This window comes from Mytilus trossulus, chromosome 4, assembly GCF_036588685.1.
Source record: "Mytilus trossulus isolate FHL-02 chromosome 4, PNRI_Mtr1.1.1.hap1, whole genome shotgun sequence".
In the NCBI taxonomy this organism is placed as follows: Eukaryota; Metazoa; Mollusca; class Bivalvia; order Mytilida; family Mytilidae; genus Mytilus; species Mytilus trossulus.
Genome location: NC_086376.1, coordinates 54,724,779 through 54,790,819, shown reverse-complemented (window position 1 = coordinate 54,790,819; position 66,041 = coordinate 54,724,779). Strand labels below are relative to the sequence as shown.

Sequence of the window (66,041 nt, the reverse complement as noted above, 5' to 3'; positions counted from 1 at the left end):
GGGACCTTTAAAAGACAATCCAGTCTGCTAACTACATTTTATTCTGGTTCACAGTCTAGTCATATATTTACAATAGTTACAATAAAGATTACATAAGTTTTCCATCATAGTTATACATCAAATATTTCGCGATATCAATCAAACAATAATACAAAAACCGACAATAGTATACGCGCCATAAATGAACAGTCGTGTAATCTGTTATCTCCCCTTATTTCGTTTACTTATAATATTCAATCAAATATCAAATTAAGAATTGTATTTTCAAAAGTTATCTATACGAATAAGTTAATTCCTTTTTTATATGTTAAGAATATTTTATACAAATCATTTACCTAAATTTTATGTCAAACTTTGTCTCCTATTTATTTAAACTGTACCACGATTTTACTTGTGAATGTGATTAAAATTACTTTACTGGAAAACATCTTTTAATTCTTTAAACTCGTTTCTGCTTAAGTTTAAAAGATAAACTATTAAACAAATTTAACATTTTTACTAACCTTTAAAAGACAATCCAGTCTGCTAACTACATTTTATTCTGGTTCACAGTCTAGTGAACCAAATAGTTTTGCACGACTTTATATAGCAGACTGGACTTAATTTGACACGTAATATTTTGTTACTCATTACAATAGCTTTCTCTGATCTCTTTTAATAAACAATGGATTTTGTCGGTTAAAGGCAGAATTACTTAATCTTAATTGTTCAAGTCTATTAGTATATACAATTATCTTTATGCCTTCGAAGCTGACACATTTATCAATTAGCTGGGGGACATTTTTGAGACAACGTTATCAAATATGCTTAAAAGATTAAACACTTTACATTTATATTTTTAGGAAATTGTTCTATAAACAAGTTAAACTTTCTTTAATTTATTTTATTTACGTTTATTTTTCTGTCATTTAATTTTACAATTAAATGACAAATATTCTCTTTAACTTCTGTGCAATTCTTCAATTATTCACCAACGCTTTACTTGTAATTTATTTATAAATCTATCTTTAAGTATCACGCATTTTTGCATCATTATATTACCCCTTTGTTTCAAAATTTTTGTCCCTAAAAATTAATAATGATTACTTAGTAGAACAATATGTGGTTTGATATGAGATAACAATAATATCAATAATAATTCAAAGTTTTTTTTGTTATTTTGTCATCTTGATGTGCTGGCTGTCTGCTCCGTTTTGAATAAATCCTCTGATTTGATCGTTCTATATACACTATTTTACACAGTTTTTTTTTGTTATTTCTGTCAATTTTCATAGAGTCATGTAGATTTGAGGTTATATTACTGTCACTATGTATTTTTATTTCCCTTCAAATGCTTCTAGTTTTCTCTAAGCTGATTAATTTTCGGGGCTGTAGTCCCGGACCAGTCACAATGCAGGATACTCAGGAATATGAAACGACAATAGAAATAGTTAGCTTATGCATACACAATAAAAAAAATATTAAGTAATAAAACAATTTATGTACATCACAGAACTTTAAAAAATTCTAACAACTTTTTTTTCATTAACAATGTTTTGTATACAGTTTTATTCGTATATCAAGATATCTATATACTTTGGTTGTATTAAGAGGTAACAAGGTCGCGCAATTAAAACAACACACAAGTTTCCAGACATTTTACAAGTTTTGGCCTATTTGACTCAAATAATAGTTGCGAGTGCAGCTACGTCTAAAGGCTTGAGCAAACTCAGATATATATAATTATAGTAAGTTTAACAGTACACTGTAAATTCATTAATGTTTTAGGACAAATAACTGTCACACTCATACCATAATTTTGTTTTACAAGTTTGTATTTTCTTTGCTATACAATGACGTTATTTGATACGTATTCGAGTGCACACAAAATTATTTGTCATAATCGGTTTCGTAAATCAGCTCTTACCCTGTCTTGCAGGTGGCAACTCGACTATTTGTAATTTTTAGCTATTTTTCTTCTTTTTATTTTCAGTACTCTAATACCAATTATATCTCCTTATTTCTCTTAAGCTAATTATTTTCTTTTCTCATTTCTTTTATATTTATATTATCTGTACTTTGGAGTGCAAGTTTACCACAAAACAGCTTATTGTTCTAAAGTATACGACCAACCTAGGTTTTATAAATATGCATTTTTGAAGTTGAAGTCAAACTAGTCAAGATGAATCACGGTAGCTGGTCATGAAACAGCTGAGCACTAATTCTAAATACTACTAAGATAGCAGTAAAAATTCTTATGGTTCATACTTGGCCTAATTCAATATCAGTGGCCTAAATTATTAGTACTAATAGTTTGTGATGTTACTTGGTCACTTAAGAAAGCTAAATTGCATTATCGGTAGTTTGAATCCGACAGATATTAAGACTTATAAATAAAGTCATTTAAACACTACATATGTTTCATAACATTCAATATTTCTTTATGGATTTGTCTGTTTTACAAGTAAACTAGCTGGCTTTTTTCTCTTCGTGCCTGATTTTGTAAACTTTGTGTAAAATTCAACCAATAGACCTTCGCCTATGTTTTCTTCAGGTTCCCAAGTAGTCTTTTTATAACCTACCCATTTGACCTTATAATAGTTTTTGCCTTGCCTACGCTTTTTGGCAAGTAATTTTTCTGCTATGAAGTCATTATCTTCGTTATTAGACTCATCATTTTGTTGCAACAATGCATCATTTTGTTGCATATGTGCATCATTTTGTTGCATTTGTTCATCATCATTTTGTGAACTATCTATATTGTCATTTTGGACATCATCTATATCATCTACTCTATCTCTATTATTTTGAGCAAGATTTCTTTGAATATCAGGAATAGTTCTATGATCTCTTTTAATAAACAATGGATTTTGTCGGTTAAAGGCAGAATTACTTAATCTTAATTGTTCAAGTCTATTAGTATATACAATTATCTTTATGCCTTCGAAGCTGACACATTTATCAATTAGCTGGGGGACATTTTTGAGACAACGTTATCAAATATGCTTAAAAGATTAAACACTTTAACGTCACGCACGCTGTTCCTACAACCTCTATGTTTTAAAACAAAATCTTCGAAATTTCCTCCGCAAAACAAAATAAACTGTTAACAAACACTAACCACTATAAAAACTAATTCAGTATATGTTATACTTTATGTTTTTATGTCTCTTGGTCATATGCTTAGTAATATCTAGTATACTTGAGGATTAAAACAGCAAAGCTATGTGAAAAAAAACGGATGTCCAACGTTACATTTTTGAACATCTGTCTTATCTCTAATGTATAATGATCATAATTCTTATTCTTTGATCTTCCCGAAACTTGACAGAAGCAACGGAGTGGGTCAGATCTTGGTTAAATTAAAGCCGTTCTTTTGTCGAATTTCGTTTGACTCGGTGGCTGCATATTAAGCTGGAACCAGAAAAATGTCCAATGACGTTTTTCGTTGACTTAACGGCTGAAAGGTAGTTTTAGATGTAGACATAGCTAAAAATTTCTAAAAGTTGTGAGATAATTATACCATCTACCGAAAGAACAAACATTTGCCTCTTTGTTCGTGAGTTCAAAAATTGTAGATTCTATAAACCCATCACTACACAGTCGTTTTTCAAGCGGTAGCCATTTTGTCCAAGTTGATATCTTATTTGTCCAAGCAATTAATGTGGGTTTTTTTACCTGATATTTCAATAAGTAATTTGTAATTTACCAAAACAAAAGTTAGATACACGAAAAGAACATAAAGTCTAGATTATTTTTTTATTAACTGCATATTTGGGTCTTACAGGAATAAAATGCTACGAAACATAACAAAACGGTAGCCATTTTGTCCCAACGTCGAAAAACGTCGAAAAATCCAAACAAACGGGGTTTTTTCGACGTTACATGTTCAAAATTTGTTCCATTGTATATTGAGAAGGGATAGGACCTCGGGAATTTGGGTTTTTTAATCACGGGATTTCGGGAGCAGGACCCTTCCTACCCTCCCTCTATATTCCTGATACTTAAAACGAATCGCGTGGTGAAATTTAAAAAAAAAAAAGAAGCTGGTTGTCGAAAAAAATACCTTACGGTGCATGTTGTGCATGAAACGGAGGAAACTGAAAGAAATATCGGAAACATCGACAAAAACAGTTTCATAATAAATTCATTGAATTCATGCAACCCCGTATTATACGGACGATTCAGAAGAAGATTAGCACATTTTAAAAGCAAGCAACTTCAAATGACTTTTAATTGGAAAATAATTTTCAAGATAGGGTTATAATAATTTTATTCAATGGTTGTATTTCGACAAGATACGTGTCAAGCAAAATTTTAATACAATTCAATTCAAATTAATCAAGGGTTAATATGGTTTTATTTACTTGCAGAGTGTGGGATATATTTGTATTAGGGTTGAATCAAGATATGAAAAATTTCCAATGACAGATGATATGCACCATGCAATTTTGGCAGCCTGTGATTAAAGTTTTGATATAATTTATCTATTGAAAACCGTATACTTTTGTCCCCTTTTTTCCTTCCTTCAAGTTCATTACTTACGACAATATAACATGGTAAATAAACATTACAAAAATTAATAGAGACATATTTGGAATCAACCAACTACATAAAAAAAAGCAAATGAAACTTGCAAATTGAATAAATGTACGTCAAAAGTTTCAGAAAACTCTCTTTGACGTCGATGTGTTGTAACGTCGTGTTGTAGGAACATCGTGCACAACGTATTTACATTTATATTTTTAGGAAATTGTTCTATAAACAAGTTAAACTTTCTTTAATTTATTTTATTTACGTTTATTTTTCTGTCATTTAATTTTACAATTAAATGACAAATATTCTCTTTAACTTCTGTGCAATTCTTCAATTATTCACCAACGCTTTACTTGTAATTTATTTATAAATCTATCTTTAAGTATCACGCATTTTTGCATCATTATATAGGTAGGGATTTCACAAATATTCAATATATGAATGGGGGGTGTTTTTAAAATCCTAGCTGCACACCTGTACCCAAAATCCCATGTTGAGACCCCCCCCCCCCCCCCCCCCCCCCGTGTGATTATAGACTAGAGAAGAGACTAAATGCGTACAAACCTGATGTCAAATGAAGATATACGGAATTTAAATAACGTTGATCCTTTAAATGTATGAAAAACAAAAACATATGACAATTGTTCACATAAAATAGATAGTAAAATTTTCCAAATGAACGTCCATTAAAATTATTAAAGTCTCTGATGAATATTTCCCGCGCAAATGTCATGGAATAGACCAAAACGAATTTTAGGTGTGTGTTGCATTTCTTCTTCTTCTTATGGTATCCAGTTATCCATCATTAGTTGATGATTACTAACTGCTGCGCATGCGTAGGATAATAATAAATAAATATTTACAAAATAAAGTGCCAAAAAATAAACAAATACTAACATGACATGTGGTTAAAACTATTTACATAACTACTAGGTTTACTGTTCTATATTGTAGAGAACAGTAGGTGTTAATTGTTCTCTAAAAATATTTAAAGTGGGAGAAAGTACTACCTTTGGAGGTAGTACATTCCATTGTGTAATAGTATACGGAAAAAATGAATATTTGTAACAATCTTTAACTGTAAGTAAATGTCTGTAAGTTTGTGTATGAAGTTGTCGGGTTCTATTGTCTGTTGGTATGAGTAATGTTGATGGTACAGCGACAATATGGTGTACAATTTTATAAAACATTATAAGTCTTGTTTTAAGTCTTCTTTGTTGTAGGGTAGGCCAATTTAAAGTATGGAGCATGTCTGTAACGCTACTGGTGTTGTGATAACGATTACAGGCATATCTAGCAGCCCGACGTTGAACCATCTCAAGTTTATTGCATTGTTCAGCAGTATGAGGGTTCCAAACCGAACAAGCATATTCTAGTTTAGGACGTACGAGTGCTAGATATGCCTGAGACTTAATGTTTGTAATGGATGTTTTCAGATTTCTTTTTAGAAAGCCTAGGCTTTTATTAGCATTACCAATGATGTTGTTTGTATGCTGTGTCCATTTTAAATCTGATTGCAGTGTTACTCCAAGATATTTTGCGGAGGAGACAGATTCTAAAGTGTGGCCGTGAAGGATGTAGTCGTGTTTGATGGTATTTTTCTTGTTTGAGGCAGTGAGAACTGTACATTTGTCTGGATGGAAAGCCATCAGCCAGTCTTCTTCCCACTTTGCAGCAGCATCAAGATCTTCCTGAAGGCTATCACAATCTTTTTTAGATTTGATGCTTTTGTATATGATGCTGTCGTCTGCGAACAGTCTGAGTTTACTGGATTTCAAATATTCTGGTAGGTCGTTCATATATACCAGGAATAGAACTGGACCCAGAACTGTTCCCTGTGGGACACCAGAAGTAACTGGAGCAATGTCTGATGACTCTCCATCCAGGACAACTGTTTGTGTGCGGTTTGATAAGAAGGCAGAGATCCAGTTAAGTGTTTCATTTTGTATACCGTAGAAATGTAGTTTGTATAAGAGTCTTTGATGTGGGACTTTGTCAAAGGCTTTGGCAAAGTCCATAATTACAAGGTCTGTTTGGATGTTATTGTCTGAATTTGAAGCTAGTTCTTGTATGAAGGATAGAAGTTGAGTTTCACATGATCTAGAGTGTCTGAAGCCATGCTGAAGGTCGTATAATAAGTTATTTTTTTCTAGGTGGTTAATTAGGTGTTTAGTAATGACATGTTCCATAAGTTTGCAACTGATACAAGTGAGAGAGATTGGTCTGTAGTTGACTGCGTTATATTTTTCCCCTTTTTTGTATGCTGGTGCGACATTTGCATGTTTCCAGTCAGATGGTATACAGCCAGTTGTAAGTGATTTCTGGAAAATGATGGTGAGGATTGGTGCCGTTATGTTTTGAAGCTGTTTAAGTACTCTGCCGCTGATGTTATCTGGGCCGGTGGCTTTGTGCGGATTGATGTTATGCAGGAGTTTTTGTATGCCAGGTGTGGTAATTGTGAGTGATGGAATGACTGGGTGGGGACTTGGCCCTTTATCAGGCATATTATTTGCCGTTTCGGTGGTAAAGACGGATTGAAACTGCTCATTTAAAATGTTAGCTTTTTGTTTTGTATCAGTTGTTAATTGGCCCTCTTTTTTTAGGGGTGCAACTCCACTATTGTCAGTTCTGATTGATTTAATATAAGAAAAGAGTTTCTTTGGTTTTGATTGGTTGCTGTAACTAAGGTCCGGGTCATTTGTTGGAAGGTCAAGGATCATTTTTTCTATGTATGTACAATAGGCACGTCTTTGTTCTTGTTGTACTTGTTGTTTTAGTTTTTTATATTTTACTATATGCTTTTTGTCCTTTTTCATTTTAGAGTACAATTTATTCTTTTTATTTATCATTTTTCTGAGTTTGTTGTGCACCCAGGGAAGTCGATGTTTATATGTTAACATTTTATGTGGGATGTTTGTATCTATTGATTTTGTGATATTGTTTTTAAATAAATCCCACATTTCATTAATAGTACTAGTGTTGTTATTGTTCATAATAGTAAGCTCTTCTAGAGTTTTTTTTAGATCTGCTTCTATATTTTCCCAGTTTGCTTTGTCATATTTTAGTATTTTTCTGGGATGTTGTCTAATTTTTCGTAGCCAAGTGTCTGTTTCTATATAGACGATGTCGTGGTCACTTAGACCTAGTGGTGGAAGTGTGTTTACTTTGTTGACAGTTGTTGGATTGTTAACTAGGATTAAGTCTAGTATTCTTTCTTTTCTAGTTGGTGTATTAACTATTTGTTGAAGGTTAAAATTTTCTAGTAGTTCTAAAAGTTTATTGTGATGTTCAGCATCCGGTTTACCGGGTATGACCTGAGGTATAGACCAGTCAATATGACCTAAGTTAAAATCACCACCAATCATGATATTAGTATTTGATGATTGGTTAATTCTACTAAGTGATAGTTCTAGTTGTTGTAAGGATTTTCCTTTATCTGATGGTGGTCTGTAATATGCACCTATTAATAGGTTTTTACTACCAGTCATGTTTATTTGAGACCAAACTATTTCACAATCAGTTTTAAGTTCACTTACTTCTGTGCTTATAAGTTCTTTATTAATGGCTATAAGTACACCTCCATGACTTTGGTTATTTTTATTTGGTGGTCTGTCTGATCTATAGACATTAAATAGTTCTGATGGAAAGAATTCATATGATGATATATTTTTGTCTAGCCATGTTTCAGTGCCTATAATTATATCAGGTTTAGATGAATCAATTAACTGATTGAGATCTTCTTTTTTATTTCGTATAGATTGAAAGTTTATGTTAAGTATCCTGATAGGTTTATGATTTATTGTAGTGGCTTTTTGTAATGTTTTGACTTTTGGTTTTGATTTAGTCTTAGCCAAAGGCGATGAAGATGCCTGAGGAGCACCTAAGCTGTTATTGAGTGATGTATCACTCATACTCCAGTTACTACTTGAATTTAATGATATGCTTGATTGGTTGTTGAATAAGCTAGTGGAAAAATTTGGCATTCCACAATTTGTACATTCCCAGCTAATATTGCTAGCATTCATACACTCATAGATGTGAGATGGAATACTCTGACAATTAATGTGAAACCAAGTATCGCAGCTATCACAGCATAGTGCCTTCTGATTCCATGTTACTGCTTTTAGGCATGTACCACATGGCCATCTTGGTTTTTTATTTTGACACTTTTGTTTGGTAGCAGGTTTTCTTTTTGGTTTAGTACTTTTCTTTGGTGGTAATGAATTAGTATTCGGTACCTGTGTGTTAGTGTCAATACTTGTACATGTATTGGATGTATCTAGGTTGTCAAATGGATTTGGTGAAATGATTGACTTGTTATTGAAAATAGAAGTGGATATGTTGGGCATTCCACATTGAATACACTCCCAGCTAATGTTGCTGGAGTTCAGGCATTCGTACATTTGTGAATGTATATTTTGGCAGTCTATATGGTACCAAATATCACAACTATCGCAGCACACAGCTTTGTGTTTAGATGTAACTGCTTTTTTGCATGTACCACATGGCCACCTTGGTGATCTTGGGCCAGGATTGGTCTCGGTATCTGATGAGTTTGTAATAAGGAGGAGGCATAGATATAGTTTTACTTTATTTTCTGGTTTTCCCTTCAGTGTTCGAGTTATTCTTAATCTATTATACTGGTGACAGTTGATAAGCATATTTTGGGATGCCTTAGAGAGAGTAACAAAGCTGTCATTGTTAACTATGCAATTAGATTGTGCATCAAGAATACTAAATAAGGAGCCTGTAATTGACAAGATAATGAATATATAAATAAACATACCTGGATTTGTTTATGATTTCTTTGGTCTGTGCTCGAAAATTGATTCGTGAAAAGATTGGTATTTAAATAGAGTTAGCAGAGAAGGCAAGTTAGATCTTCGTCTCCTGGGCAACTCAGGAGTACAGGATTGTTGAAAAGCCTTGTTAGTGACAAATATAGTTCAGCAAGATGAAAGTAGTATGTGGTTTGTTTACTTCCGGTGTACAAAGTCATGTGATTTACTTTAGCGGTAAATCTTGTTCATTCATAAAAATTTTCAGGTGTTGATTTTGTTATTATTAGGTTTAAATCTGATTTTTTTTGATTGATTGTATACTTTTACCACAATAGTTATGATTTCTAATAGAATTTTAACAAAAATATGTATATTATTTAGGAAAATTCAACTTCTTTCAGAACCCAAAAGTGAACGTCTTTCTCTATCCACGCATGCGCATTGCTTTATTTAAATATTCGGGTCTGAACACAGTTAGATTAAATATATAAATATGTTAACTATATTTATATTGGTTTTTCAGAAAAGTGACTTTACCAGATTTTTTTTGTGGCAAACAACGGTAAATAGGGGCCGGTAAATAGCCTATATCATCTTGACATGACATATGAAAACCCCTTACGATACAGGTGAAATACGTAGAATAATATTGCTGTGTCTATTGTGGACACAGCAATAAAATCAGATTTAAGATCCTTATGAGCCCGTAGTAAAGTAAAAAATCTGTAAAAAGCCTTATTAAATAAAATTTGCTCGATTAACCTTGAAGTGAAGACTAATAAAAATTTGCGTGTATAGTGAACCCCCTAAATAAAATAATACTGTGTTCTAGACCACTTCCCCTTTCGGTGATCTACTGAAATGATTTTTTACTATATAGTATGTTAATAAATTAAAAAATAAGAAAAAATGCAAATAACCATCTTTATGTGTTCACCAGTTATGTATTACAATTGGCACAATCTTATATCAGTTAGTGTCCAATATATGTACATTGATAAGGATTTTTCTCTAGAATTGTTAACGTTCGACCAAGCATGACAATATTGTTTCCAGTTTTGCTACATCCTCTTTTAATATAAAATTGTTGCTCGGTGGGATGATGTATCATGCGTTCGTATCCAAAACCTCCAAAGCAAATCTCAGTTTGGCCATGGTCAGTATATCTTTCACGCCTAGCTGTTCTCCAATAACCTTGTAGTACATATCTGGTGACTTTGGAATATACAAAGTAATTTGTAAAAACAATGAACCAATTTTTTTTCATATTTGTTCTCGTTTCAATATGCTCGTAAGTAAGTAAAACTGTGTATTTTGTTTATATTTTTCATATATAAGACTGTATAAGACTTTTATCCAAACCATGTGCCATTTTCTATTTTCTTGTTCAAATGAGTGGTTATCCTCTTTGTAGCTGTAATTTGCATGTTTAATTGTTGTTTTGGTTTTACCACACGTTAAGTTCAGTTGGAAATAAAAACTTTTAGACCTCCTCAACCTCCTATGATGTTTTGTAACTTTATTTGTTCTTTGTTTTTACGCGCGTTTTTTGTGTGTGTTTTTTTCCAGAGGAGTCAGTTGTTAGTTGTTGATGTTGTGTGGTAAACTGACTAGTATGATTTTAAATTCCCGTTATCTTTTATTTATATATCATGAACATGTAAGTTGTTGCCCAACACTTTATACATTATCTTACCTCATTTACTAAGACAAAAAGAAACGCAATCTCTATACCAGTTAACCTTCCCAACAAATTTCTGTAAAATAATGTATTTTAACATCTTTAATATTTCTTTGGTTTAGGAACATGCAAATACATTGTTTGGCCAGCATATTCTTTATTTTGCAATTTTTCTAGTTTTATTTCAACTTTATTTACTTTCAGACTATTCCCTTTTTTCAAATTTACAAAGTAACGCTAAAAATTCAATTATATGTTAAAAAAAACCTAAAAAGAAAGTTAATTCCTGGTTTATTGATTTTCTTGAAGTACATGTAGTTTTATTTATATATTGATTTATTTTTTAGTTAAGCAAAAAAAAGGTATCATTATTCTCTCTTGATATTCATTATATATACAACAATGGACAATGGACTTTATGTATTAGTACTTTAATAAAGCCAATGTTTTAATACCCTATACTTAAATATTAAATGTAACTCATGATTATCTGTGCATAGATTAGATATTTAGTTAGCCTCATTTTAAATCCAACGTTTCTGTTAATACTGTTAACAATTCAAATAAGCTTAAATAAATGAACACATATTCGTTAAATGCACTTAGTTTATAGCAAATTTTATAATTTGATATCGGGTTATTACGACAGCTATATTATAGAATCTATTTTCAAGTTTTTAAAATAAGTTCATCAATTAATAGAACGTTAATGTATATATGTCTAAACATCAACCCAACAATGTTAGATCTGTAAATTTGCTTTCGCAAATTTTTGGTTCTTCCCTCGCCGGGATTCGAACCCATGCTATTGTGATATCGTGACACCAAATCGCCTGCACTGCAGCCGTCCCGCTAGACCACACGACCACCTGGGCTCTCCGATCATTGATGGCGATCCGATGGATACATCTGTTGTAGGGTTGTCACTGACTCAGACATATATATATATCATTTTATTCTGGTATCATATAAGTTGAACAAGAGTATATAGAAAAACATAGTAATTAACATTACATTGCGTTGAAGCATTAAATATGAGTCGTATTAACCCGATATCAAACATAAGATTTGATACATTTGCCTTTATTCAACTAAATTCACAAGAACACAAGGAAACCAAAAGATAGAAAATTAGTGTCTTGTGAAAATCTTGGAAGACATCAGCACCTATAAAAATTGGCTTCGATTGTTTGAATACCACACTCCAAACAATAGATAGTCAACCAATAAAGTCACGTACTTCGTGTTATTCGTGAATGAACTAAGAAAGTAATAATATTCATGATATTATGAATCAACTAATATAAAACTTGAAACTTGAACTATGGACTCACGTTCTTCTACTTCTACCTAGATTTTTAACTTTATGGTATTTTAAAAAAAACGGAAATTATTACAGTTATTCTCTTGTTTGGACCGTCTTGGTCCCTCTAAAATATTTCCATTTTTATGCAGATAATTGCTTTAAAGACCACTTTAACCTAACATATAAAACAGAAGGTGTGATATGATTGCCAATGAGACAAATCTCCACAAGAGACCAAATGACACAGAAATTAGCAACTGTCGGTCACTGTATTGCCTACTAGTATGCCTTGGTAAACTTTTCTTATGTTTAATCTTCTAGTATACCTTGGTCAACTGTTCTTATCCTAAACCTACTAGCAAAGCATGGTAAACTGTTCTTGTTCTTATGTTTAACCTACTAGTATACCTTGGTAAACTGTTCTTTTCAAGCCAGCCAACAATATGCTGAGAGGTCCACTTTTTAACTTTGTCAATATCAACTGCCATTTTTGTTGACTTCGCAGAAGGTGTACTTGGGAACGATGCAACTTGATTGTTAACCAACGGCTTAAACAAAAAAGTCAAATTTATAATAATTACCATGAACATTTCAACTAGTAATGAAATGGTAGTGTATCCAAACTTACATTAAACAAACTATTGTTTCAAATCAATATGTAGGTGGAAACTGTGGTTTTAAACAGAAATTGTTTTGATTTGCCTTCTTTGAGAGATGTCAACATACAATTACTAGTGCATCACTTATCATTTTATAATAATGGTAAAAATTTAGTGCATGAAAATAAAAAGTAGCTTAGCAATTAAATACTAAGTATTTAAAACTACTTGAAAATATATTATACGTAATACCTGAACTTTGATGTCAGTATTAGGCAATATGGATTCAGTGCCCCTTGTTTCTTGTAATGAAGTTTGTACATCTTTGATTAACTCTCTCATCTTGTTTTCGAAAGAATATTTTCCACTGAAGTCGTAAAATAACTTAGCACCAATAATAAATCCCAACCACCCATCAGCTTTATATCCACCCTCCATCTTCAATGGTATTATCTTTTTCTTCAACTGAAATGCGTATTCCGCCTCTAATAAAAAAAAAGATATAATATTTATATATAATAAATCATGGTGAAAATGTAAAAGCATTTAAAGCGTTTGTTTTGGGTTTTTTTATTTGTGTTTTGAACGATCATGGGTTATAATGGCTGTGAAATGTGTTTGGTAGATGAAGCTGGAGTAAATAAGTACTTAGATTCCGCAGTCATAGATAAGGGCAGATATCTCAAGTAACCTCGAAAACACGAACGTGTCTGACCTGTAACATCATACAAGTTGAACATCATTGTCTACTATATGGTAATTAATAACAAAAAATACAGATACACCTTTAACTGTAATTGACGTTGCTTAAGGATATTCTTATAGTTTGTTGTATATTTAGAAGCAAATACAGGGATGAGTTCAATATCGTAGCAGCTACGTAGCTGCTATCAATACATGTATATATGTAGCAACTAGTCTTTAGCTACACATTCAATAGTCAAAATCAACGTAGCACTTCCATAGCCGCTACGATATTGAACGCAACTCAGGAAAATTGCAAGTGCAATACAATTGATGACAATCGTGCTGTATCAGCCATCCGTGATGATATCGACAATCGTGCTGTATCAGCCATCCATGATGATATCGATATCAAACACGTTGGATACAGGTGTGATATTGAATAAACCATATGATATTCTCTATATATTTTCAAATCTTTCTCATATTGATAAAAAAAAAGTGGTCCTATTAAATCCCTAAAATCTAAGCCAAGTAGGAAAACATGTTAAAAAGTATAAAATATAAAGGTATCGTGACGTATGATACATGTGGTACTAAATGTACCTGGAGATCACTTCTGTTGTGTTAATATCGTCTCAATAACAATTTTAGCATTTCTTTAACAAAATACTACCCTGCAATCAAATCAAATCCTTGTCCGACAATGCATGGTCTACAAGTGTTGCAACTGTTAACTTAATACATTGAACTTAAAAAAAATACCTGCTCTACAGTTATCGCTGTTTTTATACTTTTGTGAAAAACATACGAGGACAATGTCAGCTTTCTCTACAGCGGTCGCCATTGCTTGGAGTGTAGATCCATGCATATCATCAATATCCATCCATACTTTTATTCCACTGTTTCTAAGGAAACTACATATTTGTTTCATGATTGTCTGATGGCCCCAGTTGTAACTTATCATGACATGGCTGTCATTTGTGGCCTTGCTGGTCTTACTTGCGTCAGGTAATTTTAAAGTTTCAACTGAAAAAGTTTGCAGACGCCCAAAGGTTAATTTTAACAACTTTTAAAATTGTCCTCATACAGCTAGGACATGCACACTGTTTAATTTAATAAATTATAATATGATTATTTTAAAAAGGCATGAAGTCTTTCAGACTGACCTATAACCACCTTTAAGTGACCACAAATGTTTTGAACTAGATGACACAGTATTAGACTAGTATAATAGTTAAAACTAGGTTTATGACATTATTAATAAAAATAAAGAAGAAGACCATGACCAAAGGAAATAATAAAACCGAAACCAATAAAACTCACCTATTTCCTGGTAGTATTGAGAACTTCTCAGACCATCCTTCATCGTCCAAAGAGCTTTGGTACAAGTCCTCCTAACCTCAAGATCTTCAGATTTACTGTGTCGAATAAATATATCAATGGCACAATCGTTATCCTTGTTTTCTATCATTTCGGATTGGTTCTGTTTGTCAAAGGATAAAGTCCACAATGCCTTCACTGCCTCTGAAATTGGTTTTGATTTTTATTAGATTAAAACTGCATTATATTATGGGGACGTATTATTTTGTTTGTTCTGACAAGTTCACAAGTCATTCGCAAAAATGCTGATCCTATGAAGCACAATTAAAGTGGACGCATGTTTAGTCATAGTAATCAAAACTTACTTATCAAAGAACCCATTTATTTACTCTGCAAAAATCAATAGGTATTTTGTCTAGTAAAATTAGGTTCTGTTGGTAAAGTAATGATGATAAAAATCAAATGTATGAACTTGCTAGAAACTACCATATATAAGTTTGTACTCGCTATTACAGTCATCGGAAACTTTAAAGGTGGTTTACTTTCAAGAATCTTAGACTTAGGTAGGTGCTAAAACAATGCCGATTGTTTACTTTGATACATTGTGTGTACGCATTTGCAAATTTTGTCTTTCTTCAAAATACATGATGTTATTAAGACCCACAACTTGAAATACTTGTATGTTCCCTTGTAACAGGATATTCAAAACTATACTGAATTATTAACTACTGAAGTGTTAAATGATTATGGTTTTACAGATGAAACGTCTATGACCTGTTTCTAAATCTTGATATTGTCAGTCATAAAAAACATGCTAATTTGAATTCAGTCAATTGTTGGTAAACAGGTTGACATTGACTTGCCATTCCTGTCGCTGTCTTGACCAGCTTAATTGAAGGGTGTTTTTTTTTAAATCACTAGCAATAAACGTTCGCCAAGCATGCAACAATACATAAATAACATTATTTACTTTCGCACAATTAAGAAGTCGTAAATTGTCTTTGCTGTAACTTGCCTCTTTGTTCTTCGATGTATTTTGCTTGATCTGCTAACTCCACCAAGAGTGGCAAAGTCCCGTGTGTCACAACCGTTCTTTTATTTACATTATTCCGGGCAACCATTCTTACGGCTGAAAAAAAAGAGATTTATTTCAGACTCAATGTTTGATATAAAATGTAGTAGAATACTAGTTTTTTCTGTCTAGCGGCAAATTAATATAGTCATGGATATCCAATGTTCAAGGCGATTGTCCTCGAGATGTCATAAAGAATTGTACTTTAATTGTCACGGAATAAAGTGTTCAACAGTTGTCAGTGGCGAATTCAGAAATGTTCATAAGTGGGGGTCCACTAACTGCCTTAGAGGGGGCTGCTCTGGTCATGCTTCAGTGATTCCCGATATAATCAACTATTTTTTCCTAGATGGAGAGGGCAGGTCATATGCCTCCTTTCCCTCTAAATCCACCTCTGGTCAGCATCCGATAAAAGAACAGTGATGGATTATTATTATTACTTGAAAGAAAGTATACCATTGCTTCAGAAGAAAAGGGATGCTAGAAACTAGAATAACAAAAGAAGCTAATCGTTTAAAAGCTATTTGGGTAAAGCGACAAGACAGTAATGTGGGGAATTCAATTTTATATTTTAGGCTAAAATATTTCAGTACGTTTTGTTCAAACCTGTTCCAAATAAACAGTTGAGATAGCAGTTTTGATGAAAGACTTGAAAAACATCCAAACATTTTATTAAATAATCTTTAAAAGAGAAAACAGCTGTTGGTGTCAAATAAAGCGATTATTTTTGACATTTCAGATAAAAACTACATTTTGAAAAATTGGATTAAAAACGTGCATACTATCTAAATGTCAAAAGCTGTGTTGATTATTATGATATATTAAATAAATTGAAATAGTAATCAAACCAGATAGCTGAAATAAATTGTCAAATTCAAACCGAGTGCTTAAAGTGTACATTTGTATATACTATTCTGCATTTTTAAAGAATGTTGGACCAGACTGAGAACTGGTTCTTTGCTCTTTGAGTGTTTTATACTTTATTTTTTTTGTCGTGGAGGGAAACTCACTATTCTTTGTTTTTTGTTTTTTTGTGTTTTTTTTTTAAATTAGTGAGTCACAATTAAAATCAGAAAGAAAAATCAACAAACAGTTGTATTTACAACGTTCGTAAGTGTGAAAGCTGTGACGGAAAAAAAACTATAAAAGCGCCCTCGGGTGTGGCATTTTCTCGTTGTGTTAAAGACCTATTGGTGGAGTGTTAGATCTTAGGTGGGGCTGTTGTCCTTTTTTCCATTCGTTATTCTGACTGCTGCTTTATTAGCCATTACACTTTTCAAACATCTTAGCATGTTAATCTAGTTTTCATACATAATTATTAGCTTGCGATTTTAATATGCTTTTTATATTTCCACCGCTCTGATTTTCCAGTGAATGTTTAAAGAATCTATCTCTAAAACAAGTTTCTTCATTAAAAAGAGTACACCAGATTATGCATAGATTTATGGTATTTCAGAACTATTAATATATTTAAAATCACAAAAATCTGGTGTCTGAACATTCAACTTACTTCTTGTAATTTCTCGAACAGACCATCCATGACAACGCCTTATTTTACTGTGCATTGCTTTCTTAAGAGATTTTACCATAAATGTAATCAAGTCATCATTACTCTGAAGAATCCTGCTTTCCTCCTCATTGACGACATTTGCTAGAATAGCAAGACTAGCAAGTCGTTTTATTTCCGAAGATGAGTCAATGTACGGTAGAACAGCTTCTATAATTCCGATTTCCCTAAGTTTCGGGATAGAATCTTCGTCTTGTGCAATGTTATGTAAAGTTCCCAAAGTGGTGGTTAGTAAGATATTGTCATTTTCCTGAAAGTATATTGTATTTTCATTATTTTCAGTGAAAGTTCATTAACAATTGAGTTAGTATATTGTAAAAAGACAAGTTGTTTTCTCTTAACAGCGTTTTTCATTCAATCGCACCGAAAGTGGACAGCATTATAACTTATCATATTGTGCCCTTTTATAAGAAAGTTAAAAACAAAATATCTGAAATTTATGAAGTAAAATCCTATAGTAAAAAAAAACGTCGGATGTTTTCTCACAGGTCATTCCTCAACTAAATTCAATTACAATTTTTAAAGAGCGTAAAACATCTCAAGTCACTTTATTATGGCTCCAATGTTATATTAATCATTTGTTTTCCTTACGGAAAGTGGGTAAGATTTTTAAAAGCACTCAACAGGTCAAGCAAACATAAATTGTCTTTCATAAAAGTGAGAGGTTTAGCGCTATACAACCAAGTTCATTCAACCATTACCTACATTTTAAAATGCCCGTACCAAGTCAGGAATATGACAGTTGTTGTCCATTCGTTTGATTTGTTTTATTCTTTGACTTTTCTGTTTGATTATGGACTTTCCGTTTAGAATTTTCCTCTGAGTTCAGTATTTTTGTAATTTTTCATTGTACAAATACTTGTTGTTTATTGAAGGTGGTCAATATGCACAAGCTTGGGAATAGTGAGAGTGATACATTGTAGCATTGTGTTCTGCTCCATCTCCGGATTAAAAATTGTAAACTTTAGAATTTCCACTATTTTTCAGATACTGGACAAAAAAAGAGCTTTTAATTTCAAATAAAGTTTTTGGTACTATTAAAGGCTTCAAAAAATATACCTTTAGCTCTTGTTTTAAATGTGGCTCTTTCCATTCGTGTAGTTTCTGTATCAAAATTTTAAGAAAATCACTTTGCTCCAAAATTGTCTTACACACATTTGGGTCCCTGTTGTCGGTAATATTTTGTAAAAAGACAATCATGTTCTTTAAGGGTTTGAATATTGCTCCGACCGGTTTGCCTTCTGAGTTTCTGTAACCAGAATGAAGTATAGTTTTACATAGCTCACAGAATATCACCAAAGTGTTATTATCGGTGAGTATAAGCTCTCCGGCAAGTAGCAGTCTATACTCAGTTCTTCGTTTGATTGAACTTTTCTTAAGCCAGAAGTAAGAATTATAGATTTTTAAAATGCTTGCTCTCAAGCTTTCGGTCAAATGTCCATCCGATGTCCGATCATGTTGAATGTTGTTAATCTCTTTCATTACTTTTTTAGCTTTCTCCAATAACTCTAACTTTTTTACTTCAAAATCTGTTTCCGTTAAAATATCAACGACCTCTCTGGTCTCGTCATTTTTCTCCGTTTCTTCTTCGTCTATTTCTGTCTTTCCATCTTCCTCTGCCATTTTCTTATCTTCAATATTTATCGAGGTATTGGCAGCTGCATGAACTTTGTTATTCGGTTGTATCACGTGACAATTGGAAGCAACTGTATCTCCATTGACACTCTTAGAATATTTATCCATTGCTTGAACCCTTCCTGGTGTTTTGATATACTAGTCCTATTAATCTTTTCTACAAAATATAAGCGATCGATTTTTAATGTTATATTTCTTCAAAGTATCTATTACAAGGAAGGAAGAACGAAGGGAAATAATTAGGAACCATTGCCGCCATTTTCTATATAATAAATAACATCATAGAACTATGCAATTCTTTATATTTTTTATTTCCCGTATGAATACGAATATAACATGATAGATATCATAAGTATTGATGCTTTCAAAATTCTGGTGTGTTTTATTGCAACCATATTTCAAAACATAGTTTTAAGTCGAGCTTGACTATAAGAACGAATGTTTATTTGAAAACAGTGTCGACATATTTTCTGAAATTTATAATGGTTTAAATTCATTTGAAGAATCTTTGTTATTCAGTAGTATTTATAAAACACTCGTGAAACGCAAAACACAACAAATGTGTATGCATGCATGTATAATATACAAAAACCAGTGACAAAATGATGTTTATTGGAGATTGAATATATAAAACAAATAATTGTTCCCACGAGACCCTTCAAAATTTTCCTGACAGCTTTCTTGTCCTGTTTTCTCTTGATAAAAAATGGAAAATGATATACAGGGGTGCTTTACAAGATATCAAATTGAAAATGAGGTCACGTGTTTGAAAGACACAATCTCTGAAAATATACCAATCCGAACGAAAAACTACATATTGCTGGTCGTTTAAAAATTCGGATATTTCAATACTCTGAGACAGAAAATACGTTAGAACTTTGTATATTCGGGAAACGGAAATACCATAAAGCTGTTGTATGCTATTGAACAAAATCCTATTTAAAATCAGAAGCTCAAAGTTTAAAGTTTAAAAGTCATCGGTGAATATTGATTGACCTACCTTCTTTTAGGTAAACATAAAATGTCCTCTATTCCTTTCACAAATTGATACTCAGATTTCTTCAATAAATCGAAAACACCTTCAAGATTTAGTAACAGAAATACGACCGTGCAGCGATCGTGTAATAAAGCGAACACTTAGAATTAACAAAAACTATAATAAATGTCAGTGGTCATTGTGGCATCCTCAGTATCGACTAATATTAAATACCGAACATGTCAATAAATACTACTACGTGTGTTTGTCATTACACAAATACCTTCTATATTCTTAAATATTTCTATAATTAGATAATTGCTCTAACAAGATAATCAAATGACATATTAATTGAAAAAAGTATAACGGTGTTTAATTAAAGTGCATTGACTTAGATTAGGATTTAAGATTTTTAAGACTACTAAGTTTTACTCACCTGTTTAGGTAGATTTAAGTATTCACATATATAACACTATCCCAAATAATCAATAAATGTCAAAATGAAATGAAATGAAAAATATAGCACACTGTCCCTGCTTAACATAAAAAAAAGCGAGTAAGACTTAGTGTTCTAGTTCAATCGACTATCAATGATCCATGGCTCGATTCCAGGATAAACAATCTAAATAAATTTATGATCACTGAAATTAAGTAATATGACCGAATGATTGTAATTTATACTATTACAACGGGGTGTCTCCATCTATGTTATACTCAGCTTATTAGTTAATGATTGATTTCCACAATGCTGATGAATAAATGATTAGATAGAGCGAAAAGGCATGCACTTCTGTATGATCATTAAAACTAGGAGCAGAGGGAAAAAGACCAGTGACGTATACTGTTGTATTTTGTCTTTAAATACGTTCAAAGAAAAGTCGATTTACTGTCACTTTGTCCTTTACATGTATGGTATACTGCAATTCACGATATTCAGACATTGCAATAATGGAACTTTACAAATATTATTTTTTCTTTCAGAAACATTAGATTTTTTGGTGGGAAAACGAAGAATTTTTCTCATACTTGAAACTGATTTAAAAAAAATGCAAATGAAATTACCAGTGGCTTTCGAACATCTTTCTCAAATATAATGAACTATGAACTAAAGAAAAAATACCAATTTAAGTCTGTATTTACCTCAAAATTCGATGGAAAACAGTTAAACCCTTATGGAAGACATATAACTCAATTCAGAATTTTGCTATAATTTTAATGTAATAAATGGGGAACTTTTTTTATGAAATAAGTTAATTACAAAATGTCATTCACTTGTATTATTAATTTAATTTTTTTTAAAAATGTGTCAATATCGTTACCCTTACTTTGACTTCTATTATCTGTCAGTTTCTGGTGTCGTGGGAAACTGTTTCAGCCTGACATATACCTTTCATCTTTAATAAAAGTTCATTGAAGAGGCGTATATTTTATATATTATTATTCATATAAGTTGATAGTACATATTTACAAAATAACAGGAACCTGCTGGGACTTAAATAACAATAACAATGCAAATTGGATAAGTATATTTAAAATCGATGTTTAATGGTTCGTCAAACTAGTAAGGTTTAAATATATACATGCGTGTGCTTACAAGTTTTTATATGTACACACATATATTTACCATTTAATCAGTTGCCAAAATAATGGATTTAAAAACCTTTCAGAGCCACTTGCGAAATGTATGGGGTTAATTAAAAATAGACTATTTCGCAATTGTCAGTTGTATGTCATGAAACATGGGTAAAGTAAGAGCGTTCACGATAAATTTTGCAAATACAAGTGGGATATTTTATCCTGGACAGCCTGTTCAAGGCGAAGTACTGGTTCAAGTAAAAGAAGAAGTGAAAATAAGAGGTAAGTTGAAGTCAAAACATGCGGATACACGATATGTACTGTCTGAAAGCTTACATTTACATATTCCCCAAATTTAAAAAAAAGAAAATGTGGTATGATTGCCAATGAGACAACTCTCGACAAGAGACCAAAATGACACAGAAACGGCCTTCAACAATGAACAAAGCCCATACCGCATAGTCAGCTATAAAAGGCCCATCAACCATACAGGAATAGTGCAGCCTATCGAATGCAACAATTAATGCAAATCATAACTGATTTTAGGGAAACCTACATAGTTGATCAAGACCAGGCCTTACGGTGAGTTTAATTTAAAATTGCTTAAAACCATGTTATTTAGACAGATGAATAAATTGTTCAATAGGTTATCATACTACATATTCTTATATTTCATATAAATATTAAACACATTTCATATGAGGTGCATTGAAGAGGATAACAATGATAATTTAGACATCCGGTGTCCTATAGCCATTCCCCATACTTTTTTTTCGGGGGGAAGAAGCGGATCGATCCCATTCTTCCCCTCTAGTAACACCATATAAAGCTTATTTTGGTTGACCCATTGTCTTAACGTCGGCTATGTTATTTAGAAATTTAAATTTTTAAAGGATAGAACACTTCTTTAAAATCGCTGAGCGTTATAAACAATCATTGTGGACATATATTTTCAAGACCACGCAGTGCATGGATATATTGACAAACTGGTGGACCATTACTGGCATTAGACAGACAAGTACACATAAGAAGATGTGGTAAGACTGCCAATGAAAATAAAAAAAGAAAATGTGGTATGATTGCCAATGAGACAACCGTCCACAAGAGACCAAAATGACACAGAAATTAACAACTATAGCCAATACCGCATAGTCAGCTATAAAAGGCCCCGAAATGGCAATGTAAAACAATTCAAACGAGTAATCTAACGGGCCTTATTTATATTAAAACAAATGAACGAAAAACAAATATATAACACATAAACAAACAAACAACTACTGAATTACAGGCTCCTGACTTGGGACAGGCACGTATATACATAATATGGCAGTTAAGCATATTAGTGGGATCCCAGTCTCCCCTTACCTGGGACACTTAGTATAACAGTACAAAATAAGAACGAAATATAAAAATGAGGCCTATTTATCAATCCGTGTGACCCTATGATAAAAATGATTACTGCATTAGTTCTTAGTAAAAACCAATAGTATTTTCTGCAATAGTTTTCATAACAAACATTCGCATAACTGTTGGTTTTTTTTTTCAGAGATACGCCTGGAGTTTGGTGGCTTTGCGCATGTCCACTGGTCAGAGAGTCATGGTAGTGGGAAACACAGGAGAACAGTGCATTACTCTTCAAGAGAAGAATACTTCAAAGTAGTTGTTCCATGCTTATCACCACGTAATGGTTTTTTTTTAGTGTATACGATTAAAAGGTCACATACTATACACCGTGGCCTGAAAGATACATTAAAACAGAGAGGATCGAACCGAACAAATTAAAATAATATTAACTAAGACGAAGATTTCAATTTTAATTTAAAAACTGAGATTTTAGTTGAAACAGCAGTAATGAATAAGTTATGCCAGTTTGTCAACTACTAACCCGAATAATCCTGTAGCAGTGGTGGATCCAGAACTTTTTGTAAGGGGGGACAAGGGCCAAATGACTGACCTATAGGTGGGACGCTCCTGTCACGCTTCAGTGATTCCCTATATAATCAACTATTTTTCCAGAAAGGTGGCCCGAGCCCCCAAGACATACCTCCCCCCCCCCCCCCCCCCCCCCGGATCCGCCTATTTGTCGTGATATTTCACACACGACTTCAATCACTAAATGATCGTAAGGGGATGCTGTAACTATTTGAGTTAAAAAATTACTTGAGACTAGTACTAAGTTCGAATTATCAACAATCATACAATACGGTACACTTTAGACAGACCCCTCACCAAGGTTCGGGCGTACAGGTAAAAATGACATAACTACGCCACTGTTTACAGTATAACACTTGTCGTGTCTGCGTGGTTTTGTGTCTTTTTCATGGAAAGATCCGTGTTCTTTTATCAAAATAAACCTTCCCTACAACATTCTGTAGTTGCTGTACTTCAGAACTATGATATCCATTTCATTACCGATTATTTTAAGAATGGAATGGAAGATCTCTGTTTTGTAGTTTTATTTGGATGTCAATGCTTTAAACGACTCATATAATGGATCGCCGGAAATTCTCATGAATATTCAAATGACACAGGCAAAACATTTACATTTGTTTGACTTGTATTTCGTTTTTTATTTCTTTAGCTCATGGCGAAGAGAAAATGATGTTAAAACCAGGGGAATATAGATATCCATTTCAATTCCAAATACCACCAAGTAGTCCCTCGTCGTTTGAAGGAGGGATCGGAAGAGTCCGGTATTATGTTAAGGGCACTATGGATAAGCCGTGGGCTTTTGACGTGGAGGATGTCAGATATTTTACAGTACTGAACCTGCTCGATCTTAACCCAATACCGGAATCAAAAGTACGTCCATGTATCATCATTTATAATAATATTAAGTAATAATGGTGTAATTGATTGATCCAATGTCAGGAAATTGAAATATGATATGTTGAATTTGCTTCACATGAAAAGATTTTTATTGGAAATGTATACTCAAACATATAAGAATAAGAAGAACTTTATTAATCTAATCAAGAACCAATAAAGGGCACATTTTACAATATTATGCACAATACGATTGAAAAAAACAACTAAACAGAAACTTATACGATACATAACGTTATGGACAGGATCAGAGCCTAACACAACATGTGTCTTACATAACTATTATATCAAATCTCATGATAATAAATATATATATATTTTTTTTGTTTACAAATGATTCTTATTTCTAAACCTTTGATAATGAAAATTCCTCGGCACATGAGAGTTGGTAAATGCTCATTTGTGAAACAGCCAGAAATATTTTTTATCCTTAGGTAGTTCTTTAAAACTAGGACAAAAAGTGTTTACTTTATCAAATAATTATATTTGCCTTTAAAGATTTTTGAATAGCTCTTCTTTTCTCTGTTGAAAAAACCACTAGAAGTAAAGACTAGTATCCCTAATATTTATATATATATGAACACATTCTATAGCCTGTTTATCTAAATAATATATCCTCGTTGACAAAGAAATGTATTCACACGAGATAATTACAATTTCACAATTTCAAATATTCAATATTTAACTGTCGAAAATGTAACGGTGTAAAATAGAGATTAAAGATTCCAAAAATGACAATTAAATTGCACAAGTTTAACGGGATAAAGTTATAGAATACTTTTTGCTCATGATTCAATGAAAAATATCAAGTGCATTGTTCCGAATGAAGATGACTTGAAAAATACACAAAGATGCAACCGAAGGTTGATTTTATCTGCATTTATTCATTACTTCATCTCTTCTAAAATTCCCAGCATAACAGATTAATATGTGTACTTTAGGTCTTATAACATTTTTGGCATATTTCCGAACATATGAACTAAATATACTAAATATATTGGTAAACAGCAATTTTAATATTTGATTCATTATCCAAAATATATTCATGAAGCGCAATCTTAACAAAATTAAATTCTATTTTGTATGTTGTATTACGGAAACGCATATTAAATTCTGGTTAAAGGGGTCCCTCGAAGCATGTAACTGAGTAATTATAGTTATGTTTCAAAAGTATGAAGTATATCAATTTATGTTTATTCCATCAGCAAGGACAAGAAGCTCAAGATTCCAAAACGCTGTGTTGTTTGTGTTGTGCCTCTGGTCCAATTTCTGGCAAACACAACATCCCCGTATCTGGTTATGTACCAGGGGAAGCAATTCAGATAAACGCTGAATTAATCAACCACAGCAACAGAAATTGTGAAATATGGATGGAACTTGTACAAGTAAGACATTTTGATAAAGGGGTGTGATACATTGTAATATCCACTATACATATGTAAAATTTTAAATATTGTAACATTATGTTACCCTTCAAAAATTATATTAATTTTATATTCAATTTTGATAAAAGAATCATAGGAAGATATAAATCTAGACATGAATTTGTGATAAACATGTTGAAATTGACAGGAAAATAGATATGATCGATTTCCCTAAACAATGTAAATGTTATCCTTCAAATGCTCTTGTTCTGATATGTCAAGAACGGGAGGAATTAAAAGGTTTAATTTTTATTGCATTGATCATTTACACACACAAATAAGTTCACATGTAGTGATGGTCAGTGATACATTTAAATAACGTCTTGTTTCAAAATAAATTTTTTCAGCCTACTTCGGATTTTTTTCCAACTTTTGAATCGAATCCACGGTCTATAGCCGACTAGTTTTAGATAAAATTCAAAAACTCCTTACAGATCTCTAGATCTGACATAAAATTGCGAATGGAAATGAGAAATGTGTCAAAGAGACAACAACCCGACCATATGTAGCAGACAACAATATAGTTTAATGTCCAAATGATGCTGTTTAAAACAGAGATTTAACATGATCTTTAATCTAAAATTCAAGGAGCAATGAATATGGCCTCAATGTACCTTTTTTCTTTCTTGCAAAAATTTTCGTTAACATAAAAAAAAAAAATATTCATCTTCTTTGGTTCAAATGCTGTTTTGTTATAATGACTTGTTATTTCTAGTTTTAACCTGTAACATTACATTAACACAATATTCTTGCGACACACATTCATCTTAAGTAATATTTTGTATTCAGTCTATCAGATATATAACTGCAAGAAAAACAAGAACTGTGAACACGGTTGTGCAAAAAACTACAGCAAGAACAGTAGGCAAAGGTGACTCGGATTACTGGAGAGGAGAACAGATCACTGTACCACCGTTACCATCCACTGGCCTTCATGGCTGTAATATAATAGACATTTTGTATTTGTGGGTTGTACGTATATTTAGTTTATTTAATCTGAACACTTAAATTCAATTCAACTATCCTGTTACTTAAAGCAAATAATGGTCATCAGGACAGCAAACTCACATATAATATAATGTTTAAAATCTTGAATCCTTTGTTTTGAATATATTTCTTAATTTTTATTGGCATGACACGGTTACCAAACTGATTAATGGTTTTTTAGGAACGCTATTTTATTGACAGGTGAACCAAACCTTAAAAAAGAGAAGTCAGTAAAAAAAACCATAAAAATCCAACAATGGACGATATATAAACTTAATATATTCTGACCATTTTTCATAAACAAACAAAAAAATCATTAATATTAACGTTTTATTCCAAAAGATAACAGTCTTCCGTTTTTCTAGTTAGTGATAATTTTTACCATTCTGTTATTTATTTTTCTTTTTTAGTTGGTTTGTGACCCCGCGGGTCCAGCTATCAATTTGAGAGTAAATATACCAATTATAATAGGCGGGATACCACTAGTGTCTGCTGCTCAACTGTATGGAAATGTCAATCCAATGAATACCGGAACTAGCGTATTTCCATCACCATTTCAAGTCTTTCCAGAAAATGTCCGTAAGTATATTTTTTATTTTATTTAATGCACTTTTTTAAAGGTAACATATAAGACTAGTGTTTTATTTGATTGATTAACAAGAACAGATACGACACAATAATGATAAGTTACAAGTCGATGTTAATATGGTAAAGTCCAAGAAAGTGCCTTTTAAGCTGTATTTTGTATTGTGTTTTAAAAAGGGACCAAAACGGGACTTGGAATATGATGTGTTGCGTTTCTATATTTTGTGTACAAAACTAAGTATCCGTAACAGAATGCTTAAATTATTAACATCTATTCTATCAGAAATCAAAGCCGGGCTCCAAAGTAATTGTGAAACTGCCCTTTCTAGAGGTGTCGTGAATCAGATGTGGATACTAAAAAAATCCAAAGATTTTTAAGAGTGCATAAAATCTAAGGGCTCTCTCATCTTGCAATAGTATTTAAACATTTTACTTTTCTACACTCTACACAATTATTCCCAATTCCAAACAAAAAGACAAGTTGAAAGAGTTGGTATTACTTTGTTTCATTTAAAAGAAAGACGAACGTAGATACAAGTATCTTGTCTTGGGGAGGGATAAATCATACTTTGTAGGAAGCTATTAAATCAATAGTTCCAACTGCTAAAGTTGAAATCAAACCTTCGTAATTTACGAACGCCATCACGATTTGGTTGACCGTTATGAAATAACCGTTTCATAGATGATATCGGATATGTTCCTTATGTCGTTACTATAATACATTTCCATTTTAACGAATGTGAGCTGACATATCGAATTAGACTATTTACCGGATTTGTAATAACATAAGCAACACGGCGGGTGGCACATGTTGAGCAAGTCAGATCTGTCTTCCCTTCCGGAGCACCTGCGATTGCCCCCAGTTTTTTGGTGGGGTTCGTGTTGCTTAGTCTTTATTTTTTTATTCTGTGTCTTCTGTACTTTTATTTGTCTGTTGTTCTTTTAAGTTTTAGCCATGGCGTTGTCAGTTTATTTCTCTCTATGAGTTTGACTCTAAGACTTCCTCTGGTATCTTTCGTACCTCTTTTATACAGTAAACTTTATAAATATTGTTTACTAGAAATTAAATAAGTCCCCTTCGCACCTTCCTGGTGTTGTTTTGGAGACATCGTTCATGTTTATTCATTGCGTTGTGATTAGTAGGAATAAGAATCATTTCTGAGTCGAGGGTACTCTAAATCAGCAGCGGTAAAAACACAGTGGCGTACTTTTTATCTTTGATCATGAAACCAGGACCTCTGTGTGTGTGTGTGTCTTTTAATTCCGCCGGTCAAAATGTAGTAAGAAAATTGTTGAAGTAGACATACGACATTTATTGAACTAACATTCATTTTTTTTTTTATTCCAGCGCAACCAGTATATGCATCATTTTCAACAGGGAATCATTTACAGAACCCTGGACAGGCTGACAACTCGGTAGCGCCATCTGGCGACAACCAACAGGACGATACGTTCACACCTCAGTATCCATACTATAACTGGAACACGTACGACACTAATTTCAAACCAACTTCATTCTAGTTATAAGCTGTATTGTAATGGTTTCTTCTTGAAGGGACTTTGACAGGCACCTGATAATTGATTATGACTGGCTTTGAAGCAATATCTGTGATATTATGTATTTTGATATTAATTTGATGCATAAATAAAGTTTGCGTGCAACGAATGTGCCATATAACCTACCCTTTACAGCAGTAAAAAATATGAATAAATTTTCAAAATAAATATCGGCTGAAGGAAGACCTTTAAGGCCTGTACATTGTGACATGGAAATTAGAGTTGTGGTAGGGCAAAATTTGGGCAATCTTCTGTCCACCCTCCACACACACGCACGCACACACAAACCGACACACACAAACACACACACACTTATTCCCTTTGTTCCGTCTATTCCCTATGTCTGGATGTATTCATTCACAGGTTGTACATGGCAGTTTCTCCAATCTGATAAAAAACCGATCTCTCATCGCTCTCGTTTTCTGATATGTCGCGTGGGAAAAACATACCAGAAAACGGGAGCGACGAAAGATCGGTTTTAATTAGATTGCAGTTACCCTAAAACCATTATTTTACTAGAAGCAAAAAGTTATTCGACAATACTGGTTTTAACATATTTTAACAATACATTAAACCAATTGGCAGTTCCAAAGAAAAATAACATACATGATAAATTCTTGAAAAAAAATATAGACTGTATATATCTGTTCTAATATTAACGACAGATATGGAGGAAAGTGAATTTTCATCAACAGAACAATTTTTATAGATTATTTTTATATCTCACGTGGGCAGAGTTATATGTTATCTATACAGTGTGCCTTTCAATGTAAAACAATGTATTTTTACAGGACGATTACGTAAATCTTTATTTTCTGATTAACAATTTCAAACAATAATTGTTCAATCGGTATACACTCTCTTGAAGTACACTTTTCGTGACATTAAGTTTTATGTGTATGTTTTTTGGGAGTTTTTTTCTGGCTTTTCGTTGTTTTCTTTTTGACCTTCAAGGTGTTGTTTTTATTGGATTCTGATGTTCTGGTGTCCGTCACGGAACGCTCAGTTAGAATGTAATGTTTGCAAGACGAATGAAAAACAATGATTATTGTTATAAAACAATTAAAATATAAAGCACTGGCTACGATGAGGTGCAACAAGTAACAATGAGAAAAAAAATATATAAGTTCTTGCAAGACCAATTTGCAGAAATTTTTCGGACAGAGACCCGAGATCATTATGGATTTTAGGTAACCTGCAATCTCCGTTTGATCTATAGTTTATTTACGGAAATACATTTTGAAAACTTGTCTCTGGTTTCTCCAATTTAGGCAATGAATGACAATGATAATTTTGAGAACTTCCCTTATTTTAAAATTACGTTGTCAAGATTCAGAAAAAGGTTCAGAAACAATTTGATTAATTCTAATAATTAGTTAATCTCAATCGGCGATCATATCCCGTTCTGTTCCATACTTGTTTCTGAACCTCTTTCTGAATCTTGACAACGTAATTTTACTATACATAAAGTTAACACTCTGCGCCGGAGATTTGGGTTTTTAATACGATACTTTTGTTCACAAACTGTAACACAAAAACAAGAAAGAACGAATGAAATAAAACATGTGTAGCCCGCCACCTTTGTACTGTGCCTGAATTCCCTTTTATGTATAAATGTAATTTAGTGATTGTCGTTTGTTGCTGTTACTTGTATTTCGTTCATTCTCTTTTACATAAATCAGGCCGTTTGTTTTCTAGTTTGATTTGTTGTACATTTATTTATGGGACCTTTGATATGCAGCATGGGGTTTGCTTATGGTTGAAGGTGACCTACAGTTGCTAATTTCCATGTCATTTGGTATCTGGTGCATGGAGAGTTGTCTTATAGGCAATTATAAGACCTTTTTCTTGTTTTTGTATTCATAATTTTATGGCACTGGCTACGGTTACATGGAATTGTAACAATAATAAAAATATTAGTGTTACATTGGAGACTAATTGCCGGAATGCAAAGTTGGATAAGGAACTTATTAATTACGAATGTAACAATAACTAGATTTGCCATTGCAAGCAATAGCGGAGGATGTCACCCCGTTCTGGACATTGTCACAGTAGCAGTAACCAGTTTGAATGTACCTAATTCACAGAGCACGTCTAGTATACATGCCTTTGACACCCCCCCTTTCTCTTCTCTTATAACAAGATTGATGTCTATATATAGTTGAGGAACTCTTTAAAATCTTAAATTAGACACACGCGCGAGGAAGAAAGGTGGTGTCACGTGATACTGAAGTATATTAGGCATCTCCGAGAACTCGGCTGGACAAAAAGTGTGGAAGAAAAAATTCGTAGAATAACAATATATTCCCCCTTTTTCAAAGGGGTGACATAATTATTGATGCTAGGGTTACATTGCGTCATTGTTACATGAAAAAACGGCAATGTACGATGGGACTAGTAATATGTACTAAATAATAAAAGTTGCAAACATTTATTTTATATTTACAATACATACAATTATTACATACAACTTTTTTATTTATTTTTATTAACAATGACAGTTTCTACATATCCAGTCAGTGGTTTTTGGAGCAATTTAAAGTCCGACACCTGTTTTTAATAAAAAAAAAAACTCTCCAAACAATATTTGTATATAGATTTAAAAAAGGGGGAAAAGTTACCTTTCGTTTAGACTCCATCTGATTTTGAAACGAAATTACGTCCTCCATGGATACATGTATACAGAAGTTCACAGTTAGCAAACTTTGCTTTTAAAATATAATTTTTTTTAAGAACTGCGTTTGTAAAGTTGTATGCAATTTGTGTCTTGTTATTAAATCAGTTTCGTTTAAAAACAATCCAAAGTTTTAAATTTTTCACCCAAAACTAAATTCGTAATAGGAATATCTTCATCCTTTGTTCAAAGTATAATGACAGTTATGAGAGTAGGTGTGCAGTTAACTACTGAGAAGTCCGACTCGGTTCCCAACAACAAACCATTGAACTATAATATTCGCCTTTGACACTACTTATCTGAAGTAAAATTGAGAATGGTAATGGGGAATGTGCCAACTTAAAAGCGACAACAAGCCGACTATAGAGCAGACGACAGCCGAAGGCCACAATGGGTCTTTAGTGTAGCGAGAAACTCCCGCATCCGGAGGCGTCCTTCAGCAAGCCCCTTAACAAATATGTTTACTAGTTCAGTGATAATGGACGCTACGCTAAACTCCGAATTATACACAAGAAACTAAACTTAATCAAAGTACTGAAGTACTGAACATCAGAAGACCTCAAGTTGTGTTGAATTATTGATAAATGACATGTGTTTATATTATACCTGCCGGACAGATATGTTCAACTTACAATATAGTACAAATAATATAATTTGCTATATATATAGAGAGAGAGAGGAGGGGATAAAGTATCTGCACAATGCTAGGCGGTGTTGTCGTAGAAGTTAGAAAAAAAGTACAGGTTCCAGCCCCGGCGCCGGGGAGGAAGTTACGAATCAAATCTACTCTAACATCGTGAGGTTAATTTTCTAGGCACTTTATACATATTATAAGGCCTGTTTTTTCTTAATCATAAGAAATCCGGTGGACAAGGTATAATTTGCAGTTGTCACTACACACAGGCAGACATATACATAAATATTTATTTACAGTGAGTGTAAAAAACAATGCTTCTAAAAATAGATTAGCATCCTGCAATTATACTGAAGAGATGAGTAGATGCTCATTTCTGTACACTAAAAATAAATACTTCGTGTATTGTATCAGAGATCCTTGTTTAATTCCTACAAGCAGGTAACACCCCCCGAAACAAAAGCTTATTTTTATAAGCTAGAGTTAGAGGAGGGGATAAGGTCTCTGCACAATGCTAGGCGGTGTTGTCGTAGAAGTTAGAAAAAAAGTACAGGTTCCAGCCCCGACGCCGTGGAGGAAGTTACGAATCAGATCTACTCTAACATCGTTAGGTTGATTTTCTAGGCACTAGTTTCTAGTACCTGAGATACTGACTTGAACTAGGAAACTTAACTTTGTGAATGATCAATGATTATGCGGTCAAATGATAACTGTTAGATTGGCATTATGACCATATAATTGCACACATACAAAAATAGTTAGCATATGACTTATAATAGAGAATCAACATAGCAAACAATTCTTCGAGTAGCTATATAGTCACTCACTGAACTATGATAAAGATGTTCAAGACAATCATATTAAAACAGATAAATTGTAATATTGAAGCTAAAGATACCAGATGAACAGCACACTCATAAATTGAAAATAAACTTACAATTCCATGACTAAAACTAAATAAAACCATGCAGACAAATAAAAGTACACTAGAAACAACATAGAAAACTAAAGACTGAGCAACACGAACCCCAATCAAGTGGATGTTAACACAGCAATATTACTATCCCTTATTCTAGATTTTTGTTGCAGTCAACAAAAAAATTTTAAATGTTCAAATGGTTCATTGTAAATATTACAATGCATTATATGTAGATAGCGTTTCGCTAATGATGGTATTTTTGTTGATTGAATTTCACAACATCTGGATAGTTTTTCAACTGTTAGTCTTATTTTACTTTGTTCTGGATTTAATACTTTGGATACCACTGGTTTAAGCAATGAGAAAATTTTGCACCATACATATAGAACACAACTACCATATGAATGTGTCGGTCCTTAGTAAGAAGCATGTAAAACAGGGCTTGTAATTTTTTGGTGTATATCTTGATTTTCCGTTTGTACATTGATGTGGCCATTAGTTTTCTTGTATATATTGTTTAACATTTGTCATTTCATGACTATTTATTACTGATGTATGTATAGTTTTTTTTCTGATTATAAAAGTGTTGTATGGTGAGCTTTATTTCTTTTTCATCATTTTTTCCAGAGCTGGTGTCTGATTACCAATCATACCTCCCTTTTCGTTTATGTTTTTATGAATAATGACAACAGTTTGGTGTTAATTTTCATTTATGTATGTACTGTACATGTAACAATATAAAACAGTATATATATACATGTTTAATCTCATTCCATCATTAATATTGGTCATTGTTGGTATATATTTATCTTTAAGTTTAACAATGTACTATGAAAGGGCTATCTTCTAACAGATATTTAGTATGGTTATTGTGAAACCACTGATTCAAAGGACAAGTTTCACTTATTGCCCATACTGGCCCAAAATATAAACTTTAACATGAAGCTCAAAAAAGTTCACAATTTGATTTCGTAAATGGGTCTATTTCAAAAGTCTTAACGCTCAATAAATCAGCTCTTTTCATAAAAGTACATTATATGTTCCAAATTTTGTCAAAATATGATGATTTTGGGCAATTTTCAGACCCGAAAGCTTTAAGCCTTTAAGAATAAAGATTTGGCCGCCACCTACCATCCAAAATGTTTTGTGACCAAGAGAATCCAAATCTGATATATATAATTCATCAATATAAAAACTTTTTGGATCTTGGATGGCAGCGAAAGGTTAATTATGCCAAAAACAATTAAAGTTTTACCATAGTTATCTGTGGAATAATTTTCATAATTATTCAATGGTTTTGTTGTGTATGATTTACAAAAAGAAAAATAGAGATGGGAAGACCTGAAGGAGGCCGCCTGATTTTTTTAAGTGACATATGAACAACAGAGTCAGTGTGGGGCCACTAAGCTAAACTGCCCGCTTTGCACCAGCCAATATAAATGAATGCCTAGGGTGGGAATCGAACCCACATACACCAACTCTGTTGTCCCTGTATTTTTAAATGAACAATTAAAAAATTGTCAAGAACAAATTTTAAAAAAATGTATAAATGTGTTAAAATTTAATTATCAAATAATACATGAAAAGAAAGGTTGATTTTCTGTGGTTCAGATGTCTACTTAGATTGTAGTCCCATAGGCTCCACTGTACAGCTACATGAATATACAGCGAAGGTTTAAAATTTGGGGGGAGGAGGGAGCTGAAGGCACGCCCTTTTCAAGGAGCTCCACGTATGGTAAATGCGTAATCCTTTTTATATAGTTTTACCCAAACTGTTGACTTGCTAGACCCCTCCCCCTTTAAAACTCCTAGATTCTCATCCAATTTGATAGAAATCTAAACTGTTTTAAAATAAGGTTACTTAAGTTATAACAATTATGCTTGGGAATTAAAAATAGATATGTTCCTTTAAATGTTGCGGAACATTTTGTTTGAATTATCTAGAATATACATGTACATGTGGTTTTAATCGTGGACATTTTAAATCCCTGTTAACTTATGCGTGACTTGGGCTTCTGGTACAAATTAAAACATGGAATTATTCATGCAAACTCACAGAAAGATTTTTGAGATTTCAATTTCCACAGAATAATAAATAATAAAAAAACATTAAACATTTTAAACATTTAACATTTTGATAAAATAAAATAATACACTAACCCTTTGCAATGTTGCAGTTCAACTTTTAATCTGGGGTTCCGGAAAACTTTTAAAATATCTCTTGCAGTCATATGCACTGCATAGTGCTCATAGGTTTGTCTCAATAAAGATTTGCTAAGTTTGCTCATGCAGAATCCCAATATTAATATCGCTCTCATTAGTACAAATAGCCTCATGTGTGCTCAAATAACCATTTAGATTAGTCTCAATATTGATATATCTAACTCAATTGAGTAGATCTAGTTTAAATTTTACTCATAAATGTAAGTGATCATATTTGCTCAATTTAAGATCTCATGGGTGCTTGTAGTGATAATTATAACTGATTGTATTTGCTCAATTCAAGCACTCGTGTATGCGTGAACAAATGTCTAATTCAAATTACTAAAATTTTACATGGATATGGTAACACAATTTAAATAATGCTGTAGGGTATGATTAGCAAATGTCATCAAATTATCATATAATTTTGGCAATACATGTCATGTATAGTCAAAATTATACAATACTATACAAGGAAGACTTAAAAAAAACAGGACAGTAACTGTTACTCTATATTTATATCTCCAAAACTGTAAGGATTCTCCAAATATATCTATAGGCTAGTAAATGGTACAGATGTAACGCCACTAACTCTATTGGAAGAATAAGAAGTCGAAGATTCTCTGAATATTACATAAAATACAATAATTTCAACCAATAATTATATATTAGAATTACTTACAAATTCATTAACAAAATCCGCGTTTTTTCCAGTCAAGGGACATAATTATTAAAGTATACTAATGCAGCTAACTAATTGGGAGAAGGAGCGTAAATCCGAAACAGTACCTTAAATAACAGAAAATAGTTCCACGTGTGTGTTCAAGTGATCAATCTACTTGATATTTACGAAGAAAAGAAATTTAACTTCAAAAATTGTATAGATCTTTTAAAAAACCAAAATGTTGCAATAAAGAATTCCATTCTCAATTTTAAAGAAAGTAACCTTATCTTTAAGGGCCTTGCAGGTTCTTGTTACTCCTATCCAATCTGCTGGTATTTTCAAAATGGCTGCGGGGAACGCGGCCTGATAAATTATTTCAATATTGTGTCAGATTGAATATAATTCCTGATTTTGCTACGTTAATTTTCTTCAAGCTCGCTCTTGCCCACTTGATGAATATGCATTCGTGGTATTCATTCTCAACAACAAATTTTGAGTATATGTCATTGATATTGAAGATCGTTTGATTAATATACGAATATTTCTAATAACAAAACATTTTCATATTATTAATTTGCATTTAAAAAATCAAAAAAATCTGATTATTTATCCATTGAAAACATGAAATTAAAAAAAGCGATTAGGAATTTTATTCTGCACTATAATGTCCGTGGGTCTATAATTTGTATATGTCGGTTATCAAACCAAAACTAATTAAATATGCATATCAAAAATTGAAAATTAGGCGATGGCAATACACCAGAGGCCCTCAAGGGCCTCTGATGTAAAAATCACAAGACTAACAGAGGCCAGAGACTCCTGACTTGGGACAGTATCTTTAAGAACATCAAAACCTAATACGTAAGAATATACAAACACAGTTTGTTGAATAATAATATTTATTATTTGTCATTATTATTTGGTACATATGAAAGAATTAAGCATCAAAACTATAGAAGATTTAGATTTCATAAATCCAGCGTATATTACTGTTTTTCATGTAACAATAACGCAACGAAACCGTAGCCTCAATAATTATTGTAACATTCGTAATTAATCGGTTCCTTACCCAACTTTGCATTCCGGCAATGAGTCTCCAATGTAACAATTATATTTTTATTATTGTTACATTTCCATGTAATCGTAGCCAGTGCCTAATTTTATACTATATACGTTTTACGGTCACCATCGCGAATTGATTGGTCGATACGATATGTTGGTTGCTCAACCCACTAGAGACAAATTTTCGTGGTATAAGATCTTTTGATGCCATACAGAATGATTTCATAAAACGCCATAGGTTTTTAAGAAAATAATAATAATAGGAAGTAAAGATGGTATATATGTTTCTCGATTCAATTCTGACAAAACGGCGAACAAGATAAAACTTAGAATGGAAATGGCGAATATGTCAAAGAGACACTGAACCAGACGACCAAACTAGATAACAGCCGAATGCCACAAGCGGGTCCACTTGTATTTTTTGTCTATCTGATGAGTTGAGACCTTTTCATCTGATTTTTATAGTTCGTTCTTATGTTGTACTGTTATACCACTGTCCCAGGTTATGGGGAGGGTTGGGATCCCGCTAACATGTTTAATCCCGCCACATTATTTATGTATGTGCCTGTCCCATGTCAGGAGCCTGTAATTCAGTGGTTGTCGTTTGTTTATGTGTTACATATTTGTTTTTCGTTCATTTTTTTACATAAATAAGGCGTTAGTTTTCTCGTTTGAATTGTTTTTTATAGCTGACTATGCGGTATGGGCTTTGCTCATTGTTGAAGGCCGTACGGTGACCTATAATTGTTAATGTTTGTGTCATTTTGGTTTTTTGTGGATAGTTGTCTCATTGGCAATCATACCACATCTTCTTTTTTATAATTAAACACGGCGAGAAAATCCCGCACTCGGAGGTTGGCCTTAGCTGGCTCCTTATTAAACATGTTAAAGATGTGTACTAGTTCGGTGAAAATGGACGCCATGAATAATAATGTATGCTACTTTGACTAATACTAACATGTTTGAGTTGAATTACAATGCCATTTCGGGGCCTCTTATAACTGACTATGCGGTATGGGCTTTGCTCATTGTTGAAGGCCGAACGGTGACCTATAGTAGCTAGTTTATTTCTGTGTCATTTTGTCTCTTGTACAGAGTTGCCACAGTCTCATTGGCAATCATTCTTTATTATTAGCTATGACTCACACATTAGTATGCTTATTTGGCAGCAGTTTCCTTTGATATGTGATTGGATTGCTTCCCTTAGTAAATGTGGGAGATCATTTTTCAGCTTTAAGTGGTGAAGCCAAGGATTTACTAATTTAGCTCAGTCAGGCATGTTTTCTGGTTACATTGGGGCCCAATAATAAAAATCCACGGTTAAAAGAATTACAAAGCCAGGGAAGTATATGTATAAAATTGAAAATACCATAGAGTATAATGACTCTTGAGGTTGGGGGAGTTTGACCGGATTGGCTTCCATTAGTAAATGTGGTCAGGTGTTTAGCTACGTTTACGTCAAAACGCCCGGACGTACACTTGAATTTTGTTAAAAAAAAATAATCTAAAGAAAATAAAAATAACTTGTTAGAAGCACATCAGCTTTATAATTCTTTGTTCGTTAGCTTGTAATTGTGGATAAAATTTACTTTCAGTCAAATGGTATCATATCATTTATTTGTTCATTTTCTGTCAAGTCTAAAGCTACTGTGAGTTTTATAGTTCCCTTCCCTCTTGTTTTAATCAATCCTCTATCTCCTTAAAATAGTTTTGTGGTTTACAGTTTTGTTGAGCCTGTGACTTACATTTGTATTTATGACTCCAAAGCGCAACATAGCGATCCTACATGGCTTTTTATGAATTATCAATGCATCAATCTTCATAAATTGCCATGAAACTTGGGCCAAAACTAGTACTCCAGATCAAGAAAAAATATCTAAAGAAAATGTTGGATTTTTCAAAAGTCCTGTAAAGAACTCATCAAAGATACCAGGACTGAATTAAGTATTTACGCCAGACGCGCGTCTCGTCTACAAAAGACTCATCAGTGACGCTCGAATAAAAAAAAAAAGTTTAAAAGGCTAAATAAATTACGAAGTTGAATAGCATGAGGACCAAAATTCCCAAAAGTTTTGCCAAACAAAGCTAAGGCAATCTATGCCTGAGGTAGAAAAGCCTTAGCATTTCAAAAAAATCAAAAATTTGTAAACAGTAAATTTATAAATATAACCATATTAATGACAATTCATGTCAGCACAAAAAGTACTGACTACTGGGCTTGTGATACCCTCGGGGAAATTAATCTCCACCAGCAGTGGCATCGACCCAGTGGTTGTAAATAAAATCATATGATAGATGGCATAGATACCATGACTGAATTTAGTATATACGACAGACCCACGTCTCGTCTACAAAAGACTCATCAGTGACGCTCGAATAAAAAAAGGTTAAAAAGGCCAAAGTAATGGACTGATAAATGGATTCACTTTTTGCAGGGGGAATCCTTGACAAAAAAACAGGATTCCACAGAACCCTTTATGATATCTAATATCAGTCAGGATTATACTTCGTCAAAATTTTCTCCCTTATTACGCCAGTTCATTTTCACAATCGTAGAAACGGAAGCCATTGTAGGGATGACGCGCTACCAATTTTGCTCTTGGAAACCGATAAATTTATCCACATTGCATCTTTACAATCCTTATATGTCAGTTGTATTTTTAAAGACAAATTTATCAACTAGCTAAGGAGCATCAGTTAATAATCTTGTCTGCATTGATCCAACTTAAAACTATTGTCTGATCGGTTGCCAGGTGAAATTTTCGAAAATTCATAAACTTTTAAAACAATTCAAATTAAATATTTCGTGGAAGGGCAGATTAGATTTTTTTAGTGTGTGAAGACTATAAACTCTTATCACACACAAAAAAAAAGATTTTTTTGAAGATATGCATTTTCATCATCCAACTTGAAAGACTGTCGTCAAGTACTTTCAGTAAAAAAAAATAGCTTGGAACACACTTTCTCTATTTTTGTGACTCATTAGATAGGTATTTCGCTTTACCCATATATTTCATCTTTTAGTACTGTGATTCTTTTTGTGTTATAACGTCAACCTGTAGCTTTAATATATAAAAATGATAGAATCTGAAGCGAGACGATGTATGAAATATTCTTACTTTGTACGAGATCAAGACAAAATACTCAACTCAAACACGCCCTAACATAAAAAGGTGCACTCGATTTTCTCTTTTTGATACAATTGCTACCCATTTTTTGGTATTTTCTCTTCAGTCACATAATGGAAGGGCAGACACGAAAATTACTGAACTAAAAGATTGATATGTTTTCCGTCCGTGGAAATTTTTTCAAAAATATCGGAGGTTTTGCATTTTTTTCGTCCAACTTTAAAGATACCCATGTCGTCGACTTGATATCTAATTGTTCTGCTTAACTATGTACTTATCTAGATCAATTGAAAACTTATGCAAATCAAATGGTGTTTTTCAAATAAAACACCTCGTAATAGGGAAGAAAATTGCAATTTTGTTTGTTTCTATTAACTTTTAAAAATTTTTGTCACTATAGTAAACAATACAGTAAACATTTATCGCCTTCTCTAACAAAGAGCTTAGATTCTTTTGTTCTATTTCAACCTGGTTTCCGACTGATATTGCACCTGAACATCTCTGAAGATTAATATTCATTAACAAAATTTGGGAATAGAAAGGTGATTTTGTTGGTTAATTGATTTACCCTCACAGCTCTTTTAAAACATATTTAAAAGGTACTGGTTTTGAAATTATCTCTGAATCCAATGACTATTATATTTCAAATTAACAAAATGAATAATTTAACATAACAAATAAACCATTTAGATTCTACAGTATGTTGCTACTGATAAGTTTTTAATGACAGGAATGGTATTCATTCTCGATATTAAACTCATTAGCTTCTGAGGGCCTCGCTCCCTAGATTTAATCCAATACCAGAAATTGTTTGACATGGATCAGTTTGGGGTCTTCAGACACCCTCGCCAAGGTTCGGGCGTACAGGTAAAAATGACCTTGCTAAGCCACTGTCAAGACCCCTCGCCAAGGTTCGGGCGTACACGTAAAAATGACCTAGCTAAGCCACTGTCAGACCCCTCGCCAAGGTTCGTGCGTACACGTAAAAATGACCTAGCTACGCCACTGTCAGACCCCTCGCCAAGGTTCGGGCGTACACGTAAAAATGACCTAGCTACGCCACTTGACTAGGATTGGGCATCTTTGTTAAGATTGTCTTAAAAGATACATTCGATGGACAGTCTGATAGTATATCATGTGACAGTCTTAGGGCTGTCCTATAATTTGTCCGAATATGTAAAAGGCAAATCTTAAAACACTTTCGAAGACACATACGGCAACAGCCCAAATTGCACAGTCCAAGTTTAACTGCTTATTATGTTTAAATAATAAATGTGTCTGTAATAGTTTTTCCTTCATCATAACTAATATCCAAACAAGTTATTAAATCGAGCAAAAGGGTTTAAAAAAATACCCTATCCCCAAAATGGTTCAACAGAAAAACATAACTTTGAATGGTCGGTGCTTGAATATCAACAAAATGTTAAAAAAAAGTTCTTGAATCTTTGGTTAGATTGGGTATCATTCTGCAATAATTGACATTGTATAGATGACAACTTACACACCTGCATTATAGAATTTTATAATTGGCATGAATGTATAATAAATAATTCATTGTAATATTCATTATTCATTCATGCCATATTTGACAATTTTATAAAATAAGGTGGATTATAATATTCAAGACAAATTTATGCCATTAAGATATAACCATTTAGCATGTTTAGCAAAAAAATATGCATACTATTGTAGATTTATCAGTTTATTCTAGCATTAATAGTTTTAAAGTAAGTGATACGAATGGAGAACAATGTATATAAAATTACATGCATGCAATACACAAAATTTCTGAGCTCCTCAATGCCCCCCAAAAATGATCCCTTGGCAATTATAGAATTTTTGAATGTAGAAATTAAGCACGTTACATTGTATAGCTGCTATGGAAACAAACATACTAGAATGTCAATCTTTTTTTTTTTTACATTTTTGAATTGTGAAGTGTTTGATTAACTTTCCATTTTTCAATTTAAAAGACATGTCATAAATTACTCTCTGCATGATTCTTACAAAGACCAACTAAAATGCATTGGTCAATATTACATGTATAACTGTATATACGCATAGTTTACAAGAGTATAATGCAGGTTCTTGGGGCCTTGTGATTGCAGTTTTTACTGTTCATTGATTAAAACTTTTCCCTATTGCCGAATGCTTTAATATCGGAACCAAATTCTGTATCTTAATTTGGTGAAATACCTTTATCAGATTAAATTATTTTTGTACACAGCCAGAGTTACTCAAGTGTGAAATGAGTAAGTGTCAGTGAACAAATAAACTACTAGTATGATCATGTGATCAAAAGGCTAGAAGATGGCTCCATTTTAGTTTGATCTTTACTTGGACAATAAAGATATGCATTTCATATTAAGATAAAAGGTATTTACAATGTAATATGTATAATGAGTGGCTTCAAGTTAACTTAAGAATTTGAAACTGTTCAGTTTGAAAAAAAATGCTTTTGAAGAATCAAAATATTTCTGAATTTGCCTTGACCCCCTTATGAAACTACATTTATGGTTAAAGTTAACGTTTTGACAGTTCTACTCCTCTTGTTTTTGTAGTGGTTAAGAACAAACTTCTAAAAATATGTTTTTGCCTTTTTGTTATATTAAACATTTCTGTCGAGGATATAAGCCAATAACAGTCCATTCTGTAAAAAATGTTTTAAGACTAAACTTTCTATCCTACATTTTGGCCCCTTTAAACAGTAGCTCATCTTAAACTATAGACAACAAGAGGGTGCAGCTGAAGGTAAACAACATGAAGATTAAGGATATACACCTAATGCTATGTTACTTATAGGTAGATATCCAAGCACAACCTAAGTCACAACATGCACTAGGTCACATGTATGTATCTGTGTGCGCAAGGACTAAGGTCTCTCCTTAATATTTTCAGGGGATAAAGACAATGCAAGTATATTCTTAGTGCAAAAAATGAAGAAAGTGATGCTGTTATTAGTGATTGTGTTGCTTCAAACTGTGGATTAAAATCAAATGTGAGTTCAGATATATTGGATTTCATTGTGGATTAAAATCAAATGTGTGTTCAGCTATACTCGATTCCATTGTGGATTAAAATCAAATGTGTGTTCAGCTATATTCGATTCCATTGTGGATTAAAATCAAATGTGTGTTCAGATATATTTGATTTCATTGTGGATAACAAAGATGATATTGTTATAGCAGCTAATAATGGTAAGTTTTATAAATATTATAACCGGCATCCGTCGTCCATTGTCAGTTGTCCAGCATCTGTCATATGGGTCTGGTATGTCTATATAGTATTGTGTGCATGTTTCTATGCATGTTTCTATGTCTTGTCTCCAAACTCTCCTTTAGCAATGTTTAGATTGTGCAGCCCAGTAGCTGACGACCAGGTATGTTAAGATAGGCTTTAGTGGATGTTTCTATGTCTAGGGGCTATTGGAGGTATACTTTCTGTTAAGGCTTTTCTGTATGCCATGATTTTGCACCCTGTTATCCTCTAAGTTGTGCGGCCAATCATTAACGGTATGTTTTCTGTTAAGACCTTTGTGTATACCATGTTTTTGCACCCTGCATGTTTCCTCTAGGTTGTGTGGCCAAATATTCAAGGTATGTTTTCTGTTAAGACCTTTGTGTATGCCATGTTTTTGCACCCTGCATGTTTTCTGTTTAGAGCGAGGGCGTACAGAGGTTTGAGGTAATTTTCTGTTAAGACCTTTGTGTATGCCATGTTTTTGCACCCTGCATGTTTCCTCTAGGTTGTGTGGCCAATCATTCATGGTATGTTTTCTGTTAAGATCTTTGTGTATGCCATGTTTTTGCACCCTGCATGTTTCCTCTAGGTTAGGTGGCCAATCATTCATGGTATGTTTTCTGTTAAGACCTTTGTGTATGCCATGTTTTTGCACCCTGCATGTTTCCTCTAGGTTGTGTGCCCAATCATTCATGGTATGTTTTCTGTTAAGACCTTTGTGTACGCCATGTTTTTGCACCCTGCATGTTTCCTCTAGGTTGTGTGGCCAATCATTCATGGTATGTTTTCTGTTAAGATCTTTGTGTATGCCATGTTTTTGCACCCTGCATGTTTCCTCTAGGTTAGGTGGCCAATCATTCATGGTATGTTTTCTGTTAAGACCTTTGTGTATGCCATGTTTTTGCACCCTGCATGTTTCCTCTAGGTTGTGTGGCCAATCATTCATGGCATGTTTTCTGTTAAGACCTTTGTGTATGCCATGTTTTTGCACCCTGCATGTTTCCTCTAGGTTAGGTGGCCAATCATTCATGGTATGTTTTCTGTTAAGACCTTTGTGTATGCCATGCTTTTGCACCCTGCATGTTTCCTCTAGGTTTTGTGGCCAATCATTCATGGTACGTTTTCTGTTAAGACCTTTGTGTATGCTATGTTTTTGCACCCTGCATGTTTCCTCTAGGTTAGGTGGCCAATCATTCATGGTATGCTTTCTGTTAAGACCTTTGTGTATGCCATGTTTTTGCACCCTGCATGTTTTCTGTTTAGAGCGCGGGCGTACATAGATATGAGGTATGGTTTCTGTTAAGACCTTTGTGTATGCCATGTTTTTGCACCCTGCATGTTTCCTCTAGGTTGTGTGGGCAATAATTCAGGGTATGTTTTCTGTTAAGACCTTTGTGTATGCCATGTTTTTGCACCCTGCATGATTCTCTAGGTTGTGTGGCCAATCATTTATGGTATGTTTTCTATTAAGATCTTTGTGTATGCCATGTTTTTGCACCCTGCATGTTTCCTCTAGGTGAGGTGGCCAATCATTCATGGTATGTTTTCTGTTAAGACCTTTGTGTATGTCATGTTTTTGCACCCTGCATGTTTACTCTAGGTTGTGTGGCCAATCATTCATGGTATGTTTTCTGTTAAGACCTTTGTGTATGCTATGTTTTTGCACCCTGCATGTTTCCTCTAGGTTAGGTTGCCAATCATTCATGGCATGTTTTCTGTAAAGACCTTTGTGTATGTCATGTTTTTGCACCCTGCATGTTTACTCTAGGTTGTGTGGCCAATCATTCATGGTATGTTTTCTGTTAAGATCTTTGTGTATGCTATGTTTTTGCACCCTGCATGTTTCCTCTAGGTTAGGTGGCCAATCATTCATGGTATGTTTTCTGTTAAGACCTTTGTGTATGCCATGTTTTTGCACCCTGCATGTTTCCTCTAGGTTTTGTGGCCAATCATTCATGGCATGTTTTCTGTTAAGACCTTTTTGTATGTCATGTTTTTGCACCCTGCATGTTTACTCTAGGTTGTGTGGCCAATCATTCATGGTATGTTTTCTGTTAAGACCTTTGTGTATGCCATGTTTTTGCACCCTGCATGTTTTCTCTAGGTTAGGTTGCCAATCATTCATGGTATGTTTTCTGTTAAGACCTTTGTGTATGCCATGTTTTTGCACCCTGCATGTTTCCTCTAGGTTTTGTGGCCAATCATTCATGGTATGTTTTCTGTTAAGACCTTTGTATATGCCATGTTTTTGCGTCCTGCATGTTTCCTCTAGGTTTTGTGGCCAATCATTCATGGTATGTTTTCTGTTAAGACCTTTGTGTATGCTATGTTTTTGCACCCTGCATGTTTCCTCTAGGTTTTGTTGCCATTCATTCATGGTATGTTTTCTGTTAAGACATTTGTGTGTGCCATGTTTTTGCACCCTGCATGATTCTCTAGGTTGTGTGGCTAATCATTTATGGTATGTTTTCTGTTAAGATCTTTGTGTATGCCATGTTTTTGCACCCTGCATGTTTCCTCTAGGTGAGGTGGCCAATCATTCATGGTAGGTTTTTTGTTAAGACCTTTGTGTATGCCATGTTTTTGCACCCTGCATGTTTTCTGTTTAGAGCGCGGGCGTACACAGATTTGAGGTATGGTTATGTTAAGACCTTTGTGTATGCCATGTTTTTGCACCCTGCATGTTTCCTCTAGGTTGTGTGGGCAATAATTCATGGTATGTTTTCTGTTAAGACCTTTGTGTATGCCATGTTTTTGCACCCTGCCTGATTCTCTAGGTTGTGTGGCCAATCATTTATGGTATGTTTTCTGTAAAGATCTTTGTGTATGCCATGTTTTTGCACCCTGCATGTTTCCTCTAGGTTAGGTGGCCAATCATTCATGGTATGTTTTCTGTTAAGACCTTTGTGTATGTCATGTTTTTGCACCCTGCATGTTTACTCTAGGTTGTGTGGCCAATCATTCATGGTATGTTTTCTGTTAAGACCTTTGTGTATGCCATGATTTTGCACCCTGCATGTTTTCTCTAGGTTAGGTTGCCAATCATTCATGGTATGTTTTCTGTTAAGACCTTTGTGTATGCCATGTTTTTGCACCCTGCATGTTTCCTCTAGGTTTTGTGGCCAATCATTCATGGTATGTTTTCTGTTAAGACCTTTGTGTATGTCATGTTTTTGCACCCTGCATGTTTCCTCTAGGTTGTGTGGCCAATCATTCATGGTATGTTTTCTGTTAAGACCTTTGTGTATGCCATGTTTTTGCACCCTGCATGTTTCCTCTAGGTTAGGTTGCCAATCATTCATGGTATGTTTTCTGTTAAGACCTTTGTGTATGCCATGTTTTTGCACCCTGCATGTTTCCTCTAGGTTTTGTGGCCAATCATTCATGGTATGTTTTCTGTTAAGACCTTTGTGTATGCCATGTTTTTGCACCCTGCATGTTTCCTCTAGGTTTTGTGGCCATTCATTCATGGTATGTTTTCTGTTAAGACCTTTGTGTATGCCATGTTCTTGCACCCTGCATGTTTCCTCTAGGTTAGGTGGCCAATCATTCATGGTATGTTTTTTGTTAAGACCTTTGTGTATGCCATGTTTTTGCACACTGCATGTTTTCGCTAGGTTGTGTGGCCAATATTTCATGGTATGTTTTCTGTTAAGACCTTTGTGTATGCCATGTTTTTGCACCCTGCATGTTTCCTCTAGGTTAGGAAGCCAATCATTCATGGTATGTTTTCTGTTAAGACCTTTGTGTATGCCATGTTCTTGCACCCTGCATGTTTCCTCTAGGTTAGGTGGCCAATCATTCATGGTATGTTTTTTGTTAAGACCTTTGTGTATGCCATGTTTTTGCACCCTGCATGTTTCCTCTAGGTTTTGTGGCCAATAATCCATGGTATGTTTTCTGTTAAGACCTTTGTGTATGCCATGTTTTTGCACCCTGCATGTTTCCTCTAGGTTTTGTTGCCATTCATTCATGGTATGTTTTCTGTTAAGACCTTTGTGTATGTCATGTTTTTGCACCCTGCATGTTTCCTCTAGGTTGTGTGGGCAATAATTCATGGTATGTTTTCTGTTAAGACCTTTGTGTATGCCATGTTTTTGCACCCTGCACGATTCTCTAGATTGTGTGGCCAATCATTTATGGTATGTTTTCTGTTAAGATCTTTGTGTATGCCATGTTTTTGCACCCTGCATGTTTCCTCTAGGTGAGGTGGCCAATCATTCATGGTATGTTTTCTGTTAAGACCTTTGTGTATATCATGTTTTTGCACCCTGCATGTTTACTCTAGGTTGTGTGGCCAATCATTCATGGTATGTTTTCTGTTAAGACCTTTGTGTATGCCATGTTTTTGCACCCTGCATGTTTTCTCTAGGTTAGGTTGCCAATCATTCATGGTATGTTTTCTGTTAAGACCTTTGTGTATGCCATGTTTTTGCACCCTGCATGTTTCCTCTAGGTTTTGTGGCCAATCATTCATGGCATGTTTTCTGTTAAGACCTTTGTGTATGCCATGTTTTTGCACCCTGCATGTTTCCTCTAGGTTTTGTGGCCAATCATTCATGGTATGTTTTCTGTTAAGACCTTTGTGTATGCCATGTTTTTGCACCCTGCATGTTTCCTCTAGGTTTTGTGGCCAATCATTCATGGTATGTTTTCTGTTAAGACCTTTGTGTATGCCATGTTTTTGCACCCTGCATGTTTCCTCTAGGTTTAGTTGCCATTCATTCATGGTATGTTTTCTGTTAAGACCTTTGTGTATGCCATGTTTTTGCACCCTGCATGATTCTCTAGGTTGTGTGGCCAATCATTTATGGTATATTTTCTGTTAAGATCTTTGTGTATGCCATGTTTTTGCACCCTGCATGTTTCCTCTAGGTGAGGTGGCCAATCATTCATGGTATGTTTTCTGTTAAGACCTTTGTGTATGCCATGTTTTTGCACCCTGCATGTTTTCTGTTTAGAGCGCGGGCGTACATAGATTTGAGATATGGTTTCTGTTAAGACCTTTGTGTATGCCATGTTTTTGCACCCTGCATGTTTCCTCTAGGTTGTGTGGGCAATAATTCATGGTATGTTTTCTGTTAAGACCTTTGTGTATGCCATGTTTTTGCACCCTGCATGATTCTCTAGGTTGTGTGGCCAATCATTTATGGTATGTTTTCTGTTAAGATCTTTGTGTATGCCATGTTTTTGCACCCTGCATGTTTCCTCTAGGTCAGGTGGCCAATCATTCATGGTATGTTTTCTTTTAAGACCTTTGTGTATGTCATGTCTTTGCACCCTGCATGTTTACTCTAGGTTGTGTGGCCAATCATTCATGGTATGTTTTCTTTTAAGACCTTTGTGTATGCCATGTTTTTGCACCCTGCATGTTTTCTCTAGGTTAGGTTGCCAATCATTCATGGTATGTTTTCTATTAAGACCTTTGTGTATGCCATGTTTTTGCACCCTGCATGTTTTCTGTTTAGAGCGCGGGCGTACATAGATTTGAGGTATGGTTTCTGTTAAGACCTTTGTGTATGCCATGTTTTTGCACCCTGCATGTTTCCTCTAGGTTTTGTGGCCAATCATTCATGGTATGTTTTCTGTTAAGACCTTTGTGTATGCCATGTTTTTGCACCCTGCATGTTTACTCTAGGTTGTGTGGCCAATCATTCATGGTATGTTTTCTGTTAAGACCTTTGTGTATGCCATGTTTTTGCACCCTGCATGTTTCCTCTAGGTTAGGTGGCCAATCATTCATGGTATGTTTTCTGTTAAGACCTTTGTGTATGTCATGTTTTTGCACCCTGCATGTTTACTCTAGGTTGTGTGGCCAATCATTCATGGTATGTTTTCTGTTAAGACCTTTGTGTATGCCATGTTTTTGCACCCTGCATGTTTCCTCTAGGTTAGGTTGCCAATCATTCATGGTATGTTTTCTGTTAAGACCTTTGTGTATGCCATGTTTTTGCACTCTGCATGTTTCCTCTAGGTTTTGTGGCCAATCATTCATGGTATGTTTTCTGTTAAGACCTTTGTGTATGCCATGTTTTTGCACCCTGCATGTTTCCTCTAGGTTTTGTGGCCAATCATTCATGGTATGTTTTCTGTTAAGACCTTTGTGTATGCCATGTTTTTGCACCCTGCATGTTTCCTCTAGGTTAGGTGGCCAATCATTCATGGTATGTTTTCTGTTAAGACCTTTGTGTATGCCATGTTTTTGCACCCTGCATGTTTCCTCTAGGTTTTGTGGCCATTCATTCATGGTATGTTTTCTGTTAAGACCTTTGTGTATGCCATGTTTTTGCACCCTGCATGTTTCCTCTAGGTTAGGTGGCCAATCATTCATGGTATGTTTTCTGTTAAGACCTTTGTGTATGCCATGTTTTTGCACCCTGCATATTTACTCTAGGTTGTGTGGCCAATCATTCATGGTATGTTTTCTGTTAAGACCTTTGTGTATGCCATGTTTTTGCACCCTGCATGTCTTCTCTAGGTTAGGTTGCCAATCATTCATGGTATGTTTTCTGTTAAGACCTTTGTGTATGCCATGTTTTTGCACCTTGCATGTTTCCTCTAGGTTTTGTGGCCAATCATTCATGGTATGTTTTCTGTTAAGACCTTTGTGTATGTCATGTTTTTGCACCCTGCATGTTTACTCTAGGTTGTGTGGCCAATCATTCATGGTATGTTTTCTGTTAAGACCTTTGTGTATGCCATGTTTTTGCACCCTGCATGTTTCCTCTAGGTTAGGTTGCCAATCATTCATGGTATGTTTTCTGTTAAGACCTTTGTGTATGCCATGTTTTTGCACCCTGCATGTTTCCTCTAGGTTAGGTGGCCAATCATTCATGGTATGTTTTCTGTTAAGACCTTTGTGTATGCCATGTTTTTGCACCCTGCATGTTTCCTCTAGGTTTTGTGGCCAATCATTCATGGTATGTTTTCTGTTAAGACCTTTGTGTATGCCATGTTTTTGCATCCTGCATTTTTCCTCTAGGTTTTGTTGCCATTCATTCATGGTATGTTTTCTGTTAAGACCTTTGTGTATGCCATGTTTTTGCACCCTGCATGTTTCCTCTAGGTTAGGTTGCCAATCATTCATGGTATGTTTTCTGTTAAGACCTTTGTGTATGCCATGTTTTTGCACTCTGCATGTTTCCTCTAGGTTTTGTGGCCAATCATTCATGGTATGTTTTCTGTTAAGACCTTTGTGTATGCCATCTTTTTGCACCCTGCATGTTTCCTCTAGGTTTTGTGGCCAATCATTCATGGTATGTTTTCTGTTAAGACCTTTGTGTATGCCATGTTTTTGCACCCTGCATGATTCCTCTAGGTTAGGTGGCCAATCATTCATGGTATGTTTTCTGTTAAGACCTTTGTGTATGCCATGTTTTTGCACCCTGCATGTTTCCTCTAGGTTGTGTGGCCATTCATTCATGGTATGTTTTCTGTTAAGACCTTTGTGTATGCCATGTTTTTGCACCCTGCATGTTTCCTCTAGGTTAGGTGGCCAATCATTCATGGTATGTTTTCTGTTAAGACCTTTGTGTATGTCATGTTTTTGCACCCTGCATATTTACTCTAGGTTGTGTGGCCAATCATTCATGGTATGTTTTCTGTTAAGACCTTTGTGTATGCCATGTTTTTGCACTCTGCATGTTTCCTCTAGGTTTTGTGGCCAATCATTCATGGTATGTTTTCTGTTAAGACCTTTGTGTATGCCATGTTTTTGCACCCTGCATGTTTCCTCTAGGTTTTGTGGCCAATCATTCATGGTATGTTTTCTGTTAAGACCTTTGTGTATGCCATGTTTTTGCACCCTGCATGTTTCCTCTAGGTTAGGTGGCCAATCATTCATGGTATGTTTTCTGTTAAGACCTTTGTGTATGCCATGTTTTTGCACCCTGCATGTTTCCTCTAGGTTTTGTGGCCATTCATTCATGGTATGTTTTCTGTTAAGACCTTTGTGTATGCCATGTTTTTGCACCCTGCATGTTTCCTCTAGGTTAGGTGGCCAATCATTCATGGTATGTTTTCTGTTAAGACCTTTGTGTATGCCATGTTTTTGCACCCTGCATATTTACTCTAGGTTGTGTGGCCAATCATTCATGGTATGTTTTCTGTTAAGACCTTTGTGTATGCCATGTTTTTGCACCCTGCATGTCTTCTCTAGGTTAGGTTGCCAATCATTCATGGTATGTTTTCTGTTAAGACCTTTGTGTATGCCATGTTTTTGCACCTTGCATGTTTCCTCTAGGTTTTGTGGCCAATCATTCATGGTATGTTTTCTGTTAAGACCTTTGTGTATGTCATGTTTTTGCACCCTGCATGTTTACTCTAGGTTGTGTGGCCAATCATTCATGGTATGTTTTCTGTTAAGACCTTTGTGTATGCCATGTTTTTGCACCCTGCATGTTTCCTCTAGGTTAGGTTGCCAATCATTCATGGTATGTTTTCTGTTAAGACCTTTGTGTATGCCATGTTTTTGCACCCTGCATGTTTCCTCTAGGTTAGGTGGCCAATCATTCATGGTATGTTTTCTGTTAAGACCTTTGTGTATGCCATGTTTTTGCACCCTGCATGTTTCCTCTAGGTTTTGTGGCCAATCATTCATGGTATGTTTTCTGTTAAGACCTTTGTGTATGCCATGTTTTTGCATCCTGCATTTTTCCTCTAGGTTTTGTTGCCATTCATTCATGGTATGTTTTCTGTTAAGACCTTTGTGTATGCCATGTTTTTGCACCCTGCATGTTTCCTCTAGGTTAGGTTGCCAATCATTCATGGTATGTTTTCTGTTAAGACCTTTGTGTATGCCATGTTTTTGCACTCTGCATGTTTCCTCTAGGTTTTGTGGCCAATCATTCATGGTATGTTTTCTGTTAAGACCTTTGTGTATGCCATCTTTTTGCACCCTGCATGTTTCCTCTAGGTTTTGTGGCCAATCATTCATGGTATGTTTTCTGTTAAGACCTTTGTGTATGCCATGTTTTTGCACCCTGCATGATTCCTCTAGGTTAGGTGGCCAATCATTCATGGTATGTTTTCTGTTAAGACCTTTGTGTATGCCATGTTTTTGCACCCTGCATGTTTCCTCTAGGTTGTGTGGCCATTCATTCATGGTATGTTTTCTGTTAAGACCTTTGTGTATGCCATGTTTTTGCACCCTGCATGTTTCCTCTAGGTTAGGTGGCCAATCATTCATGGTATGTTTTCTGTTAAGACCTTTGTGTATGTCATGTTTTTGCACCCTGCATATTTACTCTAGGTTGTGTGGCCAATCATTCATGGTATGTTTTCTGTTAAGACCTTTGTGTATGCCATGTTTTTGCACCCTGCATGTCTTCTCTAGGTTAGGTTGCCAATCATTCATGGTATGTTTTCTGTTAAGACCTTTGTGTATGCCATGTTTTTGCACCTTGCATGTTTCCTCTAGGTTTTGTGGCCAATCATTCATGGTATGTTTTCTGTTAAGACCTTTGTGTATGTCATGTTTTTGCACCCTGCATGTTTACTCTAGGTTGTGTGGCCAATCATTCATGGTATGTTTTCTGTTAAGACCTTTGTGTATGCCATGTTTTTGCACCCTGCATGTTTCCTCTAGGTTAGGTTGCCAATCATTCATGGTATGTTTTCTGTTAAGACCTTTGTGTATGCCATGTTTTTGCACCCTGCATGTTTCCTCTAGGTTTTGTGGCCAATCATTCATGGTATGTTTTCTGTTAAGACCTTTGTGTATGCCATGTTTTTGCACCCTGCATGTTTCCTCTAGGTTTTGTGGCCAATCATTCATGGTATGTTTTCTGTTAAGACCTTTGTGTATGCCATGTTTTTGCATCCTGCATTTTTCCTCTAGGTTTTGTTGCCATTCATTCATGGTATGTTTTCTGTTAAGACATTTGTGTATGCCATGTTTTTGCACCCTGCATGTTTACTCTAGGTTGTGTGGCCAATCATTCATGGTATGTTTTCTGTTAAGACCTTTGTGTATGCCATGTTTTTGCACCCTGCATGTTTCCTCTAGGTTAGGTTGCCAATCATTCATGGTATGTTTTCTGTTAAGACCTTTGTGTATGCCATGTTTTTGCACCCTGCATGTTTCCTCTAGGTTAGGTGGCCAATCATTCATGGTATGTTTTCTGTTAAGACCTTTGTGTATGCCATGTTTTTGCACCCTGCATGTTTCCTCTAGGTTTTGTGGCCAATCATTCATGGTATGTTTTCTGTTAAGACCTTTGTGTATGCCATGTTTTTGCATCCTGCATTTTTCCTCTAGGTTTTGTTGCCATTCATTCATGGTATGTTTTCTGTTAAGACCTTTGTGTATGCCATGTTTTTGCACCCTGCATGTTTCCTCTAGGTTAGGTTGCCAATCATTCATGGTATGTTTTCTGTTAAGACCTTTGTGTATGCCATGTTTTTGCACTCTGCATGTTTCCTCTAGGTTTTGTGGCCAATCATTCATGGTATGTTTTCTGTTAAGACCTTTGTGTATGCCATCTTTTTGCACCCTGCATGTTTCCTCTAGGTTTTGTGGCCAATCATTCATGGTATGTTTTCTGTTAAGACCTTTGTGTATGCCATGTTTTTGCACCCTGCATGATTCCTCTAGGTTAGGTGGCCAATCATTCATGGTATGTTTTCTGTTAAGACCTTTGTGTATGCCATGTTTTTGCACCCTGCATGTTTCCTCTAGGTTTTGTGGCCATTCATTCATGGTATGTTTTCTGTTAAGACCTTTGTGTATGCCATGTTTTTGCACCCTGCATGTTTCCTCTAGGTTAGGTGGCCAATCATTCATGGTATGTTTTCTGTTAAGACCTTTGTGTATGTCATGTTTTTGCACCCTGCATATTTACTCTAGGTTGTGTGGCCAATCATTCATGGTATGTTTTCTGTTAAGACCTTTGTGTATGCCATGTTTTTGCACCCTGCATGTCTTCTCTAGGTTAGGTTGCCAATCATTCATGGTATGTTTTCTGTTAAGACCTTTGTGTATGCCATGTTTTTGCACCTTGCATGTTTCCTCTAGGTTTTGTGGCCAATCATTCATGGTATGTTTTCTGTTAAGACCTTTGTGTATGTCATGTTTTTGCACCCTGCATGTTTACTCTAGGTTGTGTGGCCAATCATTCATGGTATGTTTTCTGTTAAGACCTTTGTGTATGCCATGTTTTTGCACCCTGCATGTTTCCTCTAGGTTAGGTTGCCAATCATTCATGGTATGTTTTCTGTTAAGACCTTTGTGTATGCCATGTTTTTGCACCCTGCATGTTTCCTCTAGGTTTTGTGGCCAATCATTCATGGTATGTTTTCTGTTAAGACCTTTGTGTATGCCATGTTTTTGCACCCTGCATGTTTCCTCTAGGTTTTGTGGCCAATCATTCATGGTATGTTTTCTGTCAAGACCTTTGTGTATGCCATGTTTTTGCATCCTGCATTTTTCCTCTAGGTTTTGTTGCCATTCATTCATGGTATGTTTTCTGTTAAGACATTTGTGTATGCCATGTTTTTGCACCCTGCATGATTCTCTAGGTTGTGTGGCCAATCATTTATGGTATGTTTTCTGTTAAGATCTTTGTGTATGCCATGTTTTTGCACCCTGCATGTTTCCTCTAGGTGAGGTGGCCAATCATTCATGGTAGGTTTTCTGTTAAGTCCTTTGTGTATGCCATGTTTTTGCACCCTGCATGTTTTCTGTTTAGAGCGCGGGCGTACATAGATTTGAGGTATGGTTATGTTAAGACCTTTGTGTATGCCATGTTTTTGCACCCTGCATGTTTCCTCTAGGTTGTGTGGGCAATAATTCATGGTATGTTTTCTGTTAAGATCTTTGTGTATGACATGTTTTTGCACCCTGCATGTTTCCTCTAGGTTTTGTGGCCAATCATTCATGGTATGTTTTCTGTTAAGACCTTTGTGTATGCCATGTTTTTGCACCCTGCATGTTTCCTCTAGGTTTTGTTGCCATTCATTCATGGTATGTTTTCTGTTAAGACCTTTGTGTATGCCATGTTTTTGCACCCTGCATGATTCTCTAGGTTGTGTGGCCAATCATTTATGGTATGTTTTCTGTTAAGATCTTTGTGTATGCCATGTTTTTGCACCCTGCATGTTTCCTCTAGGTGAGGTGGCCAATCATTCATGGTATGTTTTCTGTTAAGACCTTTGTGTATGTCATGTTCTTGCACCCTGCATGTTTACTCTAGGTTGTGTGGCCAATCATTCATGGTATGTTTTCTGTTAAGACCTTTGTGTATGCCATGTTTTTGCACCCTGCATGTCTTCTCTAGGTTAGGTTGCCAATCATTCATGGTATGTTTTCTGTTAAGACCTTTGTGTATGCCATGTTTTTGCACCTTGCATGTTTCCTCTAGGTTTTGTGGCCAATCATTCATGGTATGTTTTCTGTTAAGACCTTTGTGTATGTCATGTTTTTGCACCCTGCATGTTTACTCTAGGTTGTGTGGCCAATCATTCATGGTATGTTTTCTGTTAAGACCTTTGTGTATGCCATGTTTTTGCACTCTGCATGTTTCCTCTAGGTTAGGTTGCCAATCATTCATGGTATGTTTCCTGTTAAGACCTTTGTGTATGCCATGTTTTTGCACCCTGCATGTTTCCTCTAGGTTTTGTGGCCAATCATTCATGGTATGTTTTCTGTTAAGACCTTTGTGTATGCCATGTTTTTGCACCCTGCATGTTTTATCTAGGTTAGGTTGCCAATCATTCATGGTATGTTTTCTGTTAAGACCTTTGTGTATGCCATGTTTTTGCACCCTGCATGTTTCCTCTAGGTTTTGTGGCCAATCATTCATGGTATGTTTTCTGTTAAGACCTTTGTGTATGCCATGTTTTTGCACCCTGCATATTTACTCTAGGTTTTGTGGCCATTCATTCATGGTATGTTTTCTGTTAAGATCTTTGTGTATGCCATGTTTTTGCACCCTGCATGTTTCCTCTAGGTTAGGTGGCCAATCATTTATGGATATAGGAAGATGTGGTGTGAGTGCCAATGAGACAACTCTCCATCCAAATAACAATTTAAAAATTAAACCATTATAGGTTAAAGTACGGCCTTCAACACGGAGCCTTGGCTCACACCGAACAACAAGCTATAAAGGGCCCCAAAATTACTAGTGTAAAACCATTCAAACGGGAAAACCAACGGTCTAATGTTTTCTGTTAAGACCTTTGTGTATGCCATGTTTTTGCACCCTGCATGTTTCCTCTAGGTTTTGTGGCCAATCATTCATGGTATGTTTTCTGTTAAGACCTTTGTGTATGTCATGTTTTTGCATCCTGCATGTTTACTCTAGGTTGTGTGGCCAATCATTCATGGTATGTTTTCTGTTAAGACCTTTGTGTATGTCATGTCTTTGCACCCTGCATGTTTACTCTAGGTTGTGTGGCCAATCATTCATGGTATGTTTTCTGTTAAGACCTTTGTGTATGCCATGTTTTTGCACCCTGCATGTTTTCTCTAGGTTAGGTTGCCAATCATTCATGGTATGTTTTCTGTTAAGACCTTTGTGTATGCCATGTTTTTGCACCCTGCATGTTTTCTGTTTAGAGCGCGGGCGTACATAGATTTGAGGTATGGTTTCTGTTAAGACCTTTGTGTATGCCATGTTTTTGCACCCTGCATGTTTCCTCTAGGTTGTGTGGGCAATAATTCATGGTATGTTTTCCTTAAGACCTTTGTGTATGCCATGTTTTTGCACCCTGCATGATTCTCTAGGTTGTGTGGCCAATCATTTATGGTATGTTTTCTGTTAAGATCTTTGTGTATGCCATGTTTTTGCACCCTGCATGTTTCCTCTAGGTGAGGTGGCCAATCATTCATGGTATGTTTTCTGTTAAGACCTTTGTGTATGTCATGTTTTTGCACCCTGCATGTTTACTCTAGGTTGTGTGGCCAATCATTCATGGTATGTTTTCTGTTAAGACCTTTGTGTATGCCATGTTTTTGCACCCTGCATGACTTCTCTAGGTTAGGTTGCCAATCATTCATGGTATGTTTTCTGTTAAGACCTTTGTGTATGCCATGTTTTTGCACCTTGCATGTTTCCTCTAGGTTTTGTGGCCAATCATTCATGGTATGTTTTCTGTTAAGACCTTTGTGTATGTCATGTTTTTGCACCCTGCATGTTTACTCTAGGTTGTGTGGCCAATCATTCATGGTATGTTTTCTGTTAAGACCTTTGTGTATGCCATGTTTTTGCACCCTGCATGTTTCCTCTAGGTTAGGTTGCCAATCATTCATGGTATGTTTTCTGTTAAGACCTTTGTGTATGCCATGTTTTTGCACCCTGCATGTTTACTCTAGGTTGTGTGGCCAATCATTCATGGTATGTTTTCTGTTAAGACCTTTGTGTATGCCATGTTTTTGCACCCTGCATGTTTCCTCTAGGTTTTGTGGCCAATCATTCATGGTATGTTTTCTGTTAAGACCTTTGTGTATGCCATGTTTTTGCACCCTGCATGTTTTCTCTAGGTTAGGTTGCCAATCATTCATGGTATGTTTTCTGTTAAGACCTTTGTGTATGCCATGTTTTTGCACCCTGTATGTTTCCTCTAGGTTTTGTGGCCAATCATTCATGGTATGTTTTCTGTTAAGACCTTTGTGTATGTCATGTTTTTGCACCCTGCATGTTTACTCTAGGTTGTGTGGCCATTCATTCATGGTATGTTTTCTGTTAAGACCTTTGTGTATGCCATGTTTTTGCACCCTGCATGTTTCCTCTAGGTTAGGTGGCCAATCATTCATGGTATGTTTTCTGTTAAGACCTTTGTGTATGCCATGTTTTTGCACCCTGCATGTTTCCTCTAGGTTTTGTGGCCATTCATTCATGGTATGTTTTCTGTTAAGACCTTTAATTTTGTGTATGCCATGTTTTTGCACCCTGCATGTTTCCTCTAGGTTAGGTGGCCAATCATTCATGGTATGTTTTCTGTTAAGACCTTTGTGTATGCCATGTTTTTGCACCCTGCATGTTTCCTCTAGGTTTTGTGGCCAATCATTCATGGTATGTTTTCTGTTAAGACCTTTGTGTATGCCATGTTTTTGCACCCTGCGTGTTTCCTCTAGGTTTTGTTGCCATTCATTCATGGTATGTTTTCTGTTAAGACATTTGTGTATGCCATGTTTTTGCACCCTGCATGATTCTCTAGGTTGTGTGGCCAATCATTTATGGTATGTTTTCTGTTAAGATTTTTGTGTATGCCATGTTTTTGCACCCTGCATGTTTCCTCTAGGTGAGGTTGCCAATCATTCATGGTAGGTTTTCTGTTAAGACCTTTGTGTATGCCATGTTTTTGCACCCTGCATGTTTTCTGTTTAGAGCGCGGGCGTACATAGATTTGAGGTATGGTTATGTTAAGACCTTTGTGTATGCCATGTTTTTGCACCCTGCATGTTTCCTCTAGGTTGTGTGGGCAATAATTCATGGTATGTTTTCTGTTAAGACCTCTGTGTATGCCATGTTTTTGCACCCTGCCTGATTCTCTAGGTTGTGTGGCCAATCATTTATGGTATGTTTTCTGTTAAGATCTTTGTGTATGCCATGTTTTTGCACCCTGCATGTTTCCTCTAGGTTAGGTGGCCAATCATTCATGGTATGTTTTCTGTTAAGACCTTTGTGTATGCCATGTTTTTGCACCCTGCATGTCTTCTCTAGGTTAGGTTGCCAATCATTCATGGTATGTTTTCTGTTAAGACCTTTGTGTATGCCATGTTTTTGCACCTTGCATGTTTCCTCTAGGTTTTGTGGCCAATCATTCATGGTATGTTTTCTGTTAAGACCTTTGTGTATGTCATGTTTTTGCACCCTGCATGTTTACTCTAGGTTGTGTGGCCAATCATTCATGGTATGTTTTCTGTTAAGACCTTTGTGTATGCCATGTTTTTGCACCCTGCATGTTTCCTCTAGGTTAGGTTGCCAATCATTCATGGTATGTTTTCTGTTAAGACCTTTGTGTATGCCATGTTTTTGCACCCTGCATGTTTCCTCTAGGTTTTGTGGCCAATCATTCATGGTATGTTTTCTGTTAAGACCTTTGTGTATGCCATGTTTTTGCACCCTGCATGTTTCCTCTAGGTTTTGTGGCCAATCATTCATGGTATGTTTTCTGTTAAGACCTTTGTGTATGCCATGTTTTTGCATCCTGCATTTTTCCTCTAGGTTTTGTTGCCATTCATTCATGGTATGTTTTCTGTTAAGACATTTGTGTATGCCATGTTTTTGCACCCTGCATGATTCTCTAGGTTGTGTGGCCAATCTGTTTTCTGTTAAGATCTTTGTGTATGCCATGTTTTTGCACCCTGCATGTTTCCTCTAGGTTAGGTTGCCAATCATTCATGGTATGTTTTCTGTTAAGACCTTTGTGTATGCCATGTTTTTGCACCCTGCATGTTTCCTCTAGGTTTTGTGGCCAATCATTCATGGTATGTTTTCTGTTAAGACCTTTGTGTATGCCATGTTTTTGCACCCTGCATGTTTCCTCTAGGTTTTGTGGCCAATCATTCATGGTATGTTTTCTGTTAAGACCTTTGTGTATGCCATGTTTTTGCATCCTGCATTTTTCCTCTAGGTTTTGTTGCCATTCATTCATGGTATGTTTTCTGTTAAGACATTTGTGTATGCCATGTTTTTGCACCCTGCATGATTCTCTAGGTTGTGTGGCCAATCATTTATGGTATGTTTTCTGTTAAGATCTTTGTGTATGCCATGTTTTTGCACCCTGCATGTTTCCTCTAGGTGAGGTGGCCAATCATTCATGGTAGGTTTTCTGTTAAGTCCTTTGTGTATGCCATGTTTTTGCACCCTGCATGTTTTCTGTTTAGAGCGCGGGCGTACATAGATTTGAGGTATGGTTATGTTAAGACCTTTGTGTATGCCATGTTTTTGCACCCTGCATGTTTCCTCTAGGTTGTGTGGGCAATAATTCATGGTATGTTTTCTGTTAAGACCTTTGTGTATGACATGTTTTTGCACCCTGCATGTTTCCTCTAGGTTTTGTGGCCAATCATTCATGGTATGTTTTCTGTTAAGACCTTTGTGTATGCCATGTTTTTGCACCCTGCATGTTTCCTCTAGGTTTTGTTGCCATTCATTCATGGTATGTTTTCTGTTAAGACCTTTGTGTATGCCATGTTTTTGCACCCTGCATGATTCTCTAGGTTGTGTGGCCAATCATTTATGGTATGTTTTCTGTTAAGATCTTTGTGTATGCCATGTTTTTGCACCCTGCATGTTTCCTCTAGGTGAGGTGGCCAATCATTCATGGTATGTTTTCTGTTAAGACCTTTGTGTATGTCATGTTTTTGCACCCTGCATGTTTACTCTAGGTTGTGTGGCCAATCAGTCATGGTATGTTTTCTGTTAAGACCTTTGTGTATGCCATGTTTTTGCACCCTGCATGTCTTCTCTAGGTTAGGTTGCCAATCATTCATGGTATGTTTTCTGTTAAGACCTTTGTGTATGCCATGTTTTTGCACCTAGCATGTTTCCTCTAGGTTTTGTGGCCAATCATTCATGGTATGTTTTCTGTTAAGACCTTTGTGTATGTCATGTTTTTGCACCCTGCATGTTTACTCTAGGTTGTGTGGCCAATCATTCATGGTATGTTTTCTGTTAAGACCTTTGTGTATGCCATGTTTTTGCACCCTGCATGTTACCTCTAGGTTAGGTTGCCAATCATTCATGGTATGTTTTCTGTTAAGACCTTTGTGTATGCCATGTTTTTGCACCCTGCATGTTTCTTCTAGGTTTTGTGGCCAATCATTCATGGTATGTTTTCTGTTAAGACCTTTGTGTATGTCATGTTTTTGCACCCTGCATGTTTACTCTAGGTTGTGTGGCCATTCATTCATGGTATGTTTTCTGTTAAGACCTTTGTGTATGCCATGTTTTTGCACCCTGCATGTTTCCTCTAGGTTAGGTGGCCAATCATTCATGGTATGTTTTCTGTTAAGACCTTTGTGTATGCCATGTTTTTGCACCCTGCATGTTTCCTCTAGGTTTTGTGGCCATTCATTCATGGTATGTTTTCTGTTAAGACCTTTAATTTTGTGTATGCCATGTTTTTGCACCCTGCATGTTTCCTCTAGGTTAGGTGGCCAATCATTCATGGTATGTTTTCTGTTAAGACCTTTGTGTATGCCATGTTTTTGCACCCTGCATGTTTCCTCTAGGTTTTGTGGCCAATCATTCATGGTATGTTTTCTGTTAAGACCTTTGTGTATGCCATGTTTTTGCACCCTGCATGTTTCCTCTAGGTTTTGTTGCCATTCATTCATGGTATGTTTTCTGTTAAGACATTTGTGTATGCCATGTTTTTGCACCCTGCATGATTCTCTAGGTTGTGTGGCCAATCATTTATGGTATGTTTTCTGTTAAGATTTTTGTGTATGCCATGTTTTTGCACCCTGCATGTTTCCTCTAGGTGAGGTTGCCAATCATTCATGGTAGGTTTTCTGTTAAGACCTTTGTGTATGCCATGTTTTTGCACCCTGCATGTTTTCTGTTTAGAGCGCGGGCGTACATAGATTTGAGGTATGGTTATGTTAAGACCTTTGTGTATGCCATGTTTTTGCACCCTGCATGTTTCCTCTAGGTTGTGTGGGCAATAATTCATGGTATGTTTTCTGTTAAGACCTTTGTGTATGCCATGTTTTTGCACCCTGCATGTTTCCTCTAGGTTTTGTGGCCAATCATTCATGGTATGTTTTCTGTTAAGACCTTTGTGTATGCCATGTTTTTGCATCCTGCATTTTTCCTCTAGGTTTTGTTGCCATTCATTCATGGTATGTTTTCTGTTAAGACATTTGTGTATGCCATGTTTTTGCACCCTGCATGATTCTCTAGGTTGTGTGGCCAATCATTTATGGTATGTTTTCTGTTAAGATCTTTGTGTATGCCATGTTTTTGCACCCTGCATGTTTCCTCTAGGTGAGGTGGCCAATCATTCATGGTAGGTTTTCTGTTAAGTCCTTTGTGTATGCCATGTTTTTGCACCCTGCATGTTTTCTGTTTAGAGCGCGGGCGTACATAGATTTGAGGTATGGTTATGTTAAGACCTTTGTGTATGCCATGTTTTTGCACCCTGCATGTTTCCTCTAGGTTTTGTGGCCAATCATTCATGGTATGTTTTCTGTTAAGACCTTTGTGTATGCCATGTTTTTGCACCCTGCATGTTTCCTCTAGGTTTTGTTGCCATTCATTCATGGTATGTTTTCTGTTAAGACCTTTGTGTATGACATGTTTTTGCACCCTGCATGTTTCCTCTAGGTTAGGTGGCCAATCATTCATGGTATGTTTTCTGTTAAGACCTTTGTGTATGCCATGTTTTTGCACCTTGCATGTTTCCTCTAGGTTTTGTGGCCAATCATTCATGGTATGTTTTCTGTTAAGACCTTTGTGTATGTCATGTTTTTGCACCCTGCATGTTCACTCTAGGTTGTGTGGCCAATCATTCATGGTATGTTTTCTGTTAAGACCTTTGTGTATGCCATGTTTTTGCACCCTGCATGTTTCCTCTAGGTTAGGTTGCCAATCATTCATGGTATGTTTTCTGTTAAGACCTTTGTGTATGCCATGTTTTTGCACCCTGCATGTTTCCTCTAGGTTTTGTGGCCAATCATTCATGGTATGTTTTCTGTTAAGACCTTTGTGTATGCCATGTTTTTGCACCCTGCATGTTTTCTCTAGGTTAGGTTGCCAATCATTCATGGTATGTTTTCTGTTAAGACCTTTGTGTATGCCATGTTTTTGCACCCTGCATGTTTCCTCTAGGTTTTGTGGCCAATCATTCATGGTATGTTTTCTGTTAAGACCTTTGTGTATGTCATGTTTTTGCACCCTGCATGTTTACTCTAGGTTGTGTGGTCATTCATTCATGGTATGTTTTCTGTTAAGACCTTTGTGTATGCCATGTTTTTGCACCTTGCATGTTTCCTCTAGGTTAGGTGGCCAATCATTCATGGTATGTTTTCTGTTAAGACCTTTGTGTATGCCATGTTTTTGCACCCTGCATGTTTCCTCTAGGTTTTGTGGCCATTCATTCATGGTATGTTTTCTGTTAAGACCTTTAATTTTGTGTATGCCATGTTTTTGCACCCTGCATGTTTCCTCTAGGTTAGGTGGCCAATCATTCATGGTATGTTTTCTGTTAAGACCTTTGTGTATGCCATGTTTTTGCACCCTGCATGTTTCCTCTAGGTTTTGTGGCCAATCATTCATGGTATGTTTTCTTTGAAGACCTTTGTGTATGCCATGTTTTTACACCCTGCATGTTTCCTCTAGGTTTTGTTGCCATTCATTCATGGTATGTTTTCTGTTAAGACATTTGTGTATGCCATGTTTTTGCACCCTGCATGATTCTCTAGGTTGTGTGGCCAATCATTTATGGTATGTTTTCTGTTAAGATCTTTGTGTATGCCATGTTTTTGCACCCTGCATGTTTCCTCTAGGTGAGGTGGCCAATCATTCATGGTAGGTTTTCTGCTAAGTCCTTTGTGTATGCCATGTTTTTGCACCCTGCATGTTTTCTGTTTAGAGCGCGGGCGTACATAGATTTGAGGTATGGTTATGTTAAGACCTTTGTGTATGCCATGTTTTTGCACCCTGCATGTTTCCTCTAGGTCGTGTGGGCAATAATTCATGGTATGTTTTCTGTTAAGACCTTTGTGTATGACATGTTTTTGCACCCTGCATGTTTCCTCTAGGTTTTGTGGCCAATCATTCATGGTATGTTTTCTGTTAAGACCTTTGTGTATGCCATGTTTTTGCACCCTGCATGTTTCCTCTAGGTTTTGTTGCCATTCATTCATGGTATGTTTTCTGTTAAGACCTTTGTGTATGCCATGTTTTTGCACCCTGCATGATTCTCTAGGTTGTGTGGCCAATCATTTATGGTATGTTTTCTGTTAAGATCTTTGTGTATGCCATGTTTTTGCACCCTGCATGTTTCCTCTAGGTGAGGTGGCCAATCATTCATGGTATGTTTTCTGTTAAGACCTTTGTGTATGTCATGTTTTTGCACCCTGCATGTTTACTCTAGGTTGTGTGGCCAATCATTCATGGTATGTTTTCTGTTAAGACCTTTGTGTATGCCATGTTTTTGCACCCTGCATGTCTTCTCTAGGTTAGGTTGCCAATCATTCATGGTATGTTTTCTGTTAAGACCTTTGTGTATGCCATGTTTTTGCACCTTGCATGTTTCCTCTAGGTTTTGTGGCCAATCATTCATGGTATGTTTTCTGTTAAGACCTTTGTGTATGTCATGTTTTTGCACCCTGCATGTTTACTCTAGGTTGTGTGGCCAATCATTCATGGTATGTTTTCTGTTAAGACCTTTGTGTATGCCATGTTTTTGCACCCTGCATGTTTCCTCTAGGTTAGGTTGCCAATCATTCATGGTATGTTTTCTGTTAAGACCTTTGTGTATGCCATGTTTTTGCACCCTGCATGTTTCCTGTAGGTTTTGTGGCCAATCATTCATGGTATGTTTTCTGTTAAGACCTTTGTGTATGCAATGTTTTTGCACCCTGCATGTTTCCTCTAGGTTTTGTGGCCAATCATTCATGGTATGTTTTCTGTTAAGACCTTTGTGTATGCCATGTTTTTGCATCCTGCATGTTTCCTCTAGGTTTTCTTGCCATTCATTCATGGTATGTTTTCTGTTAAGACATTTGTGTATGCCATGTTTTTGCACCCTGCATGATTCTCTAGGTTGTGTGGCCAATCATTTATGGTATGTTTTCTGTTAAGATCTTTGTGTATGCCATGTTTTTGCACCCTGCATGTTTCCTCTAGGTGAGGTGGCCAATTATTCATGGTAGGTTTTCTGTTAAGTCCTTTGTGTATGCCATGTTTTTGCACCCTGCATGTTTTCTGTTTAGAGCGCGGGCGTACATAGATTTGAGGTATGGTTATGTTAAGACCTTTGTGTATGCCATGTTTTTGCACCCTGCATGTTTCCTCTAGGTTGTGTGGGCAATAATTCATGGTATGTTTTCTGTTAAGACCCTTGTGTATGACATGTTTTTGCACCCTGCATGTTTCCTCTAGGTTTTGTGGCCAATCATTCATGGTATGTTTTCTGTTAAAACCTTTGTGTATGCCATGTTTTTGCACCCTGCATGTTTCCTCTAGGTTTTGTGGCCATTCATTCATGGTATGTTTTCTGTTAAGACCTTTGTGTATGCCATGTTTTTGCACCCTGCATGATTCTCTAGGTTGTGTGGCCAATCATTTATGGTATGTTTTCTGTTAAGATCTTTGTGTATGCCATGTTTTTGCATCCTGCATGTTTCCTCTAGGTTTTGTTGCCATTCATTCATGGTATGTTTTCTGTTAAGACCTTTGTGTATGCCATGTTTTTGCACCCTGCATGATTCTCTAGGTTGTGTGGCCAATCATTTATGGTATGTTTTCTGTT

The 66,041-nt window shown here is 35.2% G+C and overlaps 2 protein-coding genes across 4 annotated transcripts; one reads left to right on the top strand and one right to left on the bottom strand.

The window, feature by feature from the left end:
• Positions 1-10,219: 10,219 nt before the first annotated feature.
• On the bottom strand, positions 10,220-21,563 carry LOC134715539 (uncharacterized). Of its 3 annotated transcripts, none has more exons than XM_063577781.1 (10): positions 21,465-21,563; positions 18,588-19,320; positions 17,472-17,778; positions 15,905-16,018; positions 14,893-15,093; positions 14,332-14,595; positions 13,135-13,367; positions 12,692-12,831; positions 10,993-11,053; positions 10,220-10,511 (listed from the first exon to the last, which is right to left on the bottom strand). In XM_063577781.1, the coding sequence occupies exons 2-10, from the start codon at positions 19,269-19,271 to the stop codon at positions 10,404-10,406; spliced, it is 2,112 nt and encodes a 703-aa protein (XP_063433851.1). In that variant the 5' UTR covers positions 19,272-19,320; positions 21,465-21,563; the 3' UTR covers positions 10,220-10,403. The 3 variants fall into 3 exon arrangements, with proteins under 3 accessions (XP_063433851.1, XP_063433850.1, XP_063433849.1); XM_063577780.1 differs by lacking the exon at positions 21,465-21,563 and adding an exon at positions 20,576-20,802; XM_063577779.1 differs by lacking the exon at positions 21,465-21,563 and adding an exon at positions 20,164-20,368.
• Positions 21,564-21,725: 162 nt separating this feature from the next.
• LOC134715541 (arrestin domain-containing protein 3-like) lies at positions 21,726-29,218 on the top strand. Its single transcript, XM_063577782.1, has 7 exons — positions 21,726-21,996; positions 23,261-23,395; positions 24,296-24,516; positions 25,746-25,925; positions 26,754-26,936; positions 27,362-27,530; positions 28,885-29,218. Exons 1-7 carry the CDS (start codon positions 21,879-21,881, stop codon positions 29,055-29,057), a joined length of 1,179 nt encoding a protein of 392 aa, XP_063433852.1. The 5' UTR covers positions 21,726-21,878; the 3' UTR covers positions 29,058-29,218.
• Positions 29,219-66,041: the final 36,823 nt, after the last annotated feature.

Coding starts and splice junctions, on each gene's coding strand:
- LOC134715539 (XM_063577781.1), bottom strand. CDS start 19,271: ATGGATAAATATTCTAAGAGTGTCAATGGAGATACAGTTGCTTCCAAT. Junction 12,832..13,134: donor ATACTGACATCAAAGTTCAG/GTATTACGTATA, acceptor TTTTTGTTTAAG/CCGTTGGTTAACAATCAAGT. Junction 11,054..12,691: donor GAAAAGAACAGTTTACCAAG/GTATACTAGTAG, acceptor ATTATTTTACAG/AAATTTGTTGGGAAGGTTAA.
- LOC134715541 (XM_063577782.1), top strand. CDS start 21,879: ATGGGTAAAGTAAGAGCGTTCACGATAAATTTTGCAAATACAAGTGGG. Junction 26,937..27,361: donor ACATTTTGTATTTGTGGGTT/GTACGTATATTT, acceptor TTTCTTTTTTAG/TTGGTTTGTGACCCCGCGGG. Junction 27,531..28,884: donor AGTCTTTCCAGAAAATGTCC/GTAAGTATATTT, acceptor TTTTTATTCCAG/CGCAACCAGTATATGCATCA.